Here is a 68,919-nt window from a genome sequence, read left to right as displayed (position 1 = left end):
GATGCTTGGAATATGTTCCCTTCCTTCACCAGGGGAATCAAACATTCCCTCTGCAAGCCTGAGCATGCCAAAGTGTTCCAGCACAGAGACCTGCTTCAGAGCAGGATTGGAACACGTTGGGTAACATCTAAAATAAGGTGTTTCCTGCTTTCTGGGCCCTGCTCTTGTTTCATGGAGAATTCAGACCATGGGACCCTCCCTGGAGCTGTGAGTGATGGCAGGGACAGCCCTGTGTCACACTCACCTCTCAGGGTCAATACCTGCAGGAGGAGAAATCTTTTACCTTGCTCTGCATTTTCTCCAAGGGGATGAAGCTTGGCTGGGGTCTCTTTCCAAACCAGGAATCTCTCCTACCAGGTTTATACTGAGAGTGGAGCAGATAAACAAAACCCAGTAAGATTCACAAACCAACCTCCTGCTCTGGGCTCAAAAATATCCCTAATCCAAACCCAGACAAAAATGGGAATTAAACCTTTCAGGGAATAAATGAATCAATTGGAATTTTATGCACAAGGTCCTTCCAGAAGCAGTTCTGTGACAAGGCAGAATGAGGAGCTGCAATCCCAGGTTTTCAGTTATTATAAAACCAAAGCACTCCCATGACTCCAGAACACAAAAAAACACCACATGTTTCAGCTGTTGCTCAAGGGGAACCTCTGAAAGGAATTTGGGGTATTTATTTATACAAAGTGCAAGCTCAGAAAGGCTGAGCTGATGCCTCTGCAAGATTGCTGCTAAAAATAGCCTTTACCAGCAGGTCAGGGATTAGGAGAAGCAGGTTCTGGGGGGGACTGAATGTGTGGAAGGAATAAAGCAAACTCCAGCTTGGTTTGCCAAGGCAGGCTGTCACCCTGAGAGCAGCAGAATCACTTCTGGTATTGATCAATGGCTTCAAAACTTTAATAATCTCCTGTTTGGCTCCTCCTTCCCACCCAGAGTGGTCCCTCTCAGGATCCCAAATCCCTCCTGTGGGTCCCTGGCCCCCCCAGCTCTGAGCACATGGAGTCCCCATCCCATCTGCCCATGAGAACATCCAAAAATTAAAAACCCATTCAAAACCTCAACACCCACCTTGTCCAGCATGGAACACAGCTCAAATCCCAAGTGTGAATGGCACTGCATTGTTTTATTTGAAGTGTCTTTACACAATGGAAAGTGCTGGAATGTTGTTCCACATTTTACACGTTTATACATCAACAACATCACACTCAATTCTCCTTATAAAACTGTTTCTGAAGGTTTTCTCCACTTACTCCTACTTACAGCAACTTCTACACTGGGGTAGAAAAGAAATAATTTTAAAAATAGAAACACCACAGAGAATCCAACCTGGACTTCTGGAATTTCAAAAATCCACAAGCCTGCTGGATAACACAGGTTTCTGTTGGGCTTTTTACCTTTGTTTTAATCCCATGGAACAGTGAGACAGTGAAGCTGGGCTTGGAGTGATTTCAATACCTGAAGAGATTCATAAATAGCCACCTGTGATAGATGGACAAACCCCATTTCCCACCTTTTTACTCTGTCCTATTCCTGCCTCTGCAGCAAGGACCTGCCTGCAGGATCCCATTTGAAGCTGGTGGCAGGAGGGATCCTGAGCAGGCACAACACAGAGTTGAAAAGCTCCACACCCATGAGAATCCCTGCCCATTCCTTTTCCCTGCTGTCAGTCAAGTGAGAACACTTCTGGAAGTTCAGGTACAACTGAAACACACTGAAATGAACCTGAAAAATCTGAATTTCAGAATGATTTCTACACAGGAACATCAGCAGCCTGGTTTGTTCACAAATCATTTTATCTTTTTAAATAGAAAAAAAAAGAAGAATCTGTCTAGACTAAAAAAGTTTGGCTATAAAAGAGCATAAAAGCACAGGAGCAGGTGTTATACCAAGGCATATTTTCCTCCTACTAAAACACTTAACACAAGATCACAAAATCAAAGATCTGTATTCTAGAAGATGCATCCTGGTCTCAGAAGCAGCAGGTACTCTGTCAGACACACAGGAGGCCACACAGAAAAAGTCCTCACAAAAAACAGCAAACAAGGGCTGAAACTGCATAAAAACTGGCTAAGCCAGGCAACTGATTGTCTTTGAAAATACAAAACAGACTGGAGAAGTTAACAATTTACCCTTGCATGTTTTAGCTCCTGCCAGGACCTAACAGTCACTGGATTTATTCAGATGTGGAGGCTGTCCCAAGGACTGGAGAGGAATAAACATCCCCAGATTGTCAGAGAGGATCAGACACAACACACCCAACAGCTGGATCCACGTTGCACTGCACCACTGTAACTCACTCCTCATAGGTGTCAGTGCACACAGACACCAGGGCAGGAGTGTTGGTGACAGACTGAGGTTCTTCCTCTGGTGTTCTCCTCCCTGGAGTCACCAACCCCCTGATTCAGCTCCTCCCTGTATTTGTGCCTCATGTCAAACTACACATCTGGTGTCTCTGAGAGAAGCAAAGGTTAACCCTCACCTCAGCTGGCAAGGAATCTGAGCACAGACAGTGCATTTCACTGGTTTAACACAGGATTCACTGGAAGCTGTTGGACACATCAGCTTTTAGCTGCTGTACAAGGAACTTGCTGGAACCCACTCATGACAGGAGGAGATTATTTCAGCACTTGGAACATCACACTGTACAACAGAGAGCAAAGGGCGACATCTTAAAAAACCAAAACACAGCCAGACTCCCTAATTGTCACTATTTCAAGTCAGGTGGATTTGCTACACTCGGGGAGGGGACTAGTCCCTAAAATTAAAGTGCTTTTCAGAGCATTGGCATCCAAAATCTTGAACATGAGACAACTACAAGTCAGATCTGTAGTGACCTATAGCAGCAGCACAGACAGCAACAGATGGAGGGGCCGGTGCCTGGAGTGGCCCAGGGAGCAGCTCAGCCCATGGTGCCCCCCACCCGCAGGGGGCACTCGAAGGCTTTGGGCTCGCTGCGCAGGGCGGGCGGCGGCTCCGGGCGCCGCGTCTGCAGGATCTTCTGCCGCGGGCTCCTCAGCTCCTCCTCCTCCTCCGTCTCGCTCTCACACACGTGCACAACCACGCTGGGGGTGGAGTCTGTCCCCGCGTGCAGCTCGTACTTCTCCCCTGAGAGCGGCAGCGAGAGGCGGCTTAGAAACACCCCAGGAAAGGAATCGCCTCAAAAACCCCTCCGCGACTTCAACAACACAAGGAAATAATCAGTAATTCCCATCTTCAATGTGTTCAACCTCCACTCTTCCCCAAACCTCTGAAATGCTCTGAACAGTCCCTGCAGCAGTTACAGCACACTGTGAATACAATCAATTTTTTAATTGACACTTAGAGGAAGGGAGGGATGTAAAAAGCTCCCAGGAAGACATCAGAACACAAGCAGCAAACACATTTCTAAGTGACATCATTTGTGCTGTGTATTTTTGTGACATTTGTAAATTAAAAGCTACAAAAGCATTTGAGCACATCAAGCCTCCCCATTTCCTGCTTTTCACAGAAAGCAAACACCACATTTCCCAGGAAGGCTTAGAGAAAAGTTGATGATTAAACATAAAAAGTCCATATTGGCATCCAGACATCCTGAATAGCTGGAGATGCTCATCTGCAAGAGACTGAACTTCTCATTTCCCTGATTGTTCCTTAATCCTGAGGCTCTGACAAAATTCAATATATGGGTCTGATGGAGCCACTCCCTCACAGTCCAGTCCTGTGCTACACTTTTAATCAATTAAATAGTTAAGTAAAGAAAGTGATGGATCATTTCATTCAAGAAAGAAACATCACATAACTCAGTTTCTTCCCACAGAAAAGTTCATCAACTCCCCCAATAACCATTTTTGAAGGGAAGTACCAAAGAAGAGCAGGTGAATGTCCCTACCTGGCCCCAGCTTGGAGACAGCACAGAGCAGGTCATAATTGATCAGAGGAGTTGCATCTTCACTCTGCTTCCACCCCACTGGGGGAGAGGCAGGGGGGGAAATCAGGAACTGTTTCACAGGTTGTGGAGGAAGGAGGTAGGACTTGTCCCCAATTTCACTGGACACCTGCACCTGCAGGCAAAGCAGGAGACACACAGCACAAATATTAATTCCCTTTTTATTTAGTTTATTTCCCCACTAATGCCCATCTGTGCCCTGCACTTAATTCAGCCTAGCTTTAAAAAACAAAATGGGTTCAGCTCTTGGTACAACACCTCAGGAAACTACTGCAGCTCAGAACTGTGCAGGGACACTGTGCAGAACACAACAGGGACAAAGCAGAATTTGGGACCCACTTATTTTCTTTCAGCCCCTCTGTGTGTCTGGGGGAAGGTGGTTTGGTCACTGCACAGAGACTCTCCCAACCCATCCGAGCTCAAGATGAAAACCAAAACTGTGCCCTAAAATTTTGGCCCAGCTCATTGTAGAGCAATGAGGTGATTTCAGACATTTAGCCCCCATGAAGCTGGTGGGCAAAGGAGGAATAAAGAAGCAGGAGAGAGGCCCCAGCTCTCCCTGTCCCTACCTGTGCAAAGTAAAGCTTCAGTTTCTTCCCGCTGAACTCGGTCTCGTGCAGCTCAATCCGAGCTCGTGCTGCTGCCTCGGGGCTGCTGAAGTTTATCCTCACCCTCCTGAAGCTCCTGAACAGCTGGAACGTCACCTGCTCATCATAGACTGTGAAAAGTGCCTCAAACCTTTCCTGGAGACAAGCACAAACATCCTCACTCTGGGAAATGATGTTTTCCTTCACTCTGCTCTCCCAAATCCCAACCTGCACGTTGCTCAGTGCTCAGCCACACTCAGGGCACAGCTCTGGCTCACCAGGAGCAAACCCGTGTCAACCAGCCCAAAAACTCTGCATGCACCAAGTGCCACCTAGTGAGAGCTGCTCAGAGGTGCAGGTCTCCAAAATTACTGCTGCTTGCACACCATTTTCATCAAGGATCTACAAAAACACTCTGCAGATCAGGTAATTTCTGCATTAGATAAACCAAAGTATTGATTATGTAAGGAGAATGTCAAGTTTATCAGCATGAGTAAGATAATTAATACAAGATTTTTGTCTCTCCCACAGTAAACACAAACTCAAAAAAACTGAAAAAATATCCATGGTTTATTGAACATGAAATCTTATCCTCAGGTTCTTTAAAGACTGGTAACTGCATTGTCATGAAAATCAATTTCATGGTTCTGAAACCCAATTCATAATTTTCAATTATCAAATTCAATTAATTTACCAGCTCTCTGATCCACAAGAGACCTCATTTACAGATTTTTTTCCCCACGTGTAAATGCAGCAGGAAATCTCCTGGTGTAGATTTTCATCCACAGTAAAAAGTCAAATTTAAATCCCTGAATGAGCAAGAAATCTCTTTGCAGTTTTATTTACTAAGTTCTGCTAATAGTCTGTTATTCAGAGATCAACATAAGCCAGTAGGCAGAAGAGGAATCTTCAATTAAAAACTCATTCCAGGGACCACAATTAATTTACCTGAGTCCAACAGACTCTGATCATTCCCAAAAATCCTGGTAATGCCTTTCCTCATTATAAAAACAATGCCAGGCTCAGTTTAAACAGCACTGAAGAAACTCTTCAGATGATGCCCATGTTGGTTTAACACAAACAATGCTTTTTGCCCCATTTTCTCCAGCTCACACAACATCAGGGTCTTTATTAATCCACAAAACCTCTGCACAAAGGCCAAATTTTGTACCTGACAAACAGAGAATTGCAATTGAGTGGCTCAACCCTGCAGCTGAGAAGGGTGAGGATGTTCAGTCCTGCCATTCCCCTCCCAAAGGGAATATCTGAGAGTGAAACAAGATGGACTTGTACCCTGCCTGCATTCCTCACCTTCTGCTCTTTGAACTAAACTGGATAAAACACTTCCAGGTGCAATGTGAAAGCTCAAATTCTTTAATATGTTAAAACCAAAAGGCTGCCTGGACACACCTGAGATGCAAGGACAATGTGTGAATTCTTTCATGTAATGGAACTCATTATTCCTGATGCACTTAGAAGCAAAGGGAATTAAGATTTGACTGGATAAAATGCTAACAGGCCAGATAAATTTTACTTTATTACAAGGTCTTCAAGTCAGAACACACATCCTGCAAATCTGTATCACTCTTTTAACAGGATCCTTACCTTGAAATAAGAAATTTACATTGGCAGATTTTATTTTTAATTTTTATCCATTCAGCTTTTTTTTTCTATTTCAGATTTTATTTAAACCTACCTTTGGATGTTGTATCATGATGTTTGGATAAAGAGAAAAAAAAATAATCAGAAGAGCTTTTCATGTGAGCAGCATTATTCCCCATTAACAGTTTCCAGTGCCAGAGAAGTGTGTTATTATCTGCCTTGGGTAACTGCCCTGAGCTTACCAGGAAAACACCCTGGGTTGGGTTTTTCCCTCGGTTATAATGTGAATTAAGACACTGAAAATCCAGAAATATCCAGTGAAGACTGAGAAGAGCAGCCACCCCTCCCCCTCACCTTCTCCTCCTGCACCTCAAACACGGCCTCGTGAACACTGCAAGCAAAGAGTGAGGTAGGCAGGTCACTGAAATCCATCATCTCTTCCAAATCCTCTTCATTTTCTCCAAAGATCATCTGCTCCTCCTCCTCCTGGTCGCTGCTGTACAGGTCTGACTGGCTGTCAGTCCAGGACTTGATGGAATCCCTGAGCATCCTTCCCCTCCTGCAGCTCCTGCTCAGGTGCCAGCTTCCAGCAGAGCCCTGCCAGCCAAAAGCAAAACCCAAACCCAAAGGTGAGCACATCACCTCCTGCTGCTGCCACTGCTCCAGGAAATCATGACAACAGGGACCAGCAGGGGTTTGTTCTGTGTCCCTCCAATCAGCAGGATGGAGGGAGGACTCTGCTCTTCCTTCAAAGGGAAGGTAAAGTCTCCCCTGAAAAAGCTGCAATTCCTCCTTCCTTTACTCTGACAGGAATCCAAAATGACAGCTCTGTTCTAGAAGCTTTTCTCCAATTTCTTGTTTAATAATTAAAACCATTTCCTGGCTAATCAGAGCAGTTCTCTGGTATCTGAAAAAAATAACTTTATTTCATCAATGAGAGCACGTGGAAAAAGTTAAAACATCTCTCCAAAACCTCTCCAAGCCAACCAAAATTAAAGAAGACAAAAAATGCAAAGAATCAAGAGACTAAATAAAAAACATCACAAGGGAGAGTATGTTTTATACAGTAAAAAAAGATTTTACAGGAGTGGATCTTCTGCCACCCATCCCTGCAAAACTCCTGGGCTTATCACCCTGCTGTGTGTTGAGAGAAAAACAGGTAACTGCACCAAATCTGGTCTGGAAAGAGTGATAATTTGTGACACAACACTAAAAAAAAAGGTAGTAAACATATAGTGATTAATTGGGAAAGATCTTATTTGAGTATTTGCCTAATGAGGGGGGATTAACTGGGTTAATGGCAGTGACTGCCCCATCCCAAACCCATGCACACACCTGGGGGTCTCAGTTCTGCTGCCCAGCACAGCAGCAAGGATGGAAATTTGGGAAAACAGGCAGCTGGTGGAAGGCTCAGTTCTTGTGCTTGCTGATTCATGCAAGGAGGAGAGAGCAGAGCAACGAAAATGTGCCAGAATGGTGCAAACAAAAGGCACCATCTGGCTGTGAGGAGATGTGGGCTCACCCAAACAGCAGCAGGACACACACCCAGAGCCAGGCAAGCCCTGGGGGCTGAGAGCAAAACCCAGCCTGGCCTGCTCTGGATCCCACATTCCTGAGGAATAAAACACCCAACCCACAAACTGCTCCCAACTGCTGCTCTGCTGACAGCCCAAAGCACAGGGACACCCCCTGCAAGGACACAGCAGCACTGGCAGGAAAAAAGAAAAGGAGTCTGGAAAGTAAATTCAAATATTGAATGAATGGTGAATCAAACCTGGAGTGAGGAACTCACAGAGCAACTCGAGATTTGGTCAAGTTGAGGCTGAACTTCACTGCAAAACAAGTCAGGGCAGCAGAGACATTAAACCACAGTGTGACAACACTGCCCTATAGAAGCTACCGCAATTATATTGTATTTATTTTTAAAATTAATATTTCATCATAGTTCTGTCCTTTTAAATAACAAACCTACATGGTTAATTCTATTTTTTTTCTCAGATAATTTATTTTTCATTACTTCACCCAAATCAATTCAAAACACCTGATTAGTGAGCAAGACAAAAATCTCCAGCAGCCCCCTGACATCAGGATGAGACAGGCAAGACTCATGTATGAATATTAATTAAGAAGTACAGTGAGAAACAGCCCTGTGAGAAATGCTATTTTAACAGATTGGGTAGAACTATTTATTGTGCAATTATTAGAAAGCATCAAAATCAGAAAAAGACACTCCAAACTTGACAGGTACAGAAATGTGATTATCAGTGCAACAGCCAAAGTGCTCTGCTTCAGGAAAAAGGGAATTTCTTCACTCACCTCCCTGGAAAGGTGAGAGATTCCTATTTATAAACTGTCTGATATGAATGGAGATATGCATATCTAAGTTATTTATTACAATCAGCTTATCCTCATCATAGTATTAACAGCAATAAAATTATAAGTAATTTCACTGCAATACTCATTACCAAACTATTGGATCGCTCACTCCCTCACAGATTTCAGATTAAACAGCACAAATAAATGATCCCAAAGAACTAAAGCCTCTGGGATCAGACCTTTCACTAAGTCCTTTCTTCTGAGCATTAGCACCTGCTTATCATTTAAATACCAGCTGACAGGGAAATGCTTATAAACAAACTCCTCAACTTCATAGGAGGTTAAAAATCATCTGAAATTAAAGCAAAGCAGCTTCTGCCATGGAGAGCCGTAGCTCTTCACCGGCAGCACCGGGGAGTTTCCTTGGCAGCTCGTTCAGAGTCTCATCCCACTGCCCAAGGAATGCCAGGACTGGCATTTCCACAGAACAGTTCGGTCTGCTCTGCAAGGGAGCAAACAGGAAAAATCCTTCCCTGGGAGGGAGGGCAGGGGCTGGGATGGAATTCCCAGAGGATCCCTGGCAGCGCCCAAGGCCGGGCTGGGCACTGGGCTGGGGGTATCGGGGGCAGTGGAGGTGTCCCTGCCATGGCAGGGGCGGCACCGACGGCATTTAAACCTTCCACCCCAACCACCACCGCGCTTCCAAAGGCCGGGGCTGATCCCGCGGAGCTGCCCGGGCTCAGCGCGGCGGGACAAACCCGGGCCGGAGCCGCGGCTGCGAATATTCCACAACTCAAACCCCAAACGCTCCATCCCCGCCCTGAAACAGGATGAAAACAACTTCCCCACCCGCACCCGCGGCGCGGCCCGGCCCGGGGGCGGCTCAGCTCACCTGCGGACGGCTCTGCCTGAGGGGCGGCGGGAGCGCGCAGGGTCCGTGAGGGGCGGCGGGAGCGCGCGGGGTCCGTGAGGGGCGGCGGGGACGCGCGGTATCCGTGAGGGGCAGCGGGAGCGCGCAGCGCCCGCGGGTCCCGGGGCGGGGCGGCGGCGGGAACGCGGCTGCGCGCGCGTCCCCCCCTCACGGGAGCTGAGGGAGCGTGTGAGGGGGGTCGGTGACCCGGATGGAGAGAGGGAAAGCAGGGGAGGAGAGAGGGAGGGAGGGAGAGAGGGAGCCGAGGCGGGAGGAGGCGGGAGCTCTGCGCATGGCCGGCCCCGCTGAGGGGTCGCGTTCCTGAGGGGCCGCGCGCTCCCGGCCCCGCTGAGGGGGCGCGTTCATGAGGGGCCGCGCGCTCCCGGCCCCGCTGAGGGGTCGCGTTCCTGAGGGGCCGCGCGTCCCGGCCCCGCTGAGGGGGCGCGTTCATGAGGGGGCGCGCGTCCCGGCCCCGCTGAGGGGGCGCGTTCCTGAGGGGCTGCGCGCTCCCGGCCCCGCCGCCGCCTCCCCCGCGGTGCTTCAGGCGCCCCGAAAGCGCTCTGGGAACGCTTTAGGCCGTGTTTGTGCGGCACTGATCCAGCCCTGGGTCCCTGTGGAAATGGCTGAGCTCAGAGCAATGAGAATTTATTTTGAAATGCTGCAAATCGCCCCCGGAGCGGGGCTGGCGGGGGCTGTGGAGGCAGTGCCCGAGGCAGGCTGAGCAGCCCGGGCCAGCGGAGGTGTCCCTGCCGTGGCACTGAGGGGCTCTGAGCTCCCTTCCAGCCCAGCCCGGGATTCCGTGATCCTCCCCGGCATTAATCGGGATGGCTCTGCCGTCAGCCCCGGCCAGCTGCCAGCTGGGAACAGCGACAGGTTGTGTCCTCGGAGTAAATCACAGCTTAATCCAGCCATGAGATGGCTCCGGACAGCCATCATCGGAGCGGGAGGATACATCTGTACCTGGGCTTTTACCTCTAAAGAAAGCACAGCCTCACTTCCTTTGGCTTTTCACAAAAAAACCCCACAAAACTACGGCATTTCACTGACACAAATACTGAGTGCAACAGCTTCATCCTCACTTGGAAAGACAGAAGAGAGCGTGGGTTTGTGATACAAGTAGTGCAATTTCTGTGGCTGAAATACTATCTTTTAAATTTCAGAAACAGAGAGAGGCTTCTCTACCAGGTGATTTGTCCACCTTCCCCTCGTATGAAAACAGATCTGACTTTAGGAAAGGTAAGATCAGTCTCCCTGTCCAGGTAAAGGGACTCTGCAGTGTAGATAAAGTGCAAATTCAGGTGGTAATGGGTCACTCTCCATCCTCAGCCCCCCCTTGCTGCAATCTCCTGCTGTATCGATTCAATACCACATTTTCCCTTCTGGCCAGCAATATATTCTGCTTTAATACCACTAACTCCAACATTTGTGTCCACTTCAGTGGCATTTAAAGTACTCTGTCTCCTGCAATAACACCTCGGTTGTAGCACTGCTGTAACACTCCTGACATCTTTGTATCAGCACTTAAACACTTGTAATATAACCCACAAACCCTTGAATGGTGGATGTTAACAAAGTACTACCACATTTATCAGAAATTCTGGGGATTAGAATTCAGGGGTTCAGTGAATTTCAACACCGAGGCTGCCCTAGGGCTGTTTGTCTTTTCTGCCTTTGTGGTTTGGGACCCCAAGAGATACATTTAATTAAAAGTATCCTCAGGGTTATCCTCAGCTTCTCCCCATGGACTATAAACCCATCTGGTGAGTGTTAATTAGGTCGGCAAGCAGTCGATTAAGCTAAAATTGCCACTTTTCTGTCTCTTACTGCAGTCCTGTATCCCAAACACAGTGCCCTGTGGCTGAGGGATGACACCTCCCACAGCAGAGCCTTCCCAGCTCTTATCATTGGGTTTGAATGTCTCAAAGAAGCCAAATTTCAGTAAAAAAACAACTAGTCAGGCCACCAAAAATACAAGGATTTTGGGTTTGTGTCCCTCCTCCTTCCTTAGATCACAGTTTCAAGCTCTTCTCCAAAATATTAAATGCTAATTTTTCTGAAGCCCTGGAAAACAAAGTTTTAAAAGTGAATTGCATGTTTGCTACAGCTGACCCCACATATGTGGAGACTCCTGTGAAACTGGGAGCATTAGTAATGCTGTAACAATCTGCATTTCACTTAAAAGCATCCTGTTAAATACACACTTTAGTCACCTAAATCCTGTCAACTTCTCCCAAGACATTTTTGGTCAATTAAACCTCTACCAGGAGCATGGAGCAAGTCAGAATTCCAAAGAATTCCATAATCTTTTATTCAAAGTTTCATTTTACCACAATCTTTTATTCAAAGTTTGGTTTCATTTGTCTCACCTGAAAGACAAATAGAATTAAACAGTCATGCAACACTGCCTGTGAAAAATGAAACAATTGTCCTTTATAGTGCAAGAGTGTAAAGCTTGATTTATTGAAACATTTTAAGGTGAAAGGAGAATGGTGCAGGCAGATCATTTTATACATTCAGCTGTGCTCCACAGAGTTAAATTACACATAAAACACACACTGAGGATCTTTTAAGTGCTCTGTGCATCCAGAAGCCACAGGGTGCAGGTAAGAGATGTCAGTTGACACTGGGTACAGAAGCCAGGGATGAACCAAGGAGCTGCTCCTCCACCAGAGTGCTGAGAAATGCTTCCCCTGGAATCTGGGCTGCTGTGCCATCACAGATCTGAGTGTGCTGTACAACACTTCAGTATTTCACCCTGCAATGTGCACAGGGCTCCTCTCCTTTAAACCTTCCTGTGCTGCTCAGATGTAAATATTTGCTGCAACTCCAGCCATGGCCATTGTCACCTCAGACTAACAAATATTCTGGGAAAAGCTCAGTGTGAGGTGTTTCAGCTTCTCTGCACTAAAAGGGAGGGGAGGAATTGAATTCACTCCTGAAAGAGCCAGAGAGAGAACAAAGTCCTTCAGTCAAGTTTAAACAAGATACTTGGTTTCTCTGGGCCCTGCTCATGCCCTTTCTTAGGCTGAAGAGCAGAAAATAACATGTTTTGGAAGACCACAAGAAAAGTAAGAAAGAGGGAAGTGCACAAAATCAAACAAACAAACAAAACCAACCCCACTGTAAGATTCTAGTGTTGACCATCAGCAGCAAACAGGGGTGAGGTGCAGCCCCTCAGTCCTACCCCTACATCAGTCATGGAGGCCCAAGGAACACCCCAGGCTCCACTGCTGTGGCACAATAATCAAAAATATTGTGATTTATGTGCTGTAGAAACAGACACCACCTCCAGTGGAGGCCTTTGGCAGGAAGTTTCCAGAAGCAAACAAAGGGAGATTTCTCTGTGGCTGCAGGTAAAGGGAACTGTCATTATTAAGTAGAATTATTTGAGCACACAGAGGCTGTGCAAATAAAACATGGTTATGTAAAGCTTTGGAGCAAGACTTGCCCTTAGAATCTTTGCAAAGAAAGGGCCAAACCCACACAATGACACAAAAGCTCAGCTTGTGGCTGGGGGCAGTTTCACTCAGAGAAGGGCTCTGTGCAGGGAGCAAGGGCAGGAATTGGGCTCAGACTCAGGAGAATTGGGGAGTTTACAGCAAAACCATTTCTGAAGCAGCCCAGAGCAGCACAGCAGCCAGAGCAGCTCTGTCCATCTCTCAGGATGCCAGGGCTGTGCTGAGAGCACCCAAAGCAGGCTGCAGATCTGTGCTGAGAGCACCCAAAGCACTGCAGATCTGTGCTGAGAGCACCCAAAGCAGGCTGCAGATCTGTGCTGAGAGCACCCAAAGCAGGCTGCAGATCTGTGCTGAGAACACCCAAAGCAGGCTGCAGATCTGTGCTGAGAGCACCCAAAGCACTGCAGATCTGTGCTGAGAGCACCCAAAGCACTGCAGATCTGTGCTGAGAGCACCCAAAGCACTGCAGATCTGTGCTGAGAGCACCCAAAGCAGGCTGCAGATCTGTGCTGAGAGCACCCAAAGCACTGCAGATCTGTGCTGAGCAGAGCACCCAAAGCAGGCTGCAGATCTGTGCTGAGAGCACCCAAAGCACTGCAGATCTGTGCTGAGAGCACCCAAAGCAGGCTGCAGATCTGTGCTGAGAGCACCCAAAGCACTGCAGATCTGTGCTGAGAGCACCCAAAGCACTGCAGATCTGTGCTGAGAACACCCAAAGCAGGCTGCAGATCTGTGCTGAGAGCACCCAAAGCAGGCTGCAGATCTGTGCTGAGAGCACCCAAAGCACTGCAGATCTGTGCTGAGAACACCCAAAGCAGGCTGCAGATCTGTGCTGAGCAGAGCACCCAAAGCAGGCTGCAGATCTGTGCTGAGCAGAGCACCCAAAGCAGGCTGCAGATCTGTGCTGAGAGCACCCAAAGCAGGCTGCAGATCTGTGCTGAGAGCACCCAAAGCAGGCTGCAGATCTGTGCTGAGAGCACCCAAAGCAGGCTGCAGATCTGTGCTGAGCAGAGCACCCAAAGCAGGCTGCAGATCTGTGCTGAGAGCACCCAAAGCAGGCTGCAGATCTGTGCTGAGCAGAGCACCCAAAGCAGGCTGCAGATCTGTGCTGAGAGCACCCAAAGCAGGCTGCAGATCTGTGCTGAGAGCACCCAAAGCAGGCTGCAGATCTGTGCTGAGAGCACCCAAAGCAGGCTGCAGATCTGTGCTGAGAGCACCCAAAGCAGGCTGCAGATCTGTGCTGAGAACACCCAAAGCAGGCTCCAGATCTGTGCTCCACTCACCTGCTGGCTTTAAACCCTGCACTGTCACACACACAGGACCTTCCTGATCTGCATGGCAGCAGCCAAAATAAATTAAAAATTAAATAATCCCTTCTGATGAATTATTTTATACCACCTAATTAAGCACAGAGAATATTGCCATGGAACAAGTGTGTGCTGTAGCACAGCTTGTTTTCAGACTGTTCTGTGGCTGCAGAACCAATAAGTCACAACAGGTTGATTAAATGGCAAGAGATAAGGAATTCCTGTTCCCTTTCCATTCAGCCTCCCTGCACTGCTTCATTCTGCATTGTTAATGAACAAAAGCTGCCCATAAATTCACCAGCAATCAATGAGCACATCCCAAGGCAGTAAATCAGTGTCACTGCACCCCAGTGATGAATGCTCTGGCAGCAGGAGCCCATTGACATCCTTATCTTGCTTAATCACAAATAAAGCATTGAGGGTGAAAGGAAAGCTGTTATTTCTTGAGGTTCCCCAAGTTCCAGTGCAGGGGATGCCACTGATAGAATCTGAATTGTGCCCAGCTGGTGAAGAAAGGTGGGCACAGCCCCAGGGCACCTCCCCTGGGCAGGGGGAAGGTTATTCTTCTAAGCTGCACAAAAATGCCAAAGCAATCCAAAGTATACCCAGATTGAATCAGTCTGCAGAGCTGGGCAAAGCAAACAAATGCAAAGGAACAGTTCTGTTGTCATCTACAACAAGAACATGGAATAATCACATACAGGTCAGGGGAGTTGTTGGGAATTTCTGACAGTGGGAACAGAAACTGGCCATGAGTCAATTTAACAAATAAAAATAAAAATAAATAAATTCAGAAAGACACTGTTCCAAATCTCAGATAGTCCCAAACTCCCTGGTATTGGGGGAATCACTTAAAACACACAGAACATGAGCACTATTCCTTTCAAATAAAGTTCCAGAGTCCTGGAGACTCCACTGTACAGACAATCCAAGCAACACTGAGTGGACTTAAAATTCAGTTTCCCAGCAAAATACCCCAATTTTAGAGCAGCCAGTGCTATCAAAGTGCCAGGATAACCAGTGAATGTTGTACTTTGTCCTCCTCACTTGACAGTTCCCCATTGTCCCCCAGTATCAGCTCCTGGCCATCTCCTGGAAGCTGGAAAGATAAATATCAAAGTACACAAAGCTCCATTATCCTCACAGGCCTCAGTGACTGCTGGGCTGTGCAACTTCTCAGGCCATCCACAGTAGCAGACAAGTCTTGTTTTTCCTTTTTATAAAAGAAAATAAAGGGGGGAGGACCCCAGCTTACATCACCTGAACTGAGCTTTTGAACTAAGGAACTTCAATTTCTTTAAGTAGTTGGGACCACTAAAGTTGGAAATCCTGCCTCTATCAGAAAGAAAATAAATAAACACGATAAAGAATTCAGATTTTGTCCAAAATTACAGAAATTCCCCACCAGATAGAATCACATCATTCTCATTTCTCCTTGTCCTCATCCTTTATAGTGCTCCCTCTGCACCATTTAATTCAACTGCAAGTCCTGCTATGAAATCAGAAAACTGGCAAATTATCTTTGTTCTAAGCCACATAATCCAGTGGTGCTCTAAAAACAACCCCCATCCTCAGTGCTGATGTCCAACACCAGAACAGAAGTGCCCAGAATTGGTGGGTTGAAGGGATAAAGTGTTCAAAGTGTTCACTCTCACCAGTTCTGCTGCTCTAAACACACAGCAAGTTCCAGTGGTGGTGCTTCAAAACAATTCCATTTATTGCTGTGTCAGTGGAGCTCTGTGGTCACACCAGGATTTAGAGCCTTCCTGGAAATCTGTCACAGTAAATGAAAGATTAAATCCTGCCCTCCTCTCTCTGTGAGCAGCTCCTGAAAACTTGTTTGGAGATAAAACCACTCCCAGCAGGGCTGGAAACTGCACAGTCACTTCATCTCATCACTTCCACAGTGCTGCACTCACCAGTCCATCATTCCTCACTCCCAGCCAGCAGAACTCCATGCACAACTGCAATCTGCTTCCTGCCAAGTGCTTTCAACTTCCCAACTAGAAAAAATTGTTTATTTTAATAATCAGCCTGGAAAGTTCAGCTCCAGACAAAACTCTTCTCAATGTCAGCTTTCTGCTTGCTGCTATTTGAACAGGTAAATAAATAAAGGTCAAACTCCTGATGGCTGTGATCAGTCCTTGGAGGTCACTCACTCCTTCTTGCTGTGCTCCAGCAGCCTGTAGGGAGGGGCAGAGGCTCCCCTGGGCCCGTGCTGCTCCTGCACGATGGGCAGTGTGGCTGGGCTGTACATTTCTGGCATGCTGTCATTGTTCTCCAGGGCCCCATAGGAGAAGGAACCTTTGAGGTCAGGCTGCACTGCAATCCCCTTGTCGTGCATGTTCTGCATGCCTGCAAGAGCAGAGCTGGGGATTAGGGACTCAAGTGCATTTCTCCTGCTCTGTTCAGCCAGGAATGAGGAATCCCTGAGGCTCATCAGCTCCCTGGCTGTTAAATCAAAGACAGGATGGGTTTGTGCTCAGCACTGGAGCAGCTGATGGACAAAGAAGCTCCAGGTGAATGAGGGATGGCTCTGTTATCCATCTTCCACACAGCTCAGCCAGAGCTCAGCTGTGCTTCCCAAAGGAAACTGCTGCTCCTCTACCTCACTTCTGAGCCATCCCCCAAAATCACTTCTCCATGCTGTGCCAATCCCAATCCCAATCCCAAACCAGTTCATATTCCCAGGTAACATGAGCACCCAGCCCTGAACAGAGGGATGGAGCCTGGCTTTGCTTACCTGGCATGGCATCCATGGAGATGTAGGGCTCAAAGGGGACAGGCTTCTTCCTGTTCCTTGTGATCAGGAAAACTCCCAGGAATGCTATGAGGCACCTGAGGGAGCAGAAAGGATCACTGAGATCCCTGGCAAGGGAGAGCACTGAATATTCCACCCAGAATTCCAGCACAACTTCACCTTTTCTCCATCAGACACAGGGAGAAGTTTTCATGTTAATCAATCAATTAACCTGGACTAACTGCAGGGAAAAGGAAGCACAGCAACATTTGGTTTTGCTTTGATGCAATTCCAGGATTTAGCAGTCTGACCTTTCCAAGGCTCCCAGTAAACACTGGGAACAATCCATGGATGTGGATTGTCACAGAGCAAGGTGCACTTCAGAACAATCATCTCCCAATTGTTTGGGGTTTTTTTTCTGTACTTATCTAAAAGTCATTTGAGAATGTCCCCTGATTATGGAGAGCTAATTACCCCTAAACACTGAGTTACACAGGAAATGTTTCACTGATCAGATCTGCATTGTGCCTTCTCCATGCTCTAAAAACTCCAGAAGTCAGGCACAGTTCAGAGAAGGTGCAAAACCTGAAATAAGATTCCCACAGAGGGTTTCTTTGGGTTATTTTACAATTCTTCCAGATTCATGAGCAGGCAGCTTGAAAACCAAGCCATATGCTCAGCACCCAAGCTGATCCCAGGATTTAGTGATTAATTGTTGTGTAATTGTGCATTACCAAGGGTTACACTAATTTTTCCAAATACAACTCTGAGCTCTAAGGGCCACTCTCTGCTCTGACAGAGAAAATGTCCCTCTAACAGAGAGGTATTTTTAAAGCAGATTTGTATTTTTTACATTTGAGTCACATGAAACAACAGTTTTTGTCAAGGAGACCTGGAACACTTACCCCAGTGCAAACATACAAATGTGGAGAACATCTTCACCCATGAAGTCCAGGTAAAAAGTTGCTCCTTGAAAAGGAAATCATTCATTACATCTTCCCAATTCCACCTACATCAGCCAGGATTCCTATTTTTATAGCCAGCACCTTTGTTTATTTAATGAGCTTAAAATAGGTGTCCTGATTTCTATTTTAACACAAATTCTTAACAAATCTTTCTGAGTTTCACTACCAAAATAGTTCTGCTGGTGTCACTAACAGAGATGCAAGTGAGCCTGTGCAGCATAAACAAGAGGGACTATTTTGGAATGATGAAACAAATTGGATTTAACTACAAAAAGATGCAAACTTTTGACCCCAAACAACAACAACCAGTTCCAACCTCTAGAAGTGTCCTTGGTGTCCTGGCTGGCAGCAGGACACATCTTCTGCCTCCTGCTCTTTACATTTTTAATGCAAAGAAAATAAAGTAAAAAATAAATAACAAGCAAACATTTTACCTACACATCTAAGAAGACATACTGAATGAGGAACAGTCTCAAATATAAGTTCCCTGCACTTCAAACAAACAACAGCACTGAATAGAAAATTTTAACACAGTCTAATGGGATAATTCACATTTTTAGAAAGGAAAAAAAATCCAAACAAAGCCACTGCAGATGAGAGAGGACAAAAAAAATAGAAGTCATCATATTGCTGAGTATTCACCTTCCTCAGGAGAATTTTCCAAAATCTTTTGGCCTTTTTTTAGAGAAGTTTGTGCAGTTACCTGCTGAGATTGCTGCTGTGGTGGATAGGATGTAGCCAATGCTGGAGATCTGAGCTGAGTCATAGAGCTGGGAGGCTTGAGCTAAAAACCTGCAACACAATCACAGGCAACAGGGGCTGATTGGGAAGGAGCCTTTTTTTGGAAACACCTTTCAAAAGTGATGCATAAATTTAAGGAAATTCATTCTTTTCCTCACTGAACAGCAGCAGCAAGGCTTGGAATGAATAAAAAGGACAGAAGAGGGAAAATACTGAAATTACTGCCCAACCTCAGGGCCAGAGTGTCCCTCATATTTTGAAAAGCCTTTTATCCCTGCTGCTACCAGCTTTTTATGTTATTGCAAGTACAAAGGGAAAAAAAAAAAAACCCTAGAAATAGACACATTATCAACAACACTTTGATTTCAGCCAGTGCACAGATACTGCATTTGACTGACCACCATTTCAGCCCTAAAATAGTTTGGCAAATACTTGAATGGTGGCATGAAAACCACCTGGCAGTGTCACTTTGTGGAAAAGCCAAGACCACCCCAGCTGCTGGGACAGATCACAGGGAAGAACAGATAATTCTCTGAACTTTAATTGGCATTTCTGGCATGGTAACAAACAGCTCCTGAGCCACCCCCCAGCCAAAAGCAGCAGAGAGAGGAATCCTTACGTGGCCTGGTAGATGGCAGTGGCAATCATGCACACCAACATGATGTAGAAGATGGGGGAGTCCAGCTGCAGGGTGCCCTGGGTGGACACCAGCACCATCCCAGCCACAGCCTTCACTGTCAGCACAGTCATGGAACCTGGGGGCAGCACATCAGCTGGGGCAGCTGCACAGCAGCCCCACAGCCCAGCCTGGCCCTGCCTCCTCATTCCCCACAAAGACACCACTGCAAACTCCAACAAATCACTGAACCCTTCTCTGTCAGTGTCCACACAACTGGGAGCATTTGCTGCTTTTGTCAGTGGTGTGCAATTAGATGATGGGAGGATACAATTTTATATTTGGTTTGGTTTAGTAAAGGAAGTGTCCAAAACAGGAATCAGGAGGTTTTCCTTTCTTGAAAGTTGGGCCATTCAGAATTAGGGCAGTTACTCTGTAATTCATGGAGCCTCTGAGGCACCACTGAAATCCAGCCCAAATCAGCTCAAAAAACCAAAAAAGAGTAAAAGAAAAGACTCTGCAGGAGCTGAAGATGCATAAACAGCAAAAGTTGAGGGCTGTGACACAGATTTCAGCATGGCAGACTTGCTATTACTTGTCTTTTTAAAAGTTTATATAGTTTCTATTAAAAAAAAAAAAAAAATTAAAAGTGTAAATCCAAAGTCACTGCAGGATGCCAGAGTGGGATATCAGAATCATCAGGACTCAGTTTCACAGGGACAAGCTGAGGTGGCAGAGGATTCCTCATTTCTTTAACCACACAGCAAATCTGAGCAGAGCTGAGACAATTCTTGCAGGTCAAATCTTCTCTTTCACCCACTGAATGCCACTCTTTGTGTGCCCAGATTAAAATTAAGAACACTAATAAATAACCTGCACTTTCTGTGCTTGACAGGTTATTTGTCTGATTGGGAATAAGCCTTAATTGTTCAAAGGTTGTTTGCAAAGATCCTAAAGATCAGCTTCAGGAACATTTCTGGAAGAAATTAGTGCATTTCATGGCATTAATTAAATCAATATCATCCCCTGCATGCCTCAATTTACTGTTTAAAGATCTTACAAGTCCATATCAACTTACCCAGCAAAGCAACCAGCAGGAGAATAATGACAATGTAGTTTGCATTTCTCTCCTTGTAAAAATAGAGGAGCAGACAGAAAGCAATGATCTCCACAAGCTACAAAAGAGAGAAATGAGAATATTAGAGATGCAGAGCACAAGGGGCTGGCATTAACTGAGATTCTGGGCCAATCAAAAATTAGAATAGGGCAAATCAAATGGAAATGGGGATCCCACACAATTATAGACCAAATTCAGCATCATCTTAGACTGCAGTTAGAGGAGATATTCAGCAGCTTCTTGCAGAACAGGAATCACAGGGCACTTCTGGTGTTGGATTTGTGGTAAAGCAGCTGATCAAACAGCCCTGAGTGAATATTCACAGGAGAGATCTCAGGCTGCTTTCTGCTCTGAGCTTCCACAAGTGATCCTGGGGCAATGGCCAAGATTACCTTCATTAAAACACAAATTTCATGGGATTTTCAAGAAGATATTTGTGGGTCCAGAGAAAACCAGTGTGGAAAAAACCCAAATTCAGGCAGCAGTAAATTTTCAAAGACATTTAATCCTACAGAATTCAGAGAAACAAAAGGAGCTGTGCATGTGTCTGACACCTGGAGAACTGTGCCAGGCTCCTGAGTGAACACAAGAACATTCTAGCAACCAGAAAGAAAAACAATTCTGGAAATGGAACTGCCCACCCTCCATGGCCCCTCACCATGTAGAGCAGGAATGGCCAGCTCACTAAATGCCTGGTGATGTTTTCTGCTGTCATCTTCTCGTGGCTGTTGGGTCCAAATGTCACCAGCAGGTAAGTGCCAACAACTGCCAGGCCACAGCCCACCAAGGACAGCAGGTAACGCCCTGGGCAGGCACAGCAAGGGTTAATGAGGAGTTAATGAGCAGGGAGTTAATGAGCTCATCCCACAGGACATCTGGGTGTTCCTCCAGGGGTGCCCTCCCTGCCCCACCTCCCACATACTGCAGCCCCCAGGGGCAGTGGGGGTGTGGCATCTGCTAAATAAATAAATAAATATCTGCTAAATTAATAAATAGCTGGTAAATAAATAAATATCTGCTAAATAAAGAAAGCTCCAAGATCTGGAGCACTGCCTGGCACTGCCCACAGCCCTCTTCCCACTTCTGCAAACACCTCCATGCTCATGGAATTCAGCTCATTCCCTTGGGCCTGCTGCAGAATCAGGGCTGCAGCTTCAGCCTGTTTCTAAATTCTGTGAGGTTCAGGGGATTTGGCACAAGCCAGGAAAAAAAAAATAATCCTTTTATAATAAACAGTGGATGAGATGACACATTTAGTCCAAGAGGTGCTAATGAGACCTTGCTATCCCTGTAATTATAATTCCTGAGGGGCCCTGCTGTGTGTGATGAATTGTAAACAAAGGAAAAATGAAAATAAACTGTGGAACTTACTCAAAAATTCCTTGGGCTTCCATTTTTCTTTAACAAATATAATTCCTATGATTGCACTAGCTATGGAAAAAAAAATAAAGGAGAGAAAAAAAGTGAATTCTGGAGTCAGGAATCTCCCAGTGGAGCAAACTCAGGCTCTTTCCTCCTTACCCACAATAGACACTGCACTGAGGGGCACAATCAGAGAGAGGGGAGCAAAGGCATAGGAGGAAAACACTGCCAGCTCTCCCAGCAGCAGCAGCAGCAATCCACTCCACCAGGTCTTGGTTCTGAAGTAAGCCCTGGGGTCCTTGGAGCCTGCCAGCCTGATGTGGCTGTATTTCTAGGCAAGAAAACAGCAACACAGCAGCTTGGTCATGCTGGATTGATCCCTGCAGTGCAGGATCAGTGTTTGCTTCAGGCACTCACCTGGAGGTTGAGGGCAATGCTGCTGACAAGATGCCCAAAAATAGCCAAAAGTGCCCCAATCAAGTTCTCCTGCAAAAACAAAGGGAACACACAATTATTGAATTTAGGGGGTTGCACACTCTGGAGGAGAACAGACTTTAAAAACCATTCCTGAATCCTGGAATAGCCTGGGCTGGAGGGACCTTTGGAGGTCATCTGGTCCAACAGATAATAAATAAATAAAACCTGTTTGTCCTCCTCCCTTCCTACTGACTTGGGGCACTTCAGATAAGAGCTGTGGCTGTGAACTCAGGTGCAAGATAAGACTCAAAAGCCACTTTCTCCAAGAGACTTCAATTAGTTTGCAGTTCCTCAGAGAGGAGGAAGATAAGGCTAAAAAAACCCCCACACCATCACTCATTCTTTCATTTGAAAAACTCATTTATGTGGATTTTATTGGAATTTGACAGAGAATGGATCAGGAGCCTCTGCTTCCCTGCTCTTCTCCACTTGTGACAGCTGCAGGTTCAGTCACTAATTCAGCCCATGTGATGAGGCAGCCCAATTATCACAGATTTTAGGCTGCTTTTTGTATAAACCAGTCATTCCCAAAGTCTGCTGACAGCTCCCAACCTCTTCTGCACTGGCATTCAAAGCTCAGCAACAGTTCTCATGCTCTAAAGATGGAATTTGAAATAAAGAAAGGATGTAAAGCAGGCTGAGTCACAAAGGAGATGTAGAGGAGGATTGAAGAGAAGAACCTGAGGCCACCAAACATTTGTGTGCTCCCCAAACTGCCTCAATCTCATTAAATGTCATTAGCACTGTTCCTTCAGCCCAGTCCTTACTTGGATTGATTTGGGATAACCCAGCTCACATTCAGATGTGAATATGAATAAATGGACTAATCTTGAATTTCTCATCCACAGAAGAACTTCCAGATTTCAAATTCTTAAGCAGCAGAACAAAAAACTCTTTATCAAAATGCACAAAAATAAGATTTACCCCAAACAACCTCACTCAAAACCACCTGAGAGAAGTTCCCAGGAGATGTCACTGTGTCCCCACAGTGCAGAGCTCTCTGAGCTGTGACAGCTCAGGGCAGCAGCACTTGGGTCACTTCCACAAGGGCCCAGGACTGTGGTCTCAAAGGGAAAAAAAACCCTTTTAGCTGAGATTTTCTGAGCACCTTCAGAATCAAGGATTCAGAGGGAATTTAGCTTTTCCCAGCTGGAGAAAAGGAGGAATTCCAGCCCCATGTGGGCTCACCCCTCTGGAATTCAAACACCTGAATGCACAGAGCAAACCAGAACCTCAGCTCTGTCACTGCTGCATGGCTTAGGCTGAAAAGGCACCTGTCAGAATCACTGCACCCAAACATCCACACCTTCCCCCTGCCACACCTTCCCCCAGCTCATCTGCTCTGCAGACACACAACTTCTGTCTTTCTCTCACTATGCACAGGATGTGACCCCCCAGGAATGGCTGAATACAAAGGCAGAAAATAACCCCAAAGCAGCATCATTATCAGCTCATTCCAACAACCAGGGACTTGTGGGGATGGAAACTTCCCTGCTGGGGTGGGAAGCTGACCTTGTAGGAGAAGGAGTCTGTGTGAGGCTGCACAGAAACTGCTGCTGTGGCCAATGGGAGCTGCTGCAGCTGCAGACTGGGGCTGTTGCCTCCTTCCATTTTGGTTGGTTTGTTTTTTGTTTTTTTAGCCTTCTTGATGCTGGAAGCTCTCTTTAAAGAAGAGCTTCAGACCCTGCTGGAACCAACTTCTCCCTGCCATCCATCCTGTTCCCCTGGGCAAGTTCAGGAAGCACAAACAAGTCCTGCTGCTTCCCTTCCCCTGGCCTGTCTCAGGGTGGGTGAGCCACTGCTTCCAGTCAGTGAAGCAGCAGGGTAATGTTCCTTCAAAGTGAATCTAAGGGGAAAAAAGAAATAAAAAGCAAAGAATTAGATCAAATAAATCCTGCAGCGAAGGACAGACCCCAGAATCAAACTCACAGCTGCACATAAAGCAGGAAAGCAGATTTTAAACGTCTTCTTAGAAAGCCTTGGACAGAAACTCAGAGATTTTGCTTTACAAGCTCTTGTGAACTGGCTGGGCCCCAGGGGTGACACACTCAGCTGGCATTTACCAGCACCACAAAGGCTCTCGAGTGCTCCGAGCCCTGCTTCTCATTTCCCCGCTCCTGAAGCTCCGGTTTGTTCGGGAGCAGCGCTCCGTGAGTCACCCCCTCCCCACGTGCTGGGCATGACAGCGAGCAGAGAGGTCAAACCGGATCGCTCCTCTCACCCTCCCTCGGGCAGCCCCAGGTGAGGGCACAACAGTCACGGAAGGGCAAACAAAAACCAAAATATTTGCGAGAGGATGGGGCAGCAAATCTCCCTCCCATCGTCAGCCAGCCCTGCGCGCAGACACCCCCGGGCGGGGGCACGGGGTGTTCACAGCAAACCCTCCGCGGCATCGGCCCCGCTCCTGCTGTTCCCCGGCCCCGAAACCCACCGACCCACCGGCCCCGCCGCTCCCCGGCCCCGAAACCCACCGACCCACCGGCCCCGGCCCCGGCCCCGGCCCCGAAACCCACCGACCCACCGGCCCCGCCGCTCCCCGGCCCCGAAACCCACCGACCCACCGGCCCCGCCGCTCCCCGGCCCCGAAACCCACCGACCCACCGGCCCCGCCGCTCCCCGGCCCCGAAACCCACCGACCCACCGGCCCCGGCCCCGGCCCCGGCCCCGAAACCCACCGACCCACCGGCCCCGCCGCTCCCCGGCCCCGAAACCCACCGGCCCACCGGCCCCGGCCCCGGCCCCGGCCCCGAAACCCACCGACCCACCGGCCCCGCCGCTCCCCGGCCCCGAAACCCACCGACCCACCGGCCCACCGGCCCCGCCGACCCACCGGCACCGGCCCCGGCCCCGGCCCCGGCCTCCAGCTCCGGCTCCTGCTCGAGCACCGCGGCCGCTTCCTGCCTGCTGCATCCGATTGGTCCCCAGCGCTGTCAATCAAAGCCCGGCGCCAAGGCGCGCGCGAGGATTGGCTGCCGCCGGAGGTGGGGTCTGCTCCGGCCTATGGGCGCCGGGCTCAGAGGGGCCGGGCGGAAGAAGCTGCGTTCCGCCGCTCGGTTGGCCCCGCCCGGAGCTCCGGGTCGCTCCCCGGCCCAGAGCTGCAGGGGCGGCCGTGGCCCCGCGCTGTTCCCCGTGTGTGCGGTTCCGAACAGCAGCCGGAGCCGCCTTAAGGCGCATGCAAATCCCCTCCACCGAGCCACCTTAAACCAGCCGTCGTGGCGCTGAGAGCTCGCCCGTGACTGGGCGCCTGCCGCAGTGTCAAAGTAACAGGCACGGTGATTGGAGGAGAGCTGAGGCGGCTGTTGTCTGGGCAACCGGGTGTTCGCATTCGCGGTGCCGCCGAGGGCCGGGGATGCAGCGGCAGGAACGGGCAGGTACCGGCAGGAAAGGGCGGGCACAGACCGCACCCCTGACCTGGGCAGGATCGGCGTCTCTCCGGTGCTTCCTGCCGTGCGCAGCGCGCCCCGCGCCGCCTCACCTGGGCGGGGCTGGGCCCTGAGGCGACTTCCGGTGGCGCCCTCACCTCAGAGAGGCACCGCGTCCCTCACCGCATCCCTCACCGCATCCCTCACCTCAGAGAGGCACCGCGTCCCTCACCGCATCCCTCACCTCGGAGAGGCACCGCGTCCCTCACCGCATCCCTCACCGCATCCCTCACCGCATCCCTCACCTCGGAGAGGCACCGCGTCCCTCACCGCATCCCTCACCGCATCCCTCACCGCATCCCTCACCTCGGAGAGGCACCGTATCCCTCACCGCATCCCTCACCTCATCCCTCACCTCAGAGAGGCACCGCGTCCCTCACCAAATCCCTCACCGCATCCCTCACCTCATCCCTCACCTCAGAGAGGCACCGCATCCCTCACCGCATCCCTCACCGCTTTCCTCACCGCATCCCTCACCGCGTCCCTCACCTCAGAGAGGCACCGCGTCCCTCACCGCATCCCTCACCTCAGAGAGGCACCGCATCCCTCACCGTATCCCTCACCGCTTTCCTCACCGCGTCCCTCACCTCATCCCTCACCTCATCTCTCACCTCATCCCTCACCGCGTCCCTCACCTCATCCCTCAGCTGGGCTCCTCTCCCCCCAGCCCCGGTCCCTCAATGCAGACAGCAAATGGCTGAGCTGGGCCAGCTCTGGAGCTCAGTCCTGCTGCACGTTCGGAGCTCTGAGCTTACAAACCAAACCGCGGCTGTGCCCCGAGTGGTGACACTGGACGTGTCGCTGTGGCAGGATCCCAGCCCAAGGTGTTGCACTCGGTGCCACATCCCAAAATAACCAGCACTTAGCACAGTGAGTGCAGAGCTGAAGGGTGGAAACCTCAGCCACGCCAAGGTTTGCCACCCAAAGCACAGCCAGGGTTTGTTACTGGAACAAACTGAGGGATATATGGAATTATTTATAGCTACTGTGAGTTAGAGATGTTCCAGGTCCAAAATTCCTCCTCGTAGGGATAAACCAGCACAAGGGAATTAGAAATGTTATCAAGCAAAACATTCAGCAACAGCAGTGCTTCCAAGGGTTTTGTTTAAATAAAACAGGGAAATGAAAGAGTGACTGATGGGAATACTGCATTAATGTTGGATTTGCCTTTATCTTAAACATCCCATTTCAAATGAAATCTGCTGTTCACATGTTTCCTGCACCTCCATATTCAGTGTTGCTATCTTTGTTCCTTTTAGGCCTAAAGACTTCTCCAGTCCTTATAAACACCACAGAAAAGTGATCTCAAACTGGGAAATAAAAAAAAAAATAAAAAAAATTAAGTCTCAATCAAAGGGATTTCAGTATAACCAAGTAAGTAACAAAAAGTTTGAATTTTATGAGGGTTTTTCTTTTGCCACTGATAATGATTCAAGATTATTCAAGATATTCAAGAATAGCAACCAAGTTTAGATCAAGGTCATTAAATTAACTTTGTAATCACAACTGCTAACAGAACGAGAAGTGGTAATGCAATATTAGTGGTTGAAGCCTGGAAATGACTCCAGATAAATCACCTCATTTGTGCCATTTCCCCATCTCCCACCCACCAGCCCTGACCCTGTTTTCCCCAATTTTTTGAGCTCTCCAGGACACACCTCGCCTTTCTTCAGGTGCACATTCAGAGCACTCGGTGGAGTTAATCCTTGTGCAGGGACACCCCAGGGACCCCTCTGTGTGCCTTGGGCCGCCCTTCCCAGGGATTTCTAATTTTCAGGAGTTACTCTTTCCTTCCTTCCGTCCTTCCACCAGCAGAGGGAAGCAGAAAGATGCGTTGAAGCCTCGGCGTTTCCCAGCCTGCTCCCCCGCTCCTGTTCAAGCCCAGCCAGGCTCGCAGCTGCCAGGACCCTCCTGGGCTTGCTGGATGCACCTTGGCAGCTGCTTCCTCAGCTGGGGGAAGGAGGGTGCCCTTCCACAGCCTCCCACTGTCTGGGGACTACGTGGTAACCCCAGAACTGCCAGAATTACGTACGTGAGGGATTTCTGAAGCTCAGTACCGGGTATGTAAAGTAGGTAAATCAAGGCAGTGTTTGGCATCTTCCTCTCTTTCTTCTCCTGCCTTTGGCATCTTCTCTTTCTTCTCCTTCCTTTGATGTCTTGCTCCTTGCTTGTCTCTCCCATCTCAGTGATATCAGGAGTGCATTATCTCAGGGTTGAATAACAGCAATCAAGGACGTAAAGGACAAAAAAAAAAAAAAAAAAAGATGAGGGGAAAATGATCAAGGTGGAGAAGTTGCTTAAAGACTTTGTGTAGGCGCCATCAGTCTGCCTGGTCAGCTTCCAGCAGTGCCAGCTGACCTGATGCTGAGCTGTGACTAAAGCAGAGCAGGCAGAGTCTGCAGGGAGCTTCACAAAGCACTCCCTTCCCTTTGAGAAGTTCCTGCTTGAAGGGCAGAGTGGGCAGCAGGCCAGACCACAAACTACACAAGGGCTTGGCTGCTTCTCTCCTCAGCTTTATCCCTGGAGAAGAGTTCCTGCAGCAGGTCAGGAGGGGAAGCACTGGGCCCATCAACACCAGACCTTTGGGGGGCTCTGGCTTGGTTCCCCCCACCTGAAGGACTTGGCTGTGTCCCCCTCAGCCATTCTGGAGCACACTGAGTCAGGGATAAATGCCAGGACGGGAAGTTACCCACTTGTAATTTAGGCAGTGGAAAGAGCTTGTTTGCCTGACCTAGAACACCCAGCAGGTGACTTGTCCCACTGGTGTCACTGTGCCAGTTCACCCCTGCCTGCACACGGGCCAGCAGGGCTGGCAGCTGCTCCTCTGGACTTCCCTGGCACACAGGGCCCCTTGCATCACCCAAACAAACTCCAGGCACTCTGAGGCCACTCTGAGGCGTGCAGGAGCTGAATCTCCAAGGGTGTGGAGGTGCCTGATCTCCAATTACCCTCAGCAGCACCGAGGTGACGATGGATGTGCCAAACCCAGAGCTGGATGCACAGGAAGGGCTCAGAGCCTTTCCCTGGCACGTGCTGTCCTGGAAGGAATCAGGAACTGCCCTGGCTGGGCAGGGATTGCATCCAGCCAGGCCTGGCAGCACCAGGGCAGAAGGAGCTTGCAGATGCAGTTTTTTATCAGCTGCAATTTTAATAATCAGCTCCAGCAGAACTGGGCAGGTCCTGCTTCCCTCAGCACAGCCCTGCTGGCCACAGCATCAAGCACATGGCAGGGCCATGTGGAGATGGACCCCTGGCCAGGGCAGTGCAGGCTCTGCTCTGGTTCTGGTTGTTGATAAGGAGCAGCTGGCTCAGGATCCCTCACACCACGTCTTCAGAAATCTCCTGTCATTTTGGAGCAGCCCAAGTCAGAGCAGCTCTGCTGAAATTCACCGAGTTGCATCAGACACCTCAAATTTTGGTCTGTCCTGAAGTGTTTTCCTGCAAAGAAAAATAAGTGGAAAAGATGATTTGTGCTCAGCTGTTTGATAACTCAGGGGGCATTTTTACAGGAAAGGCTGAATCCACCAGAATTGTGAGTGCACACAAGAACTGGGGACTGATTCCTTGGGCCTGTTTCCCTACAAAACTCTCCCAGTTTTCTGGAGGTGGCCCATATTTGGGGTTTGTTATTTTTAGCACCATAGTAGCACCATTCCACTTGTCTGTGCATGCAGGCAGGAGCAGCTCAGCTGAGGGAGGGAGAGGAGCAGGAGGAGCTCCCTGTAATCCCACTGTAAATCAGCAGCTCTTGCAGCAGCCAGCACTGCTGCCCACTCCCTGCCCCTCTTCCTTCAGCCTTTTGGGAGGCCAAGCAGAGCAGGAGCCTCCATTCCCTTCCCACCATTCTTGTTCCTTGAGGAGTTTCAGTCATTCCAGGGTTGCTGTGGCCAAGCACAGGTTCCATCTGGATGGAACCAGCCCTTGGCTCATCCATTCCCCCTCTTTGAGCCTCATCTTCCCTGCTCCTTTTTGCTCCTGCCACAGTTAAATCCCTTCACCCTCGTGTCTGGATGAGTGGAATTATGCCCCAGCTGCCCATTGCCTCATTCTTCCATCCCAGAGCTTGCCCTCTTTGCCTCCTGTGCCATGCAGGAGGGAGCATCAGATCACTGCCAGAGTCCAACTCTCAAGTCACCAGGACAGGAACCAAGGCACCTGCAGAGTATTTTTCATTGGTAACTGGCAGACAAGACCATTAATTAAGTTCTACAATATTCCTAAAGATCAGCTCTTCTCATGTTACACACTGGAATAATTTCACTTTTGTGTTATTATAAAACTGTTTCTTTTATCTTCTGTGGTCCCAGACCTTCCAGTTGCCACTGGGATTGGCAGAAGTGGGACATGAAGGGCACTCAGCCCTGCTTGGGGCCACCTCTGAAAAGCTGGAGGGATCACGTACAACACAGGCAGGGCTGCATTTATTTGGCTCTATAAATAGAATCCTGCCCAGTCCTCTTTTTGAAAAGCCCAGGAAAAGAAGAGGCAGCAAAGGTGTGGTACTGCAAATAAAGCATTCTGCCCACATGCTGCTAATTAGGCCCAGCTCAGAAGTTACAGGTGAGATTTTAGATGTGCTGTGGCTCCCAGTCTGTACAAATTGCTCTGTAGACAGCAGAGAAATTTGATCTTCCTCATCCCCAAATCACTCAGCTTTCCATGCAACAGGAGGATTGCATTAAAGGATCAAAATTTGGAAAGTCTGAAGGCACCTACCTCGATGCACAGTTAAAATTTGAAAAACAATACAGGAAATCCAATAATACCAGCACTGGTGGTGCTGGAATGGTGGGTTTGGTTTTGGCCAACCTAACTCTTAAAAAGGACTGGCAGGTGACACTGCTGGGCTCAGGGGGTGCAGGTGACACTGGGGACACTGCTGGGCTCGGGGGGTGCAGGTGACACTGGGGACAGTGCTGTGCTCAGGGGGTGCAGGTGACACTGGGGACACTGCTGGGCTCAGGGGGTGCAGGTGACACTGGGGACAGTGCTGGGCTCAGGGGGTGCAGGGTCACACCTGGGGACTCTGCTGTGCTCGGGGGGTGCAGGGTCACACCTGGGGACACTGCTGGGCTCAGGGGGTGCAGGTGACACTGGGGACTCTGCTGTGCTCGGGGGGTGCAGGTGACACTGGGGACTCTGCTGTGCTCGGGGGGTGCAGGGTCACACCTGGGGACACTGCTGGGCTCAGGGGGTGCAGGTGACACTGGGGACACTGCTGGGGAGCTGTGCCAGTTCCTCCAGCTCAGCACCTGCCTTAGGTTGAGTTCCTCAAGTCCTGCTGATTCACCCTTGTGCAAGTCACTTAACTGTTCTGTGCCTGCTGCCCAGCCCTGCAGGTGCCCAGGCTGCAGCAGGGTGTTGTAATTCCCACAGGAATTCAGGTTGTTTGGAGATGTGGCAGCTGTTAACAGAGCCCCGAGTGTCATTACCCATTATCAGATGGTTTGTAATAACATACACACACCTCCTGGGCTGCTTTGTCCCTTTCCTGGTGTCTTGCTGTAGCTCTGATTGCTTGGGGATTGTTTTGTTATTTCTAGAGAGAGTTTTTGAGTTTTTCCCCCAATTTTGAGCCACTCCCCAGTGAGCTGTCCCTAGAGCAGCCCCATCCCTGTGCTGAGGCAGACTCCAGAACATGTGATGACTTTGCAGAGCTGCTTAACACCGAGTGAAGACACAACTTAATCAGCTTAATAAGCTGCCACTCACCAGCTGAGACACCTTACCTGGCTGCATGCACCCTCCTGAAGCAATCCATGCTTTTACAGTCACCTGATGGTATTTACACATCAGCAAAGGTGTTTTCCCTCCCAGTTTGGCTGTGCAGAGGGAGATCCTGGGGCTCAGCTGCCACAGTCCTGCTCACTCACAGCCCCTGCACTGGCTCTCTGAACTCTGCTGCAGTGACTCAGGCTCAGCACCTGCCCCAGCATGTTCTCTGTTGATTAAACTGGTTTGCAGGCCATAATTATTTTCTCTATCATGGTATAATGGCTCTGCATCGTATTAATTTTAACATTGTAAGAATTTGCTTCTGGGAACGGCCTTCTTGAATTAATCACTGACTCATGATTTACTGGGGGAGATAATATCTAACCTACAAGAGGCAGAACAGGAAACTATCTATTTAAAGATGGCAGTGGCTGATAATTTATGGCTATAGACAAAGAGATAGCTCAGAAGAAAAAGGTGGACAGATCCTGCAGTTTCGTGGTCACTGCTCTCACTCAGCAAAAAGGAACTTTTGTGTAGTCACTGAAGGATCTGGTTTTGAGTGACAGATTAAAATTGAGAGGGGAAAAAAAAGGAGTGAGAAAGAAGGAAAAAGTGTCCAAGCAGACCTCAAAGCCATCCTCAGCTCTGGAGCCAAACCCTGTGTTACAGCAAAGGCAGTTCAACATCCCAGCATTTCACCAGCTTGCCACAGGAAACAAGGGGGGAAAAGAGGGGAAAAGCATCATTCTGTCAGTGTTTGAATGTGTAATACAGAGGTTTTCTTACCCCTCTCCTCTCCAGCTTGAGCTGGACACTCCCACATCACTGAGTGAGGCCTGGCCATCAGTTTCCTCTCATTACTGTCCATTAGGAAAGTCAGTCTGAGCAGTCAGCAATGAAAGCTTCAAATCCCAGAGGAGGCTGCAGGAGGTGAAGCTTCAGCCTGGCAATCTGAAGGATTTTGCCCCCATTTCCCTGAGATCTATTCTGTGTTTGGGGTAACTCCCATAACCTTGGGCACCACAGGCTCCTGACTGCAAGGACAGCAATTCCCACCTGGAATTAGAGGCCCTGAACAAAATCAGACACACAGAGGTGATGGAGGATTGTGGACACAGCAGTCACCACTGAGACATTTCCTGCCAGAGTGTCCTGGGCAGTCTCAGGGAGCCCTTCCCACCCTTGGGAAGCTCTCCCAGAGTTTGGTGAGTGCTGCTGGCAGCTGAAACCACTCACAGGGAGACAGCAGGGTTTGAAATGTGGGTTTGCCTTTGTTGGTCATCACCCACAGGTAAAGGCAATTCAAAGGCATCCCAAAGCCTTTTTCCTTCTGAAACTCAGCATTTCTGCAAGCAAAGCATTACCACTTTTGCCCTGGCAGTGTTTGTGGCCCAAACCACACGAGCACTTAATTTGGAAAAATTTGGGAAATGGCTTTCTCCACATCCCTGAGTGTGGATCTGGGAGGGAGGATGGTGCTGCTGACCTTGCTCTGCTCCCCCATGGAGCACCTTCGCACACAAACCCAGCACACTTCCATGGCCCCTTTGGACCTGCTGGGAGAACCATCCAGAAACCACCCTGGGACTTTGGAGCAGCTGTAAGGAATCACCAGAACAACACTGGAAATGCCAGAGGCTTCAGGAGAAGCCACACTGGTGCATAATGAACCAAGCTCCAGGAGATCTCCTGGCCCTTTGCCCTCTGAGGGTGAGACCTGGGGTGAGCACAGAGTTTATCTGACACAACGGGGAGCTCTCCTGTTTGATCCCCTGAAATTGCTAATGGTGCTTTTGTTCCTGTGCTCAGGACTGAGTTCAGTGCTGCCTTATCAGTGTCCCTGGAGATCAGCTCTGCCCAGCACTTTTCCAGTCCAGCAGCAGCTCCCCCACAGGGTCCTGTCCCACCAGTTCCTTTCCTTTCTCACATTCCCTGCTGGGTGCACTCTCCTTCCTCAGTGCCTGGGCTGCTATTTACATCCCTTTCCTGTAGGTCATCCCAACATGGATTCCCTCACCAAGGGAAAAACATCCAGTCACAGACATCCCACCTAACAAAGAACAACAAATTTACTCCAGATTTACTCCAGAGTCTGCAGCCTCAGTCACACAAATCTACCAGGGAAACAAAGAAAACTTTCCAGGTGAGTGCAGCCTGGAAGACACCCCACTGCCATGGGATACACAAAAATCCATCCCAGGAGGGTGATCCCAGAGTGTCCCAGAGTGTCCTGGCTGTTGTCCCCAGGAAGTGGCTGGGAGGTGGCAGTGCCTGGAAGGGCAGTGTGGGTTGGGAACAGCCTGGAGCAGTGCATCAGGGGCCCTTTATCAGCTCATCTCCCAGACATTTACAAACAGTAATTAAACCTGCACCACCCTGGGATGTGGGGGCCACTTCTTATCCCCATTGCATGGGGCAAGAAGCCAGAGCACAGCTGACCTGGAAAAAGATTCCTCATATCCCAAGCAGAGGCTTTAGGCTGGACTGGTTTTGTGCCTGAACTCTCTCCAGAGGAACACTGAGGATAAACTCCCAAATCTGGGGAGCCCTGGGCAGGAATGGTGAGGGACACTCATGTCTGCACAGCATCCCAAGGCTGTGGATAAAACCTGGCCATTCCCCAGTGAGAGCTGGAGAGAGGCTTGGAAAAATGCTGCCTGGGAGCCAGAAGTGCCATTGCCAGGTATCCATCCTGCCACCATTTCAGAGGGATGAAAAGGCATGAACAGAAACTCCCTTCTCCCAGGCCTTCCTGGCCCTTGGGATCCTCATGGGAAGACAAATAAATCCATCAGCAGATTGTTCAGAAACATTTATTGTCACCAGGCAGTGACGTCTCCTGGCCCGAGATTAAGATCATCAATAAATTCCTGACTGTGGAAAAGAATGAGCCCATGAGAAAGCCCAGGGCTCTCCTTACCCAACAGGGAAATCTTTACTACATCTCTCAGCAGCTGGATCTTGTATCAGGGGTTTGGGGGAAAGGAAGCTGGGAGGGAAGCAATGCCAGGAGCAATTTGATAAGGACAGAGGGCTGGAGGAAAGGGCAAATTAAATATGAGGAGGGAAGATGCCCAGCCTGTGTTATCAGAAAACACACAAACACTCCACACCCAGCTGCTGCCCCAGGCAGTGGCAGAGCAGGAGGGGCTCCCAGCTGGGGTCCTGGGGCATCCCTGCCCTGTTCCAGCACTGCCTGCAGAGTGGAGCAGCCAGGTCTGTGCCAGGCTGGACCATGGCAACCCCAGGTATTCACAACAAACATCACAGGCTGGCCTGAGCACTTCCATTCCCCAAAGATTTTTGTCTAGAAGGATTAAGAACCACCCTGAGGGCCACACAGCAGCTCTGGAGTCCTCACTACCAGCTCCTTGTCCAGCTTGGCTGGCTCATACTTTACAATATTATTTTTAAAGGTAAGGTTGAAAAAATAAAAGCATGTTTGCAGTGCAAAAGCCATTAAAGCATCATTGACTGTCAGGGCTTTGGACAAACAGGTTCTGTGAGTTCTCTGTGTGTGTGTAAAACTCACATCACTCTGACTGTTGGTACAACACATTCCAGCTGCAGAATTCCTCTCTTCCTCTGTCCTGCTGTGATTCCCAGTGACTGAACTCACCCAGCTGCAGATTTTTCCCAGCCACAGACACTGAGGAGACACTCTGGTGGCATTGGTCTGTCCTGTGACAGCATAAAGGGGGAAATGGGCTGTTCTGGAGCCACAGGCAGCTCCTGTCCCAGCCTGGCAGCTCCTGGCTCAGCAAATCCTGCCTGCCCCACTCAGAGGAGCACAGCCAGGCAGGGTGGTCAGGCTGGACTGCAGCCCCACAATGCCTACAAACTAACTAAAGAGGAAGGGGATGGAGAGAAATACTTTCTGCAGGTTGTGGAGAAATCCCCCTTTCATTTTCATCAGTTTAATAGCAGCTGGAACAGAACCCTGCAGTGCCACACCTGTGCACGAGCACACAGCTGCTCTGGGCTGTGCCCAAAGAGCAGAATCACAACTCAGCCAGGGGCTGACAGAGCAGCAGCTTCACCAAAGGCTGGTTATTCAGCAGTTCATGCCTGGGCTGCCTCAGAGATGGGGCTCAGCATTCCCAGGACTCCCCCTCAGAAGTGCAGCCAACACAACTCAGCTCACTGAGGTAAATCCCTGACTGTGAGCACTGAGCTCTGGTTCTGTGCCCACTTTCCAGCTGAGTCTGGGAGGTTCTGGTGCCCAACTCCCCCAAAATTTAATTCTATAAATCCAAGGCACCACCTGGGGAAATAAGTGAGAACTGGGGGAACCCTCAGGAGATTTTTTTAAAGCTTTGCAGCCCTATAAACAGATGCAGGCAGGGTTTGATTTCCCTGAATCCTCTCCTCCAGCGCAGCAGGGCAGCCCCGGACACGTGTGGGTGTCCTAACAAAACACAGGATGCTGTTTTTCCCTTCACAGCCCTGCAGAGCCACACCACACACTGAGCTCCCAGCTGCCTGCCTGATGATGCAAGGAGTGAATAAGCACGAATAAAGACACAGAAACTGGGTGTTGTTTGTAGAAGTGAGGAGCAGAGCCCTCCACCCAGCACTGGGGATACCAGAGCTCTTGCACAACTCAGCTCTCAGCCTGCTGCTCCTTTTTATGCATCTCTGTCTCTGTGGGCACTTTTGCACCAGCAGCACTCGGGGAAGTTTCCCTTCCTCCCCAGCTGGGGGAGGAAGCAGCTCCTGGGATGCCAGAGTGGGATTCCTGTGTCAGGATTTCCCTCAGCCTCTGCTCACACTCAGCAGGCCTGTGCTGGCCTGCCAGGGCTGCTCACAGGCAGCTAATTACTGCTGCTGGGCTCTAAGGATTGGAAGATGATCCTTAACTACAATTGGTTTGAAAGCTTCCAGTTTTGTAGATGTTGAGTAATTAAACTAACCAATGATTGCTCTGTGTTTTTATCTGAAAAGTGCCAGTGCTGGAGTCACCCTGGAGGGGAATCAGTCCTGAGCAGGGCAGGGGGCAGATCCTGGCTCAGGGAGGGCACTGGGGTCTGGCACAGCCCCCGTGCCACCCGCAGCTCCCAGAGCAGCTCAGGTGAACCTTTCTGAGCACGGAGCAGGGTCCTGGCAGCTCCCGAGGGAGCCCTTTGCAAAACACCCGGCGCTTTCACACGACCTTTGGTGCTCGGGGTGAAAATCGCCTTCATCGCTCCTATCTCAATCTTCAAAAGGAACTGGTGGGCTCCGGGCGAGGAGTCAGGAATGCTCTCACATATTTGGGAGCTCCGCTTTACGCAACCTCGCAGCAACTCGCCTTGGCTGGAAGGGATGAGCGATACTGAGGCAGTCAGCAAAACACCCACCCGTGCGGGCAGGGCTGGGGCCCGAGCCCCGGCAGCGCGGCGGGAGCGCAACGGGAGCGCAGCGGGAGCGCAACGGGAGCGCAACGGGAGCGCAACGGGAGCGCAACGGGAGAGCAACGGGAGCGGCCCCGCGCAACGGGAGAGCAACGGGAGAGCAACGGGAGCGCAGGGGGAGCGCAACGGGAGCGCAACGGGAGCGCAGCGGGAGCGCAGCGGGAGCGCAGCGGGAGCGCAACGGGAGCGGCCCCGCGCAACGGGAGCGCAACGGGAGCGGCCCCGCGCAACGGGAGCGGCCCCGCGCAACGGGAGCGCAACGGGAGCGGCCCCGCGCAACGGGAGCGCAACGGGAGCGGCCCCGCGCAGCCCGGACCGTGCGCGCCGCCTCCGTCCCGCCCGCAGGGACACTCACCCACAGAGGGACCCGGGAGCTGCAGCCAGCAGCAAAACCTGGGATGGGTTTGTGGGAAACAAGCCCATAAAATGCAGCAAATTCATCTTTGTGCTGCTGGGAATATGAGGTTACAGCTGAGATGGCTTTTGCTGTTGGAAATCAGGAGCTGAGCTGCTGGAGGAGCTGAGGGTCAGGTGGGGAAATGTTCATCTGGCAGGAAGTTAACCCCAAAATCAGACTCCCAGAGCACCTCAGTGAGGGCTGAGAGCTCCCCAAACCCAACTCTGTGTGCACACAACAGCCCAGGGCTCTCCCCTCTGTCCTGCACAGCAGAGCCAACTGTCCCCACTGCCAGGGCTGCCCCAGGACAGGGGACACCTCTGTCCCTGTCCCCATGGCCAGGCAGGGGCAGCCAGGCTGGGACAGTCCTGCCAGGGGACAGGGGACCTGCAGCTGGTGACACTGAGAACTGGGGGAGTCCTGGTGGGACTGGTTTGAACTGGAGCTGAAATTCTGCTCTAGGAGGACTCACAGAATCAACATTGAATCAGAGCCATCCTGCTGAAGGAGGAGTTTGTGATCTGAAGGGAAGGAGTGCTGGAGAGATCCCAAAGGCTGATAAAGCTTCATCTTATCTGTCCCTCATCTTAGAGGCCATCCTCAAACAGCACTGAAGTAATCCAAAACTCACCAAGCTGACACACTCCAACATTTCCAAATCCTCTTCCCAGGGCTCTTTCCTCCTCACTCACAGGCCTCAGCTCCACCTTTAACATGGCCAGGAACAGCAGAGAATGAGGAGGGAGGAGGAAAGGCCCTGCTTTTCATTGGTCAGAGGATTAATTAGAAAATCCAGGGGATGATGACCTGAATTGGAAGCAGCTTCAGGCAGTTTTAGCACAGGCTGGAAGGAGTTTGAATACTGCATGTGGGACACAGAGAGAGGCAGAGCTGCTCCTGGGAGCAGAATTCAAAGTGGGCATTTCCTTTTCACTTGCTTGAAATGTCCCCCAGATCTGTGTGACAAAATCCTTCCACCAGAGGCTGTGCCTGGAGCTGCTCAGGGACCCCTCCAAGCAATGCTGTCACCTCTGGTGACACAGCTGGACACGGTGGCTGCAGAGGGGACAGACCTTGGCCAAAACCATCCTTGAGTCCTTCTGGTGCCTCTGGAGTCACCTCCCTGCTCTGGCTCCTGGCCAGACTCCAGAGCTGGGGGAAATGGTTCATTTTCAGTCCTTGAGCCTTTATTACTACAGAATATCCAAAACAACACAACCAACAACACAGTTACAAAAGGAGTTCACGGAGAAATGTGAAGCAGCCTGTGTTTGAAATGCTCTGTGTCACCATACTGAGTCCAGTATAAAACAATGCATATTTATACACATATAAAATACAAAAGGAACAACACAGAAATGTATAAACAAGGGTTGTGGAGGCCTGTGTGGTATTTACAGTCAGAGGGTGGCAGGGAGGCTGCTCAGCAGGAGTGTCCATCCAGCAGGAGCTGTGGCTGCAGCTGGGAGAGTCTGTGTGAGAGGAGCTCAAAGCTGGGCTCTGCCCAAAGCTCTGCAGGGTCTGTGCAGAGCCCAAGGCTGGCATCAGTCCCTGCCAGGGCACCAGCTCTGCTCTCTGCCCAGGCTGGCACTGCCTCTTGGTGTGCCCAGCTCTGAAACTGCACCTCAGGCCCAGCGCCAGAAGGGAATAAAATAGAATAAAAAATAATATTAATAATAATAATAAATTCAACAGAGCCAAGTTCCACGTTCACAGGATGATCTCACAGCAGTCTGTGGCCTGGCCCCAGGGCCAGGGGGGGTTCAAGTCAAGGCAACAAGAGGGGCTGAGTTCTGTGCCAGCTCGGAGACAAGTCCCAGGAAGTGCTGCCTGCAGCTCTTTAGAGCTCCTTGAGGATGATCTGGAACTTGTTCTCTGCCTCTACCACGTCCAGCAGAAAGGCCATGTGGTTGCTGTAGTGCTGGATGATGTTGTTGTCCATGTTCACCAGGATCCTACAGAGGAAAAGGATGGCTGGATCAGATGCTGCACATTGAAAGGCAGTCCCCAGTCTGAGGGGCTCAATCACTGTTAATTAAACTATTAATTAATTAATTAAAGCCATGGCACAACACAAGAAAAGAAACCAGCACAGAACAGTTGCCAATACTGGGAATTCTGTCATGGCACAGTCAGGAATTCCAGGGGATGCTGGGACTGAGGGTCTGGCACTGCCCAGGGTCTGACACTGCCCAGGGAGTTGGAATCTCCAGCCCCAGCCCTGGTCCAGCTCTGGCTCCCACAGGTTCCCCAAAAGCTTCCCAGCAGAGCTGATCCCTTCAGCTCCAGCTGTCCCAGAGCAGGGAGCCCCAGAAGTCACCTGTGCCCATCTGATCTCTCAACCACAGCCCAGCCCAGGGATGTTGATCAGGAATCTGAGCCTGGATTGTTTCTCCAGAGCAAACCTCACCAAGATCCAAAATTGCTCATTATTGCTGCTGAGTCACCAGGGACTGAGTTCAGCTGCTGAGCTCATCTCCTGCACGGGCCATGGCTGGGGCAGCTCCCTGAGCCCCACTGCTCTCTGCAGATGGAGATCTGCCCCTCAAGCTGTAATTACTGGGAGAAGATTGTTTAGGGTGGAGCAATAGGATAAAATGATTGAAAATTAAATCTGGGGAGCAGGAAGCTGGGCCTGACCCTGCCACCAGCCAGAGTGGGGATCTGTCCCATCTCCCCACACTTCAGAGGGAGCTGCTGCCACGGGTCACGTCCAGCCTTCATTAAAACAGGTGTCAAAATGATTTATTTCATCTAATTTCCAGGCGTGGCCTTTCCTTTCCATGAGATATCTCTTTGCTCCTCCTGCCTGGTTTCCCTTCCTGTCATCACCAAACAGCACTCACTGCTTGTCAGATGGAGGCACCCACAAAACCAGAGCCCAGCTCAGTGAGGTGGCCTCTCCCTGAACCCACCACTGCTGCTCTTTTCCCCTGGGGAGAAAATCCCCATTTCTGGGGCTAACAGAGGAGCAGCATCAGCAGCAGGTGGAGGAACTCCTGACAAATTCAGGTGTTCACTATGGCCTATCCCTCATCCTGAGCCAGGGATATTCCAGCATTTTTGGAGAAGCAAACACTGATCCCTGTCTGATAAGTTCTCCATAACCTCAGGCTTTTAGACTGAGACACAAAGGATCACCATTAAACTCCCCAAACAATTCCACCTTCACCCAGCTTCCTTTCCTTGGGAGACTTTACCCTCCAAACAAATATAATACAAACAAGCATTATCCCAAATCTTTAAAGCCCAGAAAGATCTGACTTTTATATGCTCCAAATAGCAGAGGCTGACATGGCTCTACCTTTTATTATCTTGTTAAAATGCTCTTGGAGCCAATGGCAGGGGCTGGAGAGGACAGGTTTGGAGGCACAGCATAAAAGCAGATGAGAGATTAGCTTACCCTCTTTTGCACTTTTTGTAGACTTTATAAATGCTTTCTTCAGGAAGCCCATATTTTTCTGAAATCTGTGAGAAAAAACATGTCAAATCTTTGTGCTTGTAAAGTGAAATTCCCATGGTAAAAAATCAAAGAGAGCACCGAGCTGGGTGTTCAGCAGCAAAGGATTCCCCTCAGTTTTACTCCAGAGAACAAAACCATGACCTGAACATTCTCCTGGGCAAGTTCAGTTTTGGTCTGAGGGTGGCAGGAGTTTTGTAGGATTTTGCCAAGTGTTTTTCATGAAGGTTTTTGTCTCTCTGTGGTGAGGGGTGAGGGAAGGAGAAGATGGCAAAGAACCCTCTGTACAGACTTTTTCAAAAATCCTATTTTTAAAAGTTTGTAAAACCAACAGAGCTTGAAGTGCAGCCATAAAGCCACCCCAAATCTGGGAGGTTTATTGTTTGTTTCCTTCCCAGCAGTCTCCAGAGAGGGCTGGGTTATCAGAGATGCTGCTGATAACCATGACACAAATATGTCCTTGTGCTCCTCAAACACAGCCAGGGAATTGCAGCACGAGGCCCAGGAGGGTTTCAGATCACATATCTCCAGCCTGGAGACTGGAAAAGGTGTTGGGCAGTGGAAAATATGAATGTGCTGTCACAAGAAGAGATTTCCATGGGGATGTGGATGGGGCAGGAGGTGTGATCCTCCCTGTGCAGCCACGCCAGGAGAACTCAGCTCCTGCTCCCACTTCCATCCCCATGCCAAGGCAGGAGAGATGAGCAGCTCCCTCTTCACCACCCCCTCCCCTTTTATCTCCATTCCCAGGGTTTGGGGACACTCACAGCTGTCCTGAGGCCCTGCAGGTCCGGGGTCTTCAACATGAGAGCATCAAACACCTCCTCAGACTCCCTGCGCACGTAGAGCAGCACTGCAAGAGAGCAGGAGTGTGCTCAGGGCAGAGCCAGGGCTGCCAGTGCCGCCAGTGCCGCCAGTGCCACCAGTGCCACCAGTGCCACCAGAGCCACCAGTGCTGACAGTGCCACCAGTGCCGCCAGTGCTGCCAGTGCCACCAGTGCCACCAGAGCCACCAGTGCCGCCAGTGCCGCCAGTGCCACCAGTGCCGCCAGTGCTGCCAGTGCCACCAGTGCCGCCAGTGCTGCCAGAGCTGCCAGAGCTGCCAGTGCTTCCAGTGCCACCAGAGCCACCAGTGCTGACAGTGCCACCAGTGCCCCCAGTGCTGCCAGAGCTGCCAGTGCCACCAGTGCCGCCAGAGCTGCCAGTGCCACCAGAGCCACCAGTGCCACCAGTGCTGCCAGAGCTGCCAGTGCTGCCAGTGCTTCCAGTGCCACCAGAGCCACCAGTGCTGCCAGAGCCACCAGTGCCACCAGTGCCACCAGTGCTGCCAGTGCCGCCAGTGCCGCCAGTGCCGCCAGTGCCACCAGTGCCACCAGAGCCACCAGAGCCACCAGTGCCGCCAGAGCTGCCAGTGCCACCAGTGCCGCCAGTGCCACCAGTGCCACCAGTGCCACCAGTGCCACCAGTGCTTCCAGTGCCACCAGAGCCACCAGTGCTGCCAGAGCTGCCAGTGCCACCAGTGCCACCAGTGCTGACAGTGCCACCAGTGCCACCAGTGCTGCCAGTGCTTCCAGTGCCACCAGAGCCACCAGTGCTGCCAGAGCTGCCAGTGCCACCAGTGCCACCAGTGCTGCCAGTGCCACCAGTGCCGCCAGTGCCACCAGTGCCACCAGTGCCACCAGTGCCACCAGAGCCACCAGTGCCACCAGTGCCACCAGTGCTGCCAGTGCTGCCAGTGCCGCCAGTGCCCCCAGTGCCCCCAGTGTCACCAGAGCCACCAGTGCTACCAGTGCTACCAGTGCTGCCAGTGCCACCAGTGCTGCAAGTGCCCCCAGTGCCACAAGTGCCACCAGTGCTGCCAGAGCCCCCAGTGCCGCCACTGTCCCCAGTGCCACCAGTGTCACCAGAGCCACCAGTGCTACCAGTGTCACCAGAGCCATCAGAGCCCCCAGTGCTGCCACTGTCCCCAGTGCCACCAGTGATCCCAGTGCCCCCAGTGCTGCCAGAGCCCCCAATGCTGCCAGTGTCCCCAGTGCCACCAGTGATCCCAGTGCCCCCAGAGCTGCCAGAGCCCCCAATGCTGCCAGTGCCCCCAGTGCCCCGTGGCTCTCAGCATCCCAGGGTTATTCACCTCTCTGGGGATCTTCGTCCTTGCTGTGCTTTGGAGGGGAGGGGTCGAAGTCCTCGGTGAAGGAGGCACCACTCCTCTTCAGGGGCAGCCTGGGCCAGGGGACACAACACTCAGCAAAGCAATCACACCAGCTCCAGCTCCTCAACTTCTGACAACAACCATCCAGCAATTAACTGTTGGTTTGTAATTACAGCATCAGGGCTGTAACTTCCTGCCTCAAGCACACAGGCAGCTCAGGGAGGGCCCACGGAGGGTTTGGGGTCACTGAACCCAAACTTCTGCACCCTCCTGGCACTGCTTCCCCACTGGTGGCCCCACACAGGGGGCCCAGGCTGGCAAGTAGAAAATATTCTACTTTTCAAGTGGGATTCCACTTCATTTATTTATTTAATTTGCCAGCCCCTGGGTGTTTGAACCCTTCAGGGACAGTTGTGATCTTTTATTTTCCCTTTGTCTCCATGAGGACAGCAGGACAATCAGGGAGCAGCTGGTGTTGGAGTGACTCTGACAGGGACAGAAATGTGTCTGTGTTTCTGCAGCCCTGAGTCCCTTCCAGGACAAGGTTTAACTCAGATTCTGACTCTCAGGGCACCATGAGACACTGAGCTGTGCTATCCTGCCCTGGGGTATCCACCAGGCCTGGCATTCCCAAAGGAACAGAGCAGCTGATGGTGGGAAGCTCCCAGTGCTGCATCCTCACCTGTTTGCAGAGTTGGGAACAGCAGGAGGGAGCACCTGCAATGCAAAGGAAATGGATCTGAGAGTCTGCACAGCACCACTGGGTGCCAGAGAGGGGGAGGCAACTTGGGCACGCTCCAAACATCATTTCCCTCCTCCTGACCCATCAGTTTCCCCACACAATTAAACCCAAATGTCTACTGCTTAGATTAAATGGAATTTGATATAAAAGACTTGCCCAGATTCCCTGTTTTTGACAAAATCAGGCAGTGGTTTGTGAGGCAGGGAAAGCTGAGGAGCTCTGAGGACACTGGACAGAGCACAATGGGGGGCTGTCCCACCCACAGGGACTGAGATGGTCCCACTTTGCTATAATTTATTTCCTACTGCTGTTTTTTGCTACTGCAGGTGTGTAAAGCACAGAAAAATTGGCTGGAAACACTTGGCAAAGTTCACTCAGGACAAGTTCACCCCAATCCCACAAAGAGCTGTGCTGAGGTTTGGGATTTCTCTGTCACACCAGGGCTGAGGGGAGGGGGAGGGGGAGGGGGAGGGGGATGGGGATGGGGATGGGGATGGGGAGGAGGAGGGGGATGGGGATGAGGAGGGGGATGGGGATGAGGAGGGGGATGGGGATGAGGAGGGGGATGGGGATGAGGAGGGGGATGAGGATGGGGATGGGGATGGGGATGAGGAGGGGGATGGGGATGGGGATGAGGAGGGGGATGGGGAGGGGGATGGGGAGGGGGATGGGGAGGGGGATGGGGAGGGGGATGGGGATGAGGAGGATGATGGGATGGGGATGAGGATGAGGATGGGGATGGGGATGGGGATGGGGATGGGGATGGGATGGGGAGGGGGATGGGGAGGGGGATGGGGAGGGGGATGGGGAGGGGGATGGGGAGGGGGATGGGGAGGGGGATGGGGAGGAGGAGGGGGATGAGGAGGGGGATGAGGAGGGGGATGAGGAGGGGGATGGGGATGAAGAGGGGGATGAGGATGGGGATGAGGAGGGGGATGGGGATGAAGAGGGGGATGAGGATGGGGATGAGGAGGGGGATGAGGAGGGAGGGACTCACCGAGCCACACCTCTGGGGGGCGGGGAAATGCACGGTGGGGATGAAGAGCACGGGCTGCGTCTCCAGGTCGCTCTCGGGCCGCAGGAAGGTGATCTCGTTCCCTCTGAAGCCAGAGAGCAAACAGCCTTTCAGACCTACGGGTGGAGAGTCCAGTTCATCTCAGCTCCTGCACGGGGAGCCCTCCAAGGCTCCCAGAACTGCTGGAGGCTGCAGCACCTCCAGGACAGCCCAGAACCATCCCAGAAGATGGTGGGAGCTCATGGAGCACTTGGGGAAGGAGCCCAGCAAGGGCCTGAGGGCTGGGGAAGAGCAGATGCAGGGAGAGAAAAGCCAGGGATGTCAGAGCCAGGGATGTCAGAGCCAGGGAGCACACAGGGCACTGACCATTGTTGTTGGAGTCCAGGCATTTTCCTTTCCTTCGGAACTGTTTCCTTTCATCGTCCCTCATCTTCCTCTCTGCTCCCTGGGGGAAGATCCAGCCAAATTTAGGACATTGACATTTCCAACATTGGCAAGAGAGGGTTCCTCTGGGGTGAACTCAGAAATGGTCACCTCAGGGACCTTCCACAACCCAAGCCAGGACTCTCTGACACTCAGAAATTAGGAAAACAAATAAAATTTGCTTTTAGAAATGAAACACGCAAACAAAAATAGCTGTGAGAAGTTTTTCCATGGGAAGGTGAGACTGGGGAAGAACCTCCAAGGAAACTCTCATCTCCTTTGATATTTAACAACTGATCAAAAGTAGAGTCAAAAATAGAGTTTATTGTGAGGCACAGTCACAGCTCTGGGCTGTCCCAGGCTCTCACCTCTCTGGGTTTATCCTCAGGGTCTCTGACCAGCTGGGTTTTGGGGTTTGGGAAGAGTGCAGTACCTTGTCACAGAAGATCTTGATCTGGCAGACAGCCCTGTGCACCAGCTGGCTGCTGCCACTGCCACAGTCGTAGGTGTCGATCTGCAGGTTCAGGGGGACTCCCTTCACCCCCTTCTGTGAGGAGAAGTCTGTGCTCAGGCAGTTCACCCCAATGAACACCTGCAGACAGGACAGGGGCTGTTGGTAGCTCTGGGAGCCCAGGGCAGGCACAGAGCAGCTGCTGGGGCTCCTCCAGCCCTGCCAGGGCCACCTGAGCTCCCCCACACACTCAGCCTTCCACTCCCAAAATCCTGCCTGGGGATGTTCTTGCTGAGATTTCTGATCTTTCATGTGAAAGGGACCCTCAAACAGCAAATCCCTGCAGGGAGGGAGGAGGGCAAGGCTGCAGCCTCAGGAATGGCACAGCAGTGCTGCTTGAATAAACTCATCCCACACTGGGCTCTTGTATCACCAGGAGAGAGTTAATTCCAGTGGGAACTCTGGAAAAGCTGAGCACAGCTCTAATCCAAATTATATCTCCAAACTTCCCAGTCACTGGTGTGACCTCTTCACTGAGGGGGAGGTTTAATTGGAAGGAGAGAAGTAACAGGTGCCATGGACAGTCCAAACCCCCAAAACCCCAAACCCCCTCCTCCTCCTGTTCCCAGCCCCTGCCCCTCCTGCCTCACTCCCAGCCCTGGCAGCTCTCTCAGTCTCACCTCTGCCTGCCCCAGGCCAGTGCATGAGCAGTTTCTGCTAAGAGTTAAATCCAGTTTTGCTGAGGTGCCCCCAGGGCTTGCCACATACCTGACATATTTCCATTTCTGACAGCTCTGCCTTGAAGACATTTGTTAACCTCTTGGGTTGTAAAAGACCCAGGTTGCCTTTGGGGTTATTGAGATCCCAAAGCCAAGCAGGGTTTTCCCAAGCTTCAGAGACTCGGGGTATTTATGCTTTTCATTTTTTTTTCTTAGTTACTTCATCTGCTTTTCAATCCCCACTAGATACAAAGTGTTAATGACAGACTGAGGAGATGCAGAAGGCACAGCAGAGCTGCAAAGACCTCGCTGGAATAAATCTCCTGGTTTTAAGGTGAAAAGGGATCCTGTGACCTGCCTGGCTCCCTCCCACATCCCACAAGGCACAGAATCCCACAGGTGAGTCCTGTCTGCATCCCCCTGCCTGCAAAGGGGGCTCTTTGTTCCCAGGCTGGGGTTATTCAAACAGGCTGCAGCTACCTGGGAGCAGAGCCCTGAATTGCTGCAAAACCCTTTCTTCAGTTATCCATCAGCACTAAGAAAACATCCCTGAGCCAGTCTGGCTGTACCCAGAGTGTTTATTAGCAGTGCTTAAACACACCCTGAGTGTCCTGCTGCTGTCTGCCAGGCAAACACTGCCTGGGGCAGCCCTGGCTTTGGGGCTCTGTGTGTGTCCCAGCTCAGCACTGGGGCAGTGCTGGGCTCTCAGCCCCATTCCCAGCTCCTCTCAGGGCACTTTGTACCTTGGCTTCCTCGTGGATGTTCCACACAAAGGACAGGGCGTTGTAGGCCAGCTCCTCGATGTTCTGCACCGTGTTGAAGTTCTCCTTGCAGTCAGCTGCAAGGCAGGGGAGGAGCAGTTCACACGGGGGCTGAGTGCTGCCACCCCACCCCAAGCCCTGCCCTGGGGTGCCCCAGGCCTGGCAGCCCCTCGTACCCACGTCGATGACTCTCTGCTTGGCCGTGGGCTGCCGGGAGTGCCAGTGCTTCCAGAACTTCAGCTGCTCCGTGGGGATCTTCTCATTGTCAAACACGATCATCACCACGCTCTGCAACGCAGCCAGCACAGCCCAGCTCAGTCAGAGCAGGGCAGAGCCCTCTGACCCTCCACCTGCTCTGCCCTGTGGAACTGGGGATGGAAGGGATCTGGGCTCATTCATCCTGGAGCTGCTCCCAGGCCTGCAGCAGGATGGGGACCCTGGCCCAGAGCTCTTCCCAGCAGAGCCCCCACTGACCCTTTGAGCATCTCTGAGCTCCTGTGACAGGCTCCAGCTGCCCCAGAGGCTCTGCAGTGCAGCCCAGGATTATCCTGAGGGGCTGAATCCATCCCATTCATCCCTTTAAGCCACATGAGCCACAAAGCCACTGCTGCTCATGTTCAGCTCTGTCCCAGCCCAGTGGAGCTGCTGGATGTCCCATTCCTGAGCTGTCAGCAGAGCTGTCAGCCTGTCTCTGTCTCTTACCTTCACTTTATTTGAGGACAAGTGCAAACATTTGCTGTCTCCAGCTGTCCGCAGGGTGATGGGGTAGAACTGTCCTTTGTTGAGGTAGGCCATGGGAGAGTCCCCAGATTTGATGTGAATGGCTTTGGGTGACCCCAGAGTGTATTCAAAGTCACTTGGATGGAACAAAGAGAGAAGGATGAATAAGCACACGCTGCTGTTTCACTGCAAAAGCAAAACAGAGCCCCAGGAGCCTCCACCCCACGGGTTACAGGCTCCAGTTTCTGCTCCATTCCCCACCTCACACACCCTGACACAGCACAGCACATTCTGATCCTCCCCAACACCCTGGGGAGCAGCACTGCTCCAACAGCCTCATTTTACCCCTTGGTTTTGGCTTTAAAACCCCTGGATGTGACTGCAGCCAGTATTTCTGTGTGGATGGCAACAGAACCATTGCTCAACACACAAAAATGGGAACCTGCACTGAGACTTTTACAGCATCCTAAACTCAGGTTCCTGTCTCCAAATCCATGCCTGTAACTTGAAGACTCTCCTTTAATGGTCCTGTAGAAAAAGGACCTGCAGGACACCAACACCTGCTTGGTTCTGCAGAGCTGGACTCAGAATCCCAGCTCATGGGACTCTCACTGTGCTGGGCACCAACTTTAAACTTCACAGAAAAGCTTTGTAGTGGCACACAGAGAAGGTGTCACTGCTGGCGAGGAAATTTGAATTCAGAGCCTGAATTCAGAAGCTCTCAGGCCTCCAGCAGCAGCTGTGAGCACTGAAACCATGAGGCCACAGCTGGTTTCTGCTGTGAGGAATCCATGCAAGCCACCACCTGTACAGGAGCCTTCACTCAGACCCTTCAAGTGCCCTGTTTAGTCACCAACCCATCTTCTTCCTGCTCCACCTCCTGTGATGCCATCTCTGAAGATGGGCTTGGCAGCTCCTCTTATCTGGAGCCAGGAGAGCCAGAGAGCTTCAGTGCACAAATAAACAGTGAGCTGGGAGCCTCTGGCTCAGGAGACACTGCTGTCTGTGTGAACATCCCCACGTCTGACAGCTGAGTCACCCAGTCAGCTGACTCAGGAGGCAAATAAAAAGTGGGAGGTGAAATAATGTTACCTGCTGGGAGGTTTGATTTGGTATCTGGAGCAGCAAAGCTCTGCCTGGCAGAGGGGTGGAAAGGAGGAAGAAATCCCTCTCATGTTTTAGGAATGAGAGGCCGTGGCACCCTCTAAAATCAAGGCTGACTAACAGTGCTAACTAAGAACCTAAACCTTAGATTAGGGGAGGCTGATGATCACCCTCATGCTCTGCCAGCCTCCTTTTCCCTGTCATTTACCCCGTTCCAAGGGCCTGTGGGAGGATGGAGCAGCCACCTGGATCCCTCTGTGTCACCCAGCCAAGCAGAGCTCCCTGGGAAGGGGCTGTCACCCCAGGAGGTGACAGCAGCTGGCCCTGGACTGGCCCCAGTCTGGTGCAGAACAAGCTCAGGGGCAGCACTTTGCTCAGGGAGACACAGAGTCTCTGCAAAAGCCAAAGCACTGGTCACTGCCTGGCTGCACTGGGGACAGCAAAGGGCTGCAGGACAGATCCCCAGGACAGAGCCAGAGCCAGGAGCTCCCTGGAGCTCGGAGCCCTGGGTTGCTGTTACCTCTTCAGCCCATCTGTGGGGTAGCTCTCGGGGCAGGGAGGCTCTGCCTGGGGTTTCAGGATGTCACTGAAGAGCAGAGTCTGCAGGCAGGAGGAAACACAGATCAGGAGAGTCTCTCACTGCTTTGTCCATCCACCTTCTCCCAGACACCACAGCAGCCAAAACACCGACCCTCCTTACTTCCAAAATCAACCTGAACACCCCAGAAATGCAGAGGAAGAGCAGCAAGCCCCCAGGAGCCCCCAGCCCCCTGACCTCCTGTGGATCCTCCTTGAAGGTGCTGTCGGGCTGCCAGCGCTGCTGCGCCGGGGCCAGGGGCAGGCTCTCAGCAGGGAGCTCAGGGAGCTGCTGTCATACACGTCCCCTGGGCCACCAGGAAGTTGTCTGGGGTGGCCTCCAGCTGCTGGTGCCTGGGGGGAGCAGGGCTGCCTTGGGGGAGCAGGGAGGGCCTCCAGACTCAGGCTTGTTCTTCTTGGGCAGCTCGCCAGAACTCCTGGCTCACCGAGACGTTTTCTGAGAGCAGCTTCATCAGATGGGCTGAGCCATCGAAGGAGGGGAGCTCGGGCTCATAATCCATCCCATGGCAGTGCCTGCTGGACAGAGGTGCTGCCTCAGGGCACAGGGGACACCCCAGTGCCTGCAGGTGCTGCTGGCCTGGCTGCCAGGGGAGCCTGAGCCAGCCCCAGCAGCTCCTGGGCATCCCCACCCAGTGCAGCCAGCAAGAGCCAGAGGGGCTCAGCAGATCAGGGGAGGTCACAGGGAGTCAGGGAATATGGTCTGGATGTGGTTTGGGGCTGCATCCACTGCTCCTTTATTTAGGCTGTCACACACTCAGAGCAGCAGGGCTGATAAGAAAGGTAGCTGCTCTCTGGGATGTCCATCGTAAGTCTTTTTATGGCTCATTGATGCTCCTTTTTTAAAGGAAAAATAATTTTTGTACAAATTCACAAACTCCAGCAGCTTAGGAAGCAAAAACCAAAACCAGCTGAACTCAGTTTACTTCTGAAGGAGAGAAGTACCACTTGAGGTTTGTTCTGTCAAGTGGTTAAAAACTGACAGGGCCAAAGTACACAGCATCCAGGAAGGGGAACTGGACTCAAAGTGGCAAATGAGCCATTAATTTAATAGTTAATTATCTGAAAACCTCAAAGGACAAATGGGAGTCACTGGAAGAGAATCCCGGGAGAGTGGAACAGAAACTCTCATCAGCCCAGGGAATGAAGGAGGATTTGGCCATTCCCTTCTTGCTGCCAGTGCTCAAAACTTCTGCCCTTTGCAGTGGTCACAAAATAGGAAATAAAGGCAATTTCTCAGTGCTGCAGATCAGCACAACCCTGTGAGCACAGCCAGACAGATGCTCAGGTGTGTAAATGGGTGTAGCTCCATTTATACCTGCTTGGGACCTGACCTAAAGAATTTTAATGTGTGTCTCAGGGTTAATGAGCTGCACTGTTGCTGGTAATAACACCGTGCTTTGATGTCTATTTTCTGCAAGCTCAGAGCCCCATCCTGCATTTCAGCAGCTGCAGGAGAGGGAGGCAGCTGCAGAGAGCAGGAACTGAAGCCAACCTCTTTGCCAGGTCATTGCGTCCCATCATCCCAGCTGGGAGAATCCTCTTCTCCTTGGGCACCTAGGGCAGAGCAAAGACTTCATTTAGTGTTGGACTGTTAATGAGAACAGAACAGAATTAGCCCTGGCTGGGAGCAAGTGAAGCCTCCCAGATAAAACCCCATGTTTTATCAGAGCTGGGCTCTAATAAATAACCTTGGGCAAGCCACAGCAGCTTGTCCCTTTGAGTGGGAGCATCATTGCTATTGCCTCCAATCAGGGATAAATCAGATTTCCCAGAGCTCCATCCCACAGCAGTGCTGGGGGAATGAAACTGGTGGGGCCCAGCCCTGTTCCAGCCCAGCAGCCCCCACAGCACTGCTGCTCCTTTTGGGGAAAAACCCAGACTGGAGGCACCTGGGCTCAGGTGTTCTGCATCCCCTGCAGTGCCGGTTCGTGCCTCAGTTTCCCCCTGGGGGTACTGCTGGCACTGTGTGATGCTGGGGGGCTCAGCACAGGGGTCCCCTCCTCAGGTGGGACAGTTCCACACGTTCCCCCCATTGCCCAGCCCCACCCACCATGTAATAGTCGTAGAGGAGGCTCAGGGCGGCCACGCTGTCATCGTCCCCGTTCACCCTCATCATGGCCTTGGTGGCTGCAGTCAGGGGATTCTCCAGGTAGCTTTTCCAGGCTTCATCTTCGCTGCTGTAGGGGAATTTCTGGAAGTTCATGGTGTCATTCTTCATCAGACGCACGGATCTGAAACTGAGGGATGGGGCAGTGAGGGGGGGAGCATTTCCCACATTGATTCCATGGATGTGGGAAGGGATCCCAGAGGTTCTGGGGATTGGGGGAGGGATCCAGGATCTCCTGAGCTCCCTGGGGTCACCAGCCCTGCTGCTGCAGTGGGACAAACCCAGGCCAGAGCCCCTCCAGGGGCAGCTGCCCCATCCACAGCTGCCCCTTCCTCCAGCCCCATCCTGCCCTCACAGGGGGTGCTGGGCACTAAAAAGGGATCAGGCAACAATTTTCCCTTGGATGTGGAGCTCCAGACAAAGTCTGCCCAGATGAAATCAAACCCCATTGTTTTCCTTTGCTGCAGTTCATGGTTTTTAAATTATTTTTTCCCAATCATTTGTAGATGATTTTCCTCAGAGGGAAGCAGACAGGCAGATCACAACCCCCTCCCTTCCACCAAAAAATTCCTGACTGAGGTGAGGCTCGTGGGACTACGTGAGAATCAACACACCAAAATAATGCCCTGCCTGTCCTCACTCCTGGCACTTTCTCCAGGCCTCTCCATCTTATGTTAATAAACTGTCAGACACTTAATTACCCAAACATTGGTCATCTTCCCTTTTCCTCCAGCAGCCAGCCCAGCAGTGCCTCTGTGCATTCCCTGGGAGCTTGGGATCACTGAACTGTTTAGGTTGGAAAAGACCCCCAAAATCACCGAGTCTGATCCAGTGCAGCTCGTCACACCCTCCTGTCACCAGCACAGCTCACACCAAAATAACATCTCCAGGCACAAAAATTCCTTTTTCCTCAAGGTGGAAATGTCCAGGCCGGTTTTATTAACAGAAAGGTTTAGAAAACTTTAAATCTTCAAATTTGCCAAGAGCTGACTGGAGTTAAACTGTATTTAACTGTTAAATATCATCTGCTGCTGTTTTTTCATGGGAAGGCAAAGGAAACCTTCAGGAGTTACAGCAATGAATGCTGCAATTTAATTGCATTTTTAGAAGGAATCTGTTCTTTTCATCAAGCCCCTCTCCATGGGTTTATAGTAAGTCCTGGTCTAGAGTTTTAACTGAATCATTCAGAGAGCAATAACCCCTCTTGGAAGGAACCTGGCAGCCCTGATGGGGATCTGCCACCCTGCACCAAACACAAACCAAGCAGGGGTTGGGATGCTCCTGGATCAGACTCCAGAGCTCTGCTTGGCTCAGTCCTGCTTTGCTGCCTCCCCTGCCTAAACAAACAGATGACAGCACAGAATTCCTTTGCAGTTCAGGAATTACAGCTGATTTTTTCCATGAGGCCACCAAGGGTCTCTTATGATGTTTGAAGGAATCCTTTGCTTTTCCCTGCACACCCGAGCTGCACCAGCCCTGCTGGAGCCCTGAGGCTCGAAATTCCTGCAGCTCTGTGGCCATGGGCAGTGGGGAGGGATGGGATGGATGGGATGGGATGGGATGGGGATGGGGATGGGATGGGGATGGGGATGGGGATGGGGATGGGGATGGGGATGGGGATGGGATGGGGATGGGGATGGGGATGGGGATGGGGATGGGGATGGGGATGGGGGGATGGGGATGGGGATGGGGATGGGGATGGGGATGGGATGGGATGGGGATGGGATGGGATGGGATGGGATGGGATGGGATGGGATGGGATGGGATGGGATGGGATGGGATGGGATGGGATGGGATGGGATGGGATGGGATGGGATGGGATGGGATGGGGATGGGGATGGGATGGGGATGGGATGGGATGGGGATGGGGATGGGATGGGATGGGATGGGGATGGGGATGGGGATGGGGATGGGATTGGGATGGGGATGGGGATGGGGATGGGAATGTGGATATGGATGTGGATATGGATGTGGATGTGGATATGGATATGGGTATGGGTATGGATATGGACATGGATATGGACATGGATGCCGAGCCCGCTGCTCTGCCCCCGGCCCAGCCCCTGAAACTCCAGCAAGTGTTGGGAGTTTCGCTGTCTCTGGCGCTGCTCACCAGCCCCGGCTCCTCCCTCTCCCTCCCCAGCAGGGCCGGGGCGGTGACTCAGGTTTCAGCGCTCGGTCCTGTCCGGGCAGGAATCCCCATCCTCTGCAGGGAGAATCAGCAGCAGCAGGGCTGAGCTCATGGGGAGACTCGGCCCCTGTCACCGGGAACGGGCAGAGATGAACTCCGGGGCAGGATGGAGCAGCAAAGCCTCGGGAGCTCAAAAAGGCACCGAAATTAGAGAAAAGCTTGGGAGCTTTATTCTCCCTTAGCTAAAGCACTCCTGGTGTGATTCCCTTTGCTCCCTGCCCCTCAGCTCTGCTGGGAGAAACCACAAAAGGCACAGAGGAGACCTGGCAGAAAGCAAAGGCAGGGACAGAGCCCAGTGCTGGCACACAGTGCCTGTGGAGCTGGGCACAAGCAGCAGAGCCCAGCAGGGGTGGCAGGGTGGGACAGCAGCATTTGGCTGCTCTGGCCCAGCAGGAGCTCCAGGCTGGACCCTGAGGAGCTCAGAACCTGCAGAGACCCCAGAGGAACTGGCACAATGACAGGAACTGCACCTTTATCCACCTTGTCTGTGTCCCACAGGGTCCCTGGCAGGCACTGGGATGTGCCTGGAGCCCTGTGCACTCCTCAGAACCCACCCTGCTGGGCATGAGGAACATCCTCCCCATTTCCTCCTGCAGGGAGCTCAGCCCTGCCCTGACCCTGCTCCCAAAGGTCACCTGAGAGAGGGTGATCTGAGATAAGCAGATGGTGACATGGCTAAAGGCACCTTTCTGACATCAGGAGCCAAAGCACCTGTGGTCAGTTTGCTCCCCAGCCCTTCAGAGTGCACAGATCCCACCAGCAGCTCTGCAGGAAAGGGACCCCAAATCCACATCCAAACACACCTGAGCTTCACTCTCCTCACTGCCCCCTGCACGTGGCCAGGCTGTGTTTGCCCATTCCAAGCCTCCTGCTCTGTCTGGCAAAGCCAGAGCTCCTTTCCCAGGCCAGGAAACACAAACCCTGGGAGCAGCAGCCTCCCCTGTGTGCTGGAGCCTGGGGCCAGAGCAGGGCAGCAGCTGGGGCAGGGAGCAGCAGAGTGTTTGTTTGCAAACACTTGGGAGTGTGACACAGAGTGATCCCAACCCCTCTCCTGCTCCAGCCCACCCCAGCTCTGTTTCCCCAAATTCTCCTGGTGATGGATAAACACTCAGGACAACATGCCCAAAGGGTCCAGGAGGGGACATCAGCCAAGCAGGAAAGAGCCCTTGTGCTCCTGCTGCCCTTGCTGGGTGTCTGTGGGAGGCTTTGCTGCCCTTTGAGCCTGGTGTTGCTGTTTTGTTCTCTCCACTGCACCTGATCAAACCTCCAACCTCAATTCTGGCCGTGCCAGATGCTGCAGCATCACCCTGTCAGAGCAGCAGCAGCAATTCAGAGCCACAGAACAGAGACCCCAGGGGTGCCCCAGGCAGCTCCTGTGGGGGTTTCACCACCTCTGCCTTTGGGCACTGCACTCTCCTCCCTCTAGAAATAACCCTGGTGCTTGTCAGAAATGCAGGAGGATCAGCAGCTGCTTCCTGGGCAGAGATTTGAGCTGCAAACCCTTGTCAGGAAGGACAGCACCCACCAAGTGGCCTCACTGCTGAAGCCAAGCCTCTCAGCTAAGTCATGATTTTGTAATTTTTTTGCAGGTTTAATAAACAAGCACACCTGAAGACAAGGTGACAGCACAGCCAGCAGTGAGTGCATTGTCCCACTCACACAGCCAGGCAAAAATCCAAACAGAGACAGAACCAAGGAAAAAAAAACACAGGAAGAAACACAACAAACACAGAGTAATGATGAAAAACACTGCAGGGGTGCCAAGCACAACACAGGGTCAGTGCACAGGCCCAGGAGACCATGGTTTATCTCATGGCCCCTGACCTGCACTGCCTTCAGATTTTCTGGGATGTTTTCTCTGGCAGTGGGGAACAATGTGGGCTCTGTCAGTGGCTTTGTGCAGGGCCATTTCAGCATCCTCAGCCCTGGGTGAACTCAGCTCAGGCACCTGGAGGTTGCCAGCAGTGCCACAAAACCAGCTCAATATTCTTCCTGTTTTACACCAGGCTCACTCCTGCTTTTGAAGTTTTTGTTATCACAGCAGAAGGAGCCAAGGACAGGGGTTGGCACTAAAATGCCTCATCCTGAGCTGTTCAGCAAAGATGAGAGAGCAGCAGCAGCAGCTCTGAGCTGCCTCCGAGGGCTCCTCCCAGCCCGGGCTGTGCTTTTGGGATTGGGCTTTACCTGATCCCATCCCCCTGGAGGGATCCACCCACCCCACACCCCCTAAATCAGCCCTGCTCCAGTGCCTCCTCTGCCTAACAAAACAAATGACAGCACAGAATCCCTTTGCAGTTCAGGAATTATGGCTGGTTTTTTTCCTGAAGCAGTTTCTGATGTCAGATGGTTCCATTTTGGGGTGTCCTGAGTTTCAGGGATATCTGACTCCAAAGGGAGGCACAAAACCAGGCCCTGAGCATCTGCTCCCACCTGGCACTTCTGAAATATTGCTGCAAACTTCACTCTCATTCCTGTTTTCATTGTGGACAGATAAAGATTTATGTACAATTGAAAGATTTATGCACAGTTACTCCTGGACACAAACCCTCACCATACCAACACATCACTGAGGCTCCCAGTTCTCCACTCACCAAAGAAGATTGCACAGGTAATTTTTGTATATTCTCCAACTCCAACAGCTATGATTTTAAATAACATAAAATTATAAAAAATCATGGGTTTACAAGATTTGGATTTAAAACCCACCAATGGTAGCAATAACACACAAACTTCTGCAACAAATTTTGTTTCTTTTTACTGGTCTTGAGGTAATGTGGTTTTTATAGGCAGTAATCAGCTATTGTGGGTTATCTGTGCTTAGAGCAAAGCCCAGCTTTACTCAAGGGTCTCTGTTTCCCTGCTGCAGTGGCAGCCTGGGTTTTGGACCAGGATCAGAGCCACAGCCAGAGCAGCACTGGGGGACAAGGAATGAACCATCCCAAAGGGCTGGTTTGGGCTGGAAGGGACCATCCAGGCCTGGGCACCTCCCATGCCCCAGCCCCAGGGTCCATCCCAGCCTTGGGCACTGCAGGGACCCAGGAATTCCATCCCCATGTCCCACCAGGCCCTGATCTCTTCCATATTTCTCATCCTCCAAGCCTTGGAAACGTGGCTGTGAGCAGTGGGATATAATCCTATGTTCAATAATGAGTTCCACTAAGGAACATTTTTCAGCTGTTGCCTTTTTCCTCCTTGAGCACACTCAATTCCAGGATCCCTGTCCCTGCAAGCAGCTGATCCCAAGGGCTGGCAGGTGCAATCCAAGTACAAGTGCATTTTTGGATCAACAGTTCCAACAAAGCACAGCAGATCCTCCTCAGAGGAAGGATCTTTATTCTGCAAATTCCCCTGGAATCATTCCCATGGACCAATCAGCTGAAAATGTGACCCAAAGCATCAAAGCAGAGATACTGTGCAAATGTTGATTCACCCCTGCTTTGAGTCTGGAGTTTATTCACAGGGCTTTTATTCCTTTGTTGGGAATTACATAGCAGTGATTTGATTGTTGTTTCTTTAATTTACAAATCTCTTTTTCTCTTTACATAACTTTAAAAAAAAAAAAAAAAAGAAAAATCCAAGCCAGCCTCCCTTGCTGCAGCACGGTTATCCCTTGTGTGCTTTGCTGCCAGGATTTTATAAAAGGGCTTTAACTTTTCATTCACCAGGAGCATAACTCAAGTTTTAATAACACACCTTATGCATGACAAAAATTTGCTTCTGGCGATCATGGTTTCGACCACAAAACCACAACTGGGAGTAACTCCTGGTTAACTCCTTCCAGCCCACGCAGGGCAGAGTCAGACACAGGTTCAGGGGAGAAGACTATGGAAATCAGCATTAGAATATTTTATAATAGGCAAAACATCTCCCCCTCCCAGGCCACGCTTCCCAGTCCTCTCCGGGAAATCAAAACCCCAAAGGGAGAGGTGGGATTCTTCTCTTTGGCTTTTTGAGCGAGAAAATTTGGGATATCAGCTCCTGAACAGCAGCCACATCTGGGCAGATGTTGCCGGCTCAGCCTGGGGGGTGGAAGGAGCACGGACACGGCCCCAAAGCTGCTCCTGCAAACCCCACCCGGGGGATTCTCCCCAAATTCGCAGCTCCTTAGAGCCGAGGGGCTTTAGCAGCCTCTTCTCAGCTTCCTCCCCCCGCTGACACCTTCCCCCCAGAGCAAAGCCGGGGCTGAAAGTTTCTCTGTCCTTTGGTCCCAGGGAATGAATTCCCAGCTCTCGAGCTGCCCCAGGCTCATCCATGTTCCCCCAGGCTCTGCCCGGGCCGCTCCTCCCCGGGGATTTATCCCCCCATTGAACCAAAAAGCGAAATTTTCACAGATCGGATCTGCGGACGTGTCCTCGCAAAGGAATCCCAAAAGGATCCCAAAGGATCGGTGAGGGCAGGGCAGCGGGGTGTGCAGATCCCAAATCCCAAATCCCAAATCCAAATCCGGCTGCTGCTCCCCCTCCTCGGGCAGCTCGGGATTAACAGAGGCAGCAGCCGTGTAATTGCCCGGCCCTAATTAGCGATAAATCCATCAATCGCACACCGAGAGCCAAACACATGCCCTGGCTCTCCAACCTAAAAAGCGCCGAGTTATAAATCACCCAAAAAACTCGCCAAAGCGAAAATTTCAGCCGCAGATCCTCAATGGATCCGAGCAGATCGATGCCACTATTTCCATCAAATGATAATTACTGCTGCGCCTTTTCTGGGCTCTTAATTAGGAGGAGATTGGCTGACACAGCAGCTCTGCCAGGCTTGTAAACACACACAGGCGTGCGGTTTTCTCCCCAAAAAACACCTTGGAAGCACAGATCTCTAACAGATATGTATCATTTCTATTTCTTAATTCAATATTTTTAGGCACGAATCCTCCACCCCGGGCTCAGCACTGGGCTGGCATGGGCACGGATTGACATCAGCACTTTATTCCTGTTTTATTCCCTGTCACGCCGATCTGACACTTGTCTGAGTTTATTTCAGAGGTGCAAAGCACGAGATGTTGTGCTGAGAGCATCAGCATCCAAAACTCCAAATATTTCAGAGGTGCCAAAGTTAGAAATGAGATCGATAGGTGTTAAAAGCTTTTTCTTCTTTAAAAGATTAAATTATTTGATAGGGTCGTAGTGTGAATCCATTTACTTAACAAAAAAACCCCAAACAAACAAACAACAAAAAACACCCAAAAACCAAACTCCAAAACAAACAAAAAACCCAAAGAAAAAAAAAAAAAACCAACAACTCTCCACCCAAACAAACAAAAAAAGGGAGGAAAACTAATAACACCCCCCAAAAGACACACAACAACCTCCACCCCTATAAAGTAGACTGGTTAATACTTTGGAAGGTGTCATCTCGAATTAATATATATAAATTAACCAGATTCCGGAGCTCCTGTTAGATTTTGTGGACAGCAGGCAGAGCAGATTCATCTCTAGACTGAAACCCCATGTGTCAGTTTTAGGTTGGGGATAAAAGTGACCAGGATGGGGTCCAAAGAAAAGGGAGGATTCCTCAGAATGATTCCCAAAAAGTGATTCCCAATAAGTGATTCTTGAGAAGTTGATTTCCAAGAAGGATTTTTTAAGGCTTCCCAAGAAGGGATTTTTACAAGGGATTCCCAAGTAGGGATTTTTAAAGGGATTCCCACGTAAGGGATTTCTCCAGAATGATAAGGGATTCCCGCAAGTAGGATTTTTAAAAGGGATTCTCAGAATGGATTTTTAAAAGGATTTCCAGAAGGGATTTTTAAGAAGGGATTCCCAAGAAGTAATTCCCAGCAGTGATTCTTGAGAAGTGATTTCCAAGTAGGGATTATTTTTAAGACGGGATCCCAAGAAGGGATTTTTAAGGAGGGTATTCCCCAAGTAGGGATTTTTTAAGAAGGGATTACTAAGAAGTGATTCCCAGGAGTGATTCTTGAGACGTGATTCCTCCCCAAGACCAGCTGAGACAGGGACAGAAAATCAAGGAAAACTTCCCCATCCCCGTTTCTTTACTCCCCCTTGCCAACAGCCAGAGGAGAACCCAGGAATCTCATCAGCCCGGCAGCGGCAGCGAGAAAAATGGGAGAAAAAGGGAAAAAACCCGCCTTGCACTTACTCGAGTTCATTGGACATTTCGGGAGGGTCGGACCGGCCGAGCCGCGCTCGGCTCGCACGCCGCTCACACAGACATCGCCTGCCAGGTGTTTGCTTTATGGCACCGCAGCTCCGCCGGGCGGCAGCGCCGGGATTGGCTGGCGGGACAGGTGCCCTGGGGACAGGTACACCCAGACAGGTGCAGATTAACCCCGTCCCTGCCGGAACGGCAGCGCAGCCGCGGGGCAGAGAGAAAAGGGGCGGAATCGGGGGTTCGCAGCTCGCGGATCGGGAGTTGCAGTTTGGTGGATGCGTTTTGGATTGTAAGAGATGGGGGTGGTTTGTGCTTTGCTGATAAAATAAATGGGTTTATAAAGGAGTGGATTGGAGAAGGAGAAAGTTTCCTCTCGTCATCCCTGGTAATTGTAGTGATGGGAAACCCTTTCCTGCCTTTCCTCACCTCCAGAACTATGAGTTTTTTTAATCCCTTCTTAAAAAAATTAACCTTAACCCCCCCAACTTTAGGTACCAAATAATTCCATAAATATCCTGGCTCAGGGAACCCTTGCTGTGCTCTGGGGCTGTCAGGGGTATGGGATAACCTCTCTGTGCCCAGCGTTACTCCAGAGGAAATTTGGGAATGGGCTGTGGGAATACCACCCAGGCAACACCTCTGCAACGGGGCAGAGGTTTGTGCAATAGAACAAAACTCATCAGGGATTCAAGCCCTCTCTCTGGATGGTTTCTGTCATCCGTGTTGCAATGAGGAGGCAGAGGATGGGCTCAGCCGTGACTCACGGTGACTGGATTTGGAAGGAGGAGAGGATTTTGCCAGGCAAGTTGATACAAGCCTTAAAACAAAGGGAAAAGAAAAGCTTCCACCCTCGTCTCACCCCCCATCGTGTCTCCTCCTGCCTGCCCCGCTCAGCTCCTGCCCCGCTCAGCCCTGGGGATGGCACAGCCCTGGGGATGGCACAGCTCTGGGGGTGTCACAGTTCTGGGGGTGTCACAGCCCTGGGGGTGTCACAGCCCTGGGGGTGTCACAGTTTTGGGGGTCACAGTTCTGGGGGTGTCACAGCCCTGGAGGTGTCACAGCCCTGGGGGTGTCACAGTTTGGGGGTCACAGCCCTGGAGGTGTCACAGCCCTGGGGGTGTCACAGCCCTGAGGGTGTCACAGCCCTGGGGGTGTCACAGTTCTGGGGGTGTCACATTTTGGGGGTGTCACATTTTAGGGGTGTCACATTCTGGGGGTGTCACAGTTTGGGGGTGTCACAGTTTTGGGGGTGTCACAGCCCTGAGGGTGTCACAGCCCGGTTTGGGGGTGTCACAGGTCTGGGGGTGTCACAGCCCTGGGGGTGTCACAGCCCTGGGGATGGCACAGTTTTGGGGGTCACAGTTTGGGGGTGTCACAGCCCTGAGGGTGTCAGAGCCTGAGGGTGTCACAGTTTTGGGGGTGTCACAGCCCTGAGGGTGTCACAGTTTTGGGGGTGTCACAGTTCTGGGGGTGTCACAGTTTTGGGGGTGTCACAGTTTTGGGGGTGTCACAGCCCTGAGGGTGTCACAGCCCTGGGGATGGCACAGCTCTGAGGGTGTCACAGTTTTGGGGGTGTCACAGCCCTGGAGGTGTCACAGCCCTGGGGGTGTCACAGCCCTGGGGGTGTCACAGTTCTGGGGGTGTCACCAGTTTTGGGGGTGTCACAGTTCTGGGGGTGTCACAGCTCTGGAGCTGTCACAGTTCTGAGGGTGTCACAGCCCTGGAGGTGTCACAGTTCTGGAGGTGGCACAGCCCTGGGGTGTCACCCAGTGCTGAGTGTGGCTGTCCCTGGCACACAGGGCTGGCAGGAGCTGTCTCCACAGGCACATGTGAGCTCTCTGATCCAGGTCCAGCCCTCTCACACCTCCCTGGCTGTGGTCAGTGACCCTGGGCTGTCTGTGACAGCAGCAGCACTGCTGAGCTCCTGCTGGAGCCCCACTCCTGCCAGGATCCAGGGCTGGGCAGAGGCTGCTCCTGGGGATGCAAACCAAGGCTCTGGAGCAGTGCAAACTCCACTGGGATTGCTGGGGAGCACCAGGAGCAGGGCACAGCGACAGCAAAATCAGATTTTCCATAAAGAATCATGGAGTGGGGTGGGTTGGGTTGGAAGGGACCTCAAAGCTCATCCAGTCCCAGCCCCCTGCCTGTCCTGCTCAGCCAAGGAGAGCAGGGTCTGGGCAGCTGTGGCAGCAGTTTTATCCATCCTCTGATTGTTTCTCCTGATAAATGAAGCCTTGCCCAGCTCGTGGTGCCCACAGTGCAGCTCTGAGCCCTTGTCCTTTACCCCATCCAGGCAGAGAGGGTTTCATGGCTCTGGTTATTGCAGAGCTGCAACATCCCCTCGGGGGATTCCCGAGTTCCTTCCAACCTTTACAGACCCCAGCAACAAAAGTGGAGGAGAAAACACTGCCAGGGCCAAAGCAGCAGGGAAGGACAGGGCTCTGAGCTCACTGGGGAAAGCCCTGACAAAGAACAGACCTGAATGTGTCTGGCAGAGCTGAGCAGGTTTGGTGTCAGGGCTCCTGTGCCACCCTTGGCTGAGTTTTCAGGCACAGGATGGGCACAGACCCTTCTCCTGGGCTGGGAAATGTGGCAGGAGGCTCAGGAGCAGCCCAGCCTGGTGTGGTGTGTCCCTGGGCACTGCTCCTGCCAGACAGGGCCACCCCTGCCCTGCCCCTTCCACCCTCCTGGGCACCTTTTGTGCCTTTTTTGTGATAATGTGAATTTTGTGGCGCCTCGGAGCCCTCCAGGCCTGGACGCCCAGACAATCCCTTTGACTATGATTTCAGTATTTCTAATTATTATTTTCTCTCTCTCTTTTTCTTTTCTTTTTCTTCTTCTTTTTTTTTCTTTTTTTTTTTTTTTCATTTATACTCCACCCTCCAAGAGTATCTGCTGAGGGGGTGGGATAGAAGAAAGAGACCAAGAGATACATTCTCTGTGAACAAAACCCTCCCACTTCCCCTCCACTCCCCTGTTAAATATACCCTGGAACAAAAGCCTTTTATGATGCTCTAAAAATAAAGCATGCAGCAGTCAGGACAGACTGCAGAGTTTAAAAGAGAGGGCCAAATTTTGCTCACAGCTACACCCTCTCTAAGGCAACAGGGCTGCTCTGGTGTTTGGCTTGTTAAAGCCTCTCTAAACATCCAGGGGCAGACTGGGATTAGCTGCACTGGCTGAGGGACACCTGTGTCCCTGGCATCCCAAATTCCTGCTTCTCCCTCTGCCACCCATTTGTGGTGTGACCTCACCTGAGCTGCTCCACACTCCCTGTTCCCAGCCTGGCTGCTCTGGAGCTTGTAAGGAACTTCAAAGCCAGGGCTCTAATCCCTTTAGGATACACAGCTTTCCCACTGACAGCTGTCAAGCATCCTTTCCAGCTGTCCTGTGATGTGCCAGAAATTGCAGTTGTCTTTGACCAAAGGTTATTAAAACACTTCAGCAATTAATACACAGCAGGAGGAAGCAGCCTGGAGCAGGTTAAAGTGAGATGGGGCTGCTTCAGGTGCTTTTCCAGCAAACAGCACACCTTGTGCCATTGCACCCTTTGATATCCAAACCAGATTGACTCCCCCAGTGAGACTCCCTGTGTCTCCCAGAGCCTTTTCCAGAACAAAAAGATGAACTAAAACTTCCTTGGGCTGCAGGGCTCAGTCTGGCAGCACTGCCCTTCCCTCTGCACAGGCTCAGCAGAGCTCCACAGTGCCAGGGGAGTACTGGGGGAAAGGAGAAGGAGGATTTGGCCTTCTGGAGAAATCAGGAGGGACAAACTCCTCTCTGGCCCTTCCCCAGCAGTTTTCCAGCCTCTATCTGCAGGTTTCTGGGAATTCAGCTGGCTCTGCTGGATCCCAGAACCACTAAACAACGTGACCAGATGCTTAAATGTCTTTTTAATAGAGTCAGGCCAGTTTGTTATTATCTGTTGTAGCCCAGGGGGCTATAGGAAAATTCCTGTTGTCCTCAGCGAGTTCTACCAGTTCCCAGCCAGTAACGAGTTTGGGCTGCAAACAAGTGACCCAGCTCAGGGGCAGCAGCTCCAGTTAAACAAACAAACATGACCCCCAGCCCAGCCACCTTCTCCTGCTTCACTTTTCCCTGCACTGCCTGCCCTGAGCTCTGCCCTGCTCTCCCTGCCAGCCCAAAGCCAGCAGGAAAGTGGGAAGTGCCTGTCCCAGGTGAGTGTGGCAGGCAGGGAACTGCCTGGAGATGTCACAAGGATGTTCCCCATTCCAGCCCAGTTTGCTGCCCAGGCTTCCTGTGATGTTCAGCTCCAAATATGCACAGGGAAGGAGCCAGGGGAAGGTTTCACAGAGAACTTTCTAACAGGAATTTCAGCCTGGCTCCAAGGAAACTTCATTTTCAAACCTGAGCACCCAGCAGGGAGCACATCCCCAGCTCAGGCTGCCTCACACCTGCAGCTCAAACACAAAAACACATTTCCTCCTGGAGAAACCCCAGAGGTGAATTCCCCCCAAGTGCTGCCTGTGCCAGGAGCAGGAGCTGCTGTCAGTGATGGCAGCAGCACCAGGAAGGGCTCAGCACTTCCTCAGTGCTGCCATTCCTCCCCCAGACAAACTCCTAAACATGAAAACACTTTTGAAAATGGACCAGATGCAAAACACCAGGGATTGCTCCCAACCATTTCCCCCAGTGCTGCAGCCTGATCAAAGCTGCCTCCCCTCAGGAAGTTATCTGATGTCAGGCAGGGAGGATGAAGCACAGATGAGTTTGGTCTCAGGTACCTCAGTTGACTCCACTCCTCCTTAACCAGCCCTGGCTGAGCAGAGATATGGAAATGGCACTGGCAGGGGTGTCCTGGCTGCTCAGAATAAATTAACCCTTATCAGGAGCGTGGCAGATCCCAGCAGCACAGCTGGGCTGGGGTTCAGGCTCCTGGGAGCATCCTGGGGCTGCTCCCCTCACCCAGCACAGCACAGAAATGGGATTCATCCAGCAAATTCCTGAGTCACAAAGAAAAAAAAATAAATAAAAGGAAATATGAATGGATATCAGTCCTCCCTGGACTATAATGAATGTGCTGAGGGAGCCTTGAGAGGCATCTTTACATGACAGCTCAGTTTCTGTTGGTAATTAGAAAAGCTCAGGCCAGAGATATTTTATCTGTGAGCACATCTGGAATTAATAACATCTCAGCCCTGCCAGCCTCCCTGGTTTCATCTCAAATCTGCTGATACTTGCTGTTATAGTTTATTTAGTTGCCTCTTCAAGCCTGGTTTCCTGTAATCATCCCAATCATGTGAAAGTGTTCTCTACACAAAAATCCTCCCTCCTCAGGATCATTGCAAAACACTCCAAACCCCAATTTCTACAGGCTCAGGAATGAAGAGACAGAAAGGAAAATAACTCCCTCACACACCCCACAAGGTGAAGCAATTTTAAAGCCAATCTTCCACCTGGAAAGGACCTGGCTTGTGGTTCCAAGCAGAGCCAGGGCTCAGGACATTTTAGTGCTGTGCTGGTCAGTGTTGGACTCATCAAAGCACTGCAAATTTTAATTATTTCTCACTTCAGCTCTACACCTGTCATTACTCATCTGAATCACTCATGGGATACTGGAGCAGGGGATGTTTTGGGGTGGCCAGAATGGGCACACAGCAGAACTCACCCTGCCTTTCTCTGCCTCAGCACTTTGCAGGAGATGACTTTCCCACACAGCTTGAGAAAACAACTGTGGGACCTGATTGTTTATAGAGAAGAGGAAGAAGTCATCTCCACAATCTTGATTTGACTCTGGAATTGTCCCTGGAGTTGGGATTCCAGGATCCCAGGGCTGCTTTGGACCACAGCCCCCTGCTCTTGAAGCATTAAAATGGAAAGGCAAAGGCAGGGCTGGGGAACTGAACCTCATTCCCTTTATCAGTGCCTGGATTTGGGGGCCATGGCCTGTCCCAAACACCCTCCCAGGGCTCTGCAGCACAAAACCAGCCCCAGACACCCCAAATCCCCTCCCTCTGCCAGTGGGCAAGCTCAGCTTCCTCTCTGGCACCTGCCTGTCATAAAATAAAATAAAGACCCACTCAGTTCTGATTCACTCAACCTGCTCCTGCTGCTCTGTCTCCTGGCCAGGCTGGAATCCAACATCTACACTGAAAAATCTTCCCATTTGAAATGAAACCTAAATCCCAATCCTATAACAAATCTGACCCAAATTTGTAGGAAAGTAAATTTAGAATTTTTTTCAACCTCTGCAGGGCTGGAATTTGCTTCTTGGGGCAGGTTGTTGTTGTGGGATTAAGAGAAAGTTCACTGCAAGGTACCAGTTATCCCATGGAGTGGAAAAATAACAAGTATTTTGCAACATTTCCAGAGATGCACCAAGAATGTGCTGGGTGGCAGGGAGCACATGGCAGCTGCTGGCCCTGGGGGCCTGGGGATTTTCCTTCCTCTGAGAAAATGCCTCTTACAAAACCTTACAACTGTTGCTTGGGCTTTGTTAAATAAATCAATCAACCCTCTTTTACTCTGTGATCTGAGAGCCTGCCTCCTTTCTGAGCTGATGCTGTTGTATTTTCAACACAACAATTTCAATTTAAAATTTTATGGCCCCCAAATGCAGGCACTGATGGCCAGGTGGGAATACTGAGAATGGAAAACCTGATTTATCTGCATCACTGATATTCAGAGAGGATAAAATCATGAAATATCATGGGAGGGGTGGAGGATCAGAGAGTCCAACCCAAATCCTGCAAAAATCCCACCCTGGGAGAGGTGTCCAAACCCTCCTGGGGCTCTGGCAGCCTCGGGCTGTGCCCATTCCCTGGGCACTGTAAAATCCCTAAAATCCAGCTGCAGGAAGAGTCTGAGACAAACAAAACTTTTGGGTTTCAACCCAAACTCGAGCTGGAACATTTTACAACTGCAAACAGCACTGGCAGTCCTGTAACCCAAGGGGGAAAATGGTGAAAATGGTGGCCTCTGGGACAAGGCAGGAATTTTTCCTGCCATTCACAGCATTGCTCAAGTGACTGGGGATGTTCTGCTGGAGTTTCACCATCCACAGAATTACCAGGGAAAAGACAAAGATTCCCACTGGACAAGCCCCTGGATGTGGGACTGATTTGAAATTCCCACCTTTGGATCTGTGCCTGGATCTGGGCTCCTCTTCCTCCTGAACATTTCCCATCTACTGACACAGGGAGTGCAGAAAAATCTCTCAGTGTCATCCTGGGGCTCTGGCAGCCTCGGGCTGTGCCCATTCCCTGGGCACTGTAAAACCCCTAAAATCCAACCCAAAGCTCCCCTGGCACAGCCCCAGCCCTTCCCAAGGTCCTGTCCCTGTCACAGGGAGCAGAGGTTGGTGCTGCCCTTTGGGATTTGAGTCTCTGCAAGGCTCTGCAGTGGGAACCAGGATCCCAAACTCCCCTTGCTCTGTGTCCCTGTGCCTGGGCTCTGCCCCCAGCTCCTCTGAGCCTCTTCTGCTCCCAGCCCTGTCCCACATGAGCCCTTGGACAGGAGCTCCCATGGGATCCTCATCCCTGACCCTCCTGCCAGCATTTTCATGTGAGTCTTAGGAAAATTTGCCTACCCTGTCTCCTCACCCACACAAACCACTGGGGGAGATGGGACTTTCAGCAATGCATTTTTAGCCCAGTTTCAAGCTAGATCAAACAAATCAGGCTGCACCAGCACAAAGTGTGTCTCTGCTGCTGCAGGAACTGGTGCTCCTGGCCAAAACCCAGGCACAGCTGAGTCCTAAAAAGGCACAGGAGGAAGCTGGGACTTCACCTGAACCTGGAGGATTTATGGCTTTGACAGTGAGACCTTTTCCTGTGAGCAGCTTTAGGATTAGCAGTGATTTTCAGCATAGAATGAAATCATTTTAGGATAAATTAGAAAAATATAACCTGAGTCAGACCTAGGACAACACAGCCACCTTCAGAGCTCAGTGGAGGGGAGAAGTTGAAGACTGGGCTCAGGTGAAGGATGCCAGATGGTTGCTATAAGAATTTCAATGTATTTTATCCAACCTTGACTGAAAGGTCAGAGAAATGAGACCTGAGGCTCCCAGCTGGCCTGGCTGTGTGTCCATTGGGGTCCCTGCAGCTGGAGGTGCTCAGGGGGCAGGAATGGGACATTCCCATGTATTCCAAGGATGGGATTTGTGGCATTGCAGCTCCTGAGCTCACCCAGGCCCAGGCATGGGGAACAAACACGACCTGAGCATCTCCCAGCTATGAACCCACCCTGTCAGGGCTGTCTGGGGAGCCCAGCCTTGAACCTGCAGTGAGACAAGGCTGGATTGGGGATTGTCCTTTCCTTCCACACAAGGACAAGCTGCCCCTGGCCCAGGGGACATAGGGCACTCAGAGCCTCTCCCCTGACCCCAGGCTGACATTTGGCTGACATTGCTGCACAGCCCAGCCCTGCAGTATCTGATCCTTGTCCCTGTGATGTCCCAAGGACCCTGGGCAGCCCCCCTGGCTACCAAGAGCCCAGATCCAATCCTGGCCCCAGGGGAGGCTGTAAAATGAACAATCCCAGAGTGCCCTGAAAGGCAGATGTACTAATTAGAGAAACCTTGGGTGGCAGCTCCAGCACGGCGCTTTTAATAACTGCAGGGATGTTGAGAAGCAAATAAATTACATGATGAAAGTCTAGCAGGCTGCAGAACCCAGATATGTAATAAGCAAGACTGGCACCAAGACTGAAATTTTGCCCCCTGGGCTTGGCATTTTGTCTGATTGCCTCTGCAGATGGGAAGGGATTCCGGTCCTGCCGTGCTTGGCAGGAAAGGATTTCTCAACAACAACTGCAGAATCCTCCTGGGCAGGCTGGAATTAGAGAGAGCACTGGCACTCAGGGAGCTTTGAACCAGGAAAGAGGGATCAGGGTTTCTCTCCTGAGTTGTGGAATCAAAGTGTGGACCTCAAGAACGTGGAAGCTTTGGATGGGTTGATTTGGAAGGAGTCATCTGGGTGAGGTTTTGCTCTTGCCTTTCCAGGGATTCAGGGGCAGCCACAGCTGCTCTGGGCACCTCTGCCAGGCCTCACCCTCTCACTGGGAACAATTCCTTCCTAGAGGATTTTAGTCCCTAAAATCATCACAGCTTCCATCGAACCCTGCTTGGAATCAGAACCCCATCGTGTTCAGAGCCCAGATCAGGATCAGAGCTGCTCCCACTGCCCAAGGCAGGCTGGAAAATCTCCCCTTCCCAGGAAAGGAGGGCAGCAGGGGCTGCTCCCACTGCCAGAGCCCCATCCCATCCCAACCCTGGCAATTGCAGCTCTTGTTTCCAGGGCTGGACGGTGAAACTGGAGGAAGAGCTGCCCTGACCTTCCATTGTGTCAGG

At 51.2% G+C, this 68,919-nt stretch overlaps 3 protein-coding genes and 2 long non-coding RNA genes across 8 annotated transcripts; 1 reads left to right on the top strand and 4 right to left on the bottom strand.

Moving 5' to 3' along the window:
• Positions 1–1,107: 1,107 nt before the first annotated feature.
• On the bottom strand, positions 1,108–9,495 carry RCAN3 (RCAN family member 3). Its single transcript, XM_079325550.1, has 6 exons — positions 9,415–9,495; positions 9,326–9,356; positions 6,472–6,714; positions 4,498–4,671; positions 3,872–4,043; positions 1,108–3,108 (listed from the first exon to the last, which is right to left on the bottom strand). The coding sequence occupies exons 3-6, from the start codon at positions 6,664–6,666 to the stop codon at positions 2,903–2,905; spliced, it is 747 nt and encodes a 248-aa protein (XP_079181676.1). The 5' UTR covers positions 6,667–6,714; positions 9,326–9,356; positions 9,415–9,495; the 3' UTR covers positions 1,108–2,902.
• Positions 9,496–15,801: 6,306 nt separating this feature from the next.
• Positions 15,802–25,256, bottom strand: NIPAL3 (NIPA like domain containing 3). Of its 2 annotated transcripts, none has more exons than XM_079325748.1 (12): positions 24,967–25,256; positions 23,639–23,972; positions 22,067–22,135; positions 21,809–21,980; positions 21,659–21,718; positions 20,946–21,091; positions 20,249–20,345; positions 19,174–19,309; positions 18,517–18,605; positions 17,754–17,817; positions 16,852–16,946; positions 15,802–16,463 (listed from the first exon to the last, which is right to left on the bottom strand). In XM_079325748.1, exons 2-12 carry the CDS (start codon positions 23,735–23,737, stop codon positions 16,264–16,266), a joined length of 1,227 nt encoding a protein of 408 aa, XP_079181874.1. In that variant the 5' UTR covers positions 23,738–23,972; positions 24,967–25,256; the 3' UTR covers positions 15,802–16,263. The 2 variants fall into 2 exon arrangements, with proteins under 2 accessions (XP_079181874.1, XP_079181875.1); XM_079325749.1 differs by having other exon boundaries at positions 24,892–25,240.
• A 1,495-nt stretch (positions 25,257–26,751) lies between these two features.
• LOC306811763 lies at positions 26,752–37,726 on the bottom strand. Its single transcript, XR_013776727.1, has 4 exons — positions 37,688–37,726; positions 28,939–28,986; positions 27,606–27,754; positions 26,752–26,858 (listed from the first exon to the last, which is right to left on the bottom strand). It is a non-coding gene; the product is annotated as an uncharacterized lncRNA (long non-coding RNA).
• LOC306811762 lies at positions 26,845–51,986 on the top strand. Of its 3 annotated transcripts, none has more exons than XR_013776724.1 (4): positions 26,845–26,922; positions 33,259–33,409; positions 46,262–46,414; positions 51,811–51,986. It is a non-coding gene; the product is annotated as an uncharacterized lncRNA (long non-coding RNA). The 3 variants fall into 3 exon arrangements; XR_013776725.1 differs by lacking the exon at positions 51,811–51,986 and adding an exon at positions 46,747–46,832; XR_013776726.1 differs by lacking the exons at positions 46,262–46,414; positions 51,811–51,986 and adding an exon at positions 35,711–35,976.
• Positions 38,647–59,837, bottom strand: GRHL3 (grainyhead like transcription factor 3). Its single transcript, XM_079325747.1, is given in 20 exon segments — positions 38,647–39,011; positions 40,460–40,524; positions 41,284–41,369; positions 42,648–42,736; positions 43,348–43,382; positions 44,405–44,538; positions 44,789–44,867; positions 45,279–45,437; positions 46,759–46,853; positions 46,953–47,064; positions 47,479–47,632; positions 49,121–49,200; positions 49,376–49,449; positions 49,452–49,487; positions 49,490–49,522; positions 49,525–49,606; positions 49,608–49,710; positions 50,690–50,751; positions 51,248–51,434; positions 59,595–59,837. Coding segments are annotated over 20 exon segments (1,797 nt in total). The 5' UTR covers positions 59,612–59,837; the 3' UTR covers positions 38,647–38,896.
• Positions 59,838–68,919: the final 9,082 nt, after the last annotated feature.

This window comes from Erithacus rubecula (genome assembly GCF_903797595.1).
Source record: "Erithacus rubecula genome assembly, chromosome: 23".
NCBI classification, from domain to species: Eukaryota; Metazoa; Chordata; class Aves; order Passeriformes; family Muscicapidae; genus Erithacus; species Erithacus rubecula.
The sequence above is the reverse complement of the archived record's forward strand: the minus strand, read 5'-3'. Positions and strand labels throughout refer to the sequence as shown.

Coding starts and splice junctions, on each gene's coding strand:
- NIPAL3 (XM_079325748.1), bottom strand. CDS start 23,737: ATGGAAGGAGGCAACAGCCCCAGTCTGCAGCTGCAGCAGCTCCCATTG. Junction 21,719..21,808: donor CAGTGCAGTGTCTATTGTGG/GTAAGGAGGAAA, acceptor TTTTTTCCATAG/CTAGTGCAATCATAGGAATT. Junction 21,092..21,658: donor GAAGCCCAAGGAATTTTTGA/GTAAGTTCCACA, acceptor GTGCCTGCCCAG/GGCGTTACCTGCTGTCCTTG.
- RCAN3 (XM_079325550.1), bottom strand. CDS start 6,666: ATGCTCAGGGATTCCATCAAGTCCTGGACTGACAGCCAGTCAGACCTG. Junction 4,672..6,471: donor TTGAGGTGCAGGAGGAGAAG/GTGAGGGGGAGG, acceptor GCTTGTCTCCAG/GAAAGGTTTGAGGCACTTTT. Junction 3,109..3,871: donor TGTCTCCAAGCTGGGGCCAG/GTAGGGACATTC, acceptor TGCCGCTCTCAG/GGGAGAAGTACGAGCTGCAC.